The sequence below is a fragment of the Thermobia domestica genome, chromosome 2 (assembly GCF_964235325.1).
Source record: "Thermobia domestica chromosome 2, izTheDome1.hap1.1, whole genome shotgun sequence".
Classification (NCBI taxonomy): Eukaryota; Metazoa; Arthropoda; class Insecta; order Zygentoma; family Lepismatidae; genus Thermobia; species Thermobia domestica.
Genome location: NC_137455.1, coordinates 45,148,872 through 45,220,960, shown reverse-complemented (window position 1 = coordinate 45,220,960; position 72,089 = coordinate 45,148,872). Strand labels below are relative to the sequence as shown.

Sequence of the window (72,089 nt, the reverse complement as noted above, 5' to 3'; positions counted from 1 at the left end):
GAAAAAGAATATTAAGCTCCAAACAAACAAACACAAAACATTCTAAATTTCACGATAGCTTCGTAAATTGACATAATTACATTTCCTCTTTTAACGCAGTCCTTAATATTACCTCATTTTATATAGGTACTATTTTTCCGTTATGTTACGCCATTAAAGAATGGCTTTTAATATACATAAGGAAATGTAAAGATGAACTGAAAACTAGAACCACAATAGACTTACCATTTTCGAAATTATTATACATAACTTCTCGACTCAAACTGATGTTATGACGTAAATTTCATTCATAAACATCTTTATTGAGCTTTCATTAATTTCTAATTTTCTTTGGTGTGTTTTAACAAAATACAGGCTATAATCAACGCATATTTTCAAATTTTCAGACTCTTAAACTTAGCCTAAATTAAGAAATATTCATATTTAATGTATTTTAGCAGGACAATATGCTTTCAAACACATAATTAAAAGTAGAGGTTGCTCCTGAGGGAAGTCACAAAGTTAAAAAATTAAGGTTTTCTTGCTTCAAAGTAAGGGCAAAAAGTAATCTAATGGACTTAGAAGATGCAGACCCGAATGGGAACACTATTGTGGGGCTCCAGGTTTCAGAAAAACATGTAAAGACATCGCATTAAGACTATATCATCCCGGTATTCATGGAGGTGTCATATCATTTAATAGGCCTATTTTTTCATCAGAAGTTGAAAACGTAAAGAAATAAAGAAACTACTGCAGAATTAACTTTAGAAAATATTGCTTGTTTGTTAATACAAACTATTCACTCCCTCAAATTCTAGATAGAGGCCAACAGGCTATACGTTCCCTTGTTTGTCCATTTGTATATGAGATCTTGACCGCCCATATTCTTTTATACGGAAAGTACGTACACATTGAATACTTACAGAAAGTATTATAAAACATGCGTTTTCAGCTATATGTTTGCAGTCCAAAAACTACAGGATTTACAAATGTAACATACGATTTTACATACGCCACATACACTTTTTTTCTCAGTGTATGGTATTGAAGCATGGTCTCAGATACATAGCTATTATCTACAGAGCACGACAATGAATGAGCCTCGAGGCTTGGCAATACAATAAAACTTGAAGGTGAACGTCTGCTTTTAACATATCTGGGATTTACTAATTTTGTTGTACTTACTAATTCATGCAGTTCCTGAGCACAAAATTATCATCGGCCAAGATCGATTTCCGCTTCACTGACTCAGGGTTGGATAGTTGGTTTCTTAACAATGGGGATGGGACGGGGGGAGGGTTAACATTCTTCAGAGCACTAACACTTTCACTTTGAATGCCTTGGTGACAGGGGTTCAGAAGGTGTATACTGGATTGTGAACTACACAATGGTTCAATACTTGCATTATCACATTCACAATCAGTTTGGACATCTTCGTTACGCTGACTAAACGATAAAAAAAATCACCTATAATTTATTCCTAATAAAAATCATTGGACAACAGTATTACAAGCCCTTCCGCTGGTCTAGTGGCTAGCACGCGCGACTTTCGTGATAGATTCCCTGTGGGAAAGTATTAAACGACAGTGGTTCAGATTCCACGTTAAAACTATAAGTCCATGTCTCATTTAGCCTCGCTGATGAAAGGGGACGATGAAAGATAATCAATTAATCAATCAACAGTATTTCAAATTTCAGCTGCATAAACAACCTAAGACTTTTAGGACTAGTTCATTTTGTTAAAGCACCTGTTTTAACGAAATTTAGTATTAACGTGTCAGATATTTCTATGATATAAGAAAAAACATTATTTTGTAACTAAATGATAGCCCTATCCACATAGATTCTGCAAACAGAAACAATGAAAATCGATATAAAAATGACTCGCATTATTTTAACAAAAATCGATTTAGATAATAGTTTGGGCTGCCGCAAAAATAGGAAAAGTTAGAAAACACCGATTAATTGTAACAACTCCATCAGGGGTTGAAATTGGAGGGGGCATACGCCATTAATCAGCCTATTAAGGTGTACAAGCTCGTGAGCATGGCTCTTGCGCTCAACTGGGCTCGGGCTCAATTATTGAGCCCGAGCCTCAATGAAACAAGTCAGTACGAGCCCAACTCAGAGAAGTGTGCCCGAGTGCAATTGAGCTCGAGTCCCAATGAAATACGTGAACGCGAGCCCAATTAAGGGAACTGAGCCCGAGCACGAGCGCAATCGAGAGAAGGGAGCGTGAGCCCAAGTGAGCGCGAGCCCAGTTGAGACAAGTGAGCGCGAGACCGGGTGAGTGCAAGCCCAGTGGACAGAAGTGAGCGCGAGCCCAGATAAGATCAGTAAGTGCGAGCGCAAGTGAGCGCGAGCCCAGATGGGAGAAGTGATCGCGAGCGCTGGTGATCGCGAGTCCAGTTGAAACAAGTGAGCGCGAGCCCGAGTGAGTGCAAGCCAAGTGGATAGAAGTGAGCGCGAGCCCAGATAAGATTAGTGAGTGCGAGCGCGAGTGAGCGCGAGCCCAGTTGGGAGAAGCAATCGCGAGCGCTAGTGATCGCGAGTCCAGTTGAGATAGGTGAGCGCGAGCCCGAGTGAGTGCGAGCCCAGTCGAGAGAGATGAGCGCGAGCCCGAGTGAGTGCGAGCCCACATAAGATCACTGAGTGCGAGCGCGAGTGTGCGCGAGCCCAGTTGGGAGAAGTGATCGCGAGCCCGAGTGAGTGCGAGCCCGAGCGAGTCCAGTGGAAAATGGCCATCTATGGCAGATACTGCATGATAAGGCTCCAATTCACACGACTGCTGTTGCCAAGCAGAATAACATCTGGGCTGTAGGGTAGGTGCTGAATCACTTTGAAGTCACAGTCTTCCATTGCAACCTTAGAAACTACAGCCGGGTGGACTGAAGCATTGCGCTACAGTAAGCAAGCGACTGGTTCAAATGACTTCGTCCAACAAACTGATGCAGCTGGATCTTTGACAAGTCTTTGATCGGACATCTGTCGACGGACGGACATAGTCGTTTCATAAGATTTGCAACTGTATTCATAGCATAGTTTGGAATACTAAAAGTTCCCCGATATTTGGGAGTTAACGTTCTTGTTTCGCAATATAGAGGACTCAGTTTTGAGTACGACTGACTTAATGAGAAAGTTCCCCCCTCCCCCCCAATGTTCGAGCTTTCCATCACTTTTATCAGACGAACGTTGGAATAGAACTTTTAAAATGTAGGACTGACGACTCGCTCAGTGTAAATTGCAATCCGAGGCATTACCTGGAAATTCATCATAGCTAATAATAATAATAATCATAAACAAAAAGTGGTTGGTGTATTTTGTTTGAACTTTTGCTTTGAGACCATTCATGTATTACACCGTAAATGAAGTTCCATTATACATTTGCGCAATTAACTTCTGTTATTGTTAACTGACTTTGATTGCCTTCGTAAAATGATTTTTGCCAATGTCACTTCCCTCAAGAGTCGCCTCTCTTACTGACGTTGCTTGTCATTCCGTACCAGTCTTCGCAAAAATTCTGAGTACAGAAACCTACGCAAATATGCAAACAGTCATTATAATAGGTATGTCTAATATCACTACAAAATCACAAATTTTGTCATGTGTTAACGCAAACGGTTACGAAATGTGACCGGTTATCCCATACATTATTTTTCGTTCATCAATTTGCATCACGAAATATGTATAGTGATTTTGCTATTTGGTCTTAAATCTATTAGTGTATTGATTTTAGCCTTACAAGAAAACGTTCTATAATTAATTTACTTTGTAACAAAAATAAAAATTGATAATTTTCTTCGTAGCATATCATTTCCGTGCTAGATATTATTCAATGCTCACCAGAGTAATAGAGGTTAACACATTCTCCAATCTACAATACTGTTTACGGGCCTCATTTCGTAACGGTTGGCTCAAAATCAGCGGATTCAGCTCAATGCAAATAATGCAATAAGTAATTATAACTACAATAACAAGAATTGCAAAATAAAACACAAATTTTGCATTGCGTTGACGCATACGCTATGGAATGATGTCCCGAAATTCTCAGCTAGCCCCAAAATGGCTGCTATGTCATTGCTCTTAACTTTGATCTACTCGCTCCGCCTACAGAAACCGATACACAGAGAGGAAACCTGCTTGGTTGCCAGCCCGTGGCTATCTAGCACACTTTTACGGAGGAACCTACGTGGGCGCGCAAACAGTTACACGTTTCTCTCTGTTGGCAGTAGTAGATAGCGGCATCCTAAGTGTTTCCAAATTATCAATGTCTACGAAAGCGAGAAGGATTGTGTTCCAAGCGTTAACGGCTGTCTTTGTATCTATTCATGTTTGCGAAAAATATAGCGAAACTAGTACCATGAAAAGAAGATAATAAACTGTAAACGTATAATTTTAAATTAATGCATACGTGTTATATTAACTTTCTTTATTAATGTTGCAGGGCTACCTCCAGAAGCCTCGGTTGTCCATAAAATACGCCAAAGTCCAACTTTCTGGAGGATTTTGGTTGTGATCTAACTTCATAGTGTGTTAAAAAATTAAAAGTTTATGTTTTTTTGCAACACTGTTAAGCTTGTGCTATCACAGAAAAAATGAAATGAAATCTTTAAGTTTTATCTCCCATGCATGGGCGGCAAGTAGGGGGGGGGAGCAAACGGGGGAGTTGCCCCTCCCAGTTTTTTGAAGTAACCCATTAATGTATATAGTTCCATTTGGAAATGTAAAGTTTGACGATGATGCTCATAAAGACGGTGATGATGAGAAATGAATGAAATGGTGGAATGAAGAAAGTAGGAGGAAACGGAAGAACCCCGAGAAAGCCCATGAGCACGGTGTTTGTTCGCCACAAAGTCTACGCAGCGCGAGCTGGGATCAACCAGGGACGCTCTACCACATAGCCACCACGCCCCCCACAAGAAAGAGTCTGTCACAAGTTATTCTTTAGTTGCGCAAAAATCAACAGTTCCTAAAATGTCTTTTCTTCTTTCTAATACTAAAGAATATTGATTAAAAAGAGAGTAAGAAACAACTTCTTTTCCATTGTTTTGCAGTGTAATATACGAGTGAAGTGGTGTGTTTAGGGGTGTACGAGTGTATATACAATTAAATTTAGTGAATTCGATATAATTCTGGGTTTCAGGATTATTTTGTATGACTGAAGTTGTGAGTGATTCTAAGTATTCAGTTTTTATGTGTTCCAAGAAAGTGTAAACTGCACCTAATAGCAACGAGCATGTTTCGGAAAGCTTAAATAATCTGATCACATAATTTTCCAGACAAAATTTTAAAATGTTCAGGAGCAAGGAATCAAATCTCTTCTTACATTTTCGTTGTTTAAGAGGACAAACCTACTTCTGTTGCTCTTGTCAACTTACTTAATCAAATATGATATACGATATACGGTATTTTAACCGAAAAAGATATTCGGTTATACAAACTTCCTCTAACAAAGTGTTAGAAGCAATAAGGGAAACTAAATTTTAATACAAATATTCAGATCATGTCTTGCCCCCTATTTTAACGTCCAATTACCGCCAGTACCCCATGCTTATGTCGGCTAGGCTAAAGGAGACATTGATGATAAATTAATGAAGTGATGGAATGAAGAAAGTGGGAAGAAGCCAGAGAACTCCGAGAAAACCCACGCAGACGGTGTTTGCACATCACCAAAGCTCATTTGGCGCGAACTGAGATCGAACTAAGGACTCCATGCACCAGAGGTGGACGCTCTACCAGTGAACCATCGCGGCCCGCTGCGCTATCACAGACTATATGTCCTCCTGCCTGTATTTGCATAGAGGCTTCCTATTTCAAGTGTGCTCTCGGAAAATATGATAAACATACGTCGACTCCACTCCCGCGCGGTCCTCTTAAGAAGGAAACCCTTCCTTTGATTAGGGAAAAGAAGTGAATGACCTCGGCTGTGTTGCCAATTTGTCATTTTGTCATTTTGTCTTGACAAATGAAGATCGTAGGCTACTTAGAATGGCTAACAAGACAGTGCACAGCGAAGTCCTTGAAATAGTTCATTGTGGCTACGATTCCTTATCCAACAATTAAAAGATTTCGGCCGAAGCAATTTGTCCATCCTCTTTCCTCGAACGTATGGTCAAACACACATCGACAGCAGCACCAGCTCGGGCACACTTGAAATCAGTGCCGGACTGGCCACGTTGGCTACTTGTCAATCGTAAAGGGCCCGAGGACCGAGAGGAGCCACAGGGATCATGAGTCCCAGGACCTGTAGAGCTTCGTCGAATTTTCGCGAACACAAATGTTTTTTTTTTAACCTTCCTACCAAAAAAGTTGCGGAAGCCTAAGTTCGTCTTTCCGCAAGAAGTCTTCTCGGGCTTCCCCTTGCTAATATCAGTACGCGCCCCGTGAGCCTAAAACTTCGTACTAAGCATAGGGCCCGCCGACGACAAAGTATTGATTTGATTGCCTCATCAAGTGAAGAACTGCGTAAAAAACTGTCAAAGTAACTGAAGTAACTTTGACGATTGGTTACGCGATTACGTTTGGTTGTCTCAGTATTATTGTAACTTTTTTTTGCAATCTGTTTTGTACTACATATTTATTAAATACAGAAAATATGATTTTGTCACTTATCGTGTTTTGCAGCTGACAATGACACTTCCGATGTCGTTTAAAACCAAATTTAGCCCCACAACTTGGGGATGGGGAGGATATATACAAACATATATATATATATATATATATATATATATATATATATATATATATATATATATATATATATATATATATATATATATATATATATATATATATATATATATATATATATATATATTATATGAGGGGACCTGTAAAGACTCGAACCAAAGGCCCCCAACTTGGCCATCCCGACACTGCTTGAAATAGAAAGGCAAAATACATTGAAAAGCAAAAGGCATTGAAACACAAAATTTCAATGTTTTTGTCCATTAGTTTAAAAAATTGCAAGAACTTATCAAGATAAATGGTCCACAGATAATACAAGTAAAAATCAATCTAAAAATAATAACACACAGGAAGAGAAAGAGAGAAATTTGTATTTATCGTAATTTATTTGCGTAATATTTTATGTTATATCTACAAATAAAGAGGTGTGTTTCCATTTAGATGAAGATGTTAAGCCAAGTATTGTACGGCAATTTCCATTTTACTGTTCTCAGTAATACAGTCACATATTTCTTCGTAGAGAGGCTTAGTACTTTCGTGCACGTGATTAAATTCTTGTCTTTGACATGCTCCAATAAACTTCATCCCTTCTTTTGTTAACTTGAAATAAGCCACTTTGTTGTAAATTGGAGCACATACAATGGAGAAGGCCAGGGGGTTTCTCTTTTGTAACGCATATTGTACATGAAGGTTTGTGGATGTAAGTCTAGGAAACTCCAAAGGTTTTGTATGAATCCATCCCAGGAATGTACAACCTGTTTTAGATTGAATCATATTCTTTACATTCTCTTCTTTAGTAAGCATCACGACCTTTCCTTTCTTATACTGTTCAACTGTGACAAGTTCCTTTACAACAACAGATTGATCGTCGTTATTAATCTCACCAAATAAATATCCAACAAGTTTTGCCGAGCCAGGAGCTTGGTTTATGATTGACTCTCTTCTAATGAATGTTGATATTAGCATGGGGTTTATTGTAATGCGCCTGGCACTTTTGAAATCAAGATGCGACGAAGGCATTTGCTCGTCGAAAAGTAAAAGAGGAAATCCGTTATTCGTACGGGTACACCAAAAAATATCACCTGCTCCTTTTTTCAAAGAATAAGTACCTGTTTTAAGTCCCATAATTGAAGCTGTTGCTGAAGCGAACAAATCAGGTGCTACACAACTTACTCTTTGAGGAAATGTATTTAATTGTTCGAGTCTTTTTCTTCTGTAGAATTCATATTTGAGATAGACACTGTGTTGAATAGAGTAAACTTGCAGTAGTTTCTCTTGTATTGTGTTCAGTAATCCATCGGCACGTTGTGCACTAGATTGGGCCTCTTCAAATTCCTCTGTACTTTTATCAGCACCTCCAAAACTTGGGTGGTTTATAAGGTCTTCAGAATATAATTTTTGTAATCTTTTGACACAAACATAAGCGCCCTCGTAATTCCCGCTAGAGATCTTCTTATCAGCTAGTTTTTGCAACTGAATCACTTTAGTTATATATTTATTCAAATCTACATTGGAATTTACTTCAATTGTATGAGTTGCTGCTTCGTCAAGTTTTTCAAATCTTTCTTGGGGCTTCATTCGCCATAAGTCATATGATTCAAGAGATATAATGTCTTCTTTAAAAGCTCTCTCCGGATTCAGTTCCACATCTTCTATCAACTCCTTTTTATCAAAAGATTCAAAGGGTTCGAGAACTACTTTTTCACGTTCGTCCTCCTCTTCAAAAACATCATCTGCATCTTTTACTCTTGCTAGTGGAGTTTTATCAAGAACATCCCATCCAGTGCTATGAGTGTATCTTTTATAAAATTTATGTTTTTTCTTTGGCTTTTTTGGCTTCGAGGGTTTTGATGGTTTTGGCGTCACACCAAAGACTCCAGACTCTCCTCCTTCACTTTCGGCAGTCTCCTCTGCTTCACCTTCAGCAGATTCTTCAGCTTCACCTTCAGCAGACTCTTCTGCTGTTTCTTCACCTTCAGCTTTAGCTTCTTCCTCACCTTCTTCTCCTTTCTCTTCCTCTTCCCCTTCTGCTTCCCCTTCTACTTCTTCTGCTTCACCTTCCTCTTCTCCTTCCCCAGCTTCCCCTTCATCTTCTCCTTCCCCTTCATCTTCCCCTTCCCCTTCATCTTCTCCTTCTCCTCCTTCTTCCCCTTCATCTCCTTCATCTTCTCCACCTGCTTCGTCGTCAGGACCTTCTCCTTCTATTTCTCCGCCAGATTCACCCTCTTCATTTTCTCCTATTTCTTCACCTGCTTCGTCGTCAGGACCTTCTTCTTCTATTTCTCCGCCATATTCGCCTTCTTCATTTTCTCCTATTTCTTCACCTGCTTCGTCATCAGGACTTTCTTCTTCTATTTCCCCGCCATATTCACCTTCTTCAAATTGTCTTATTTCTTCACCTGCTTCTTCGTCACTTTCTTCTTCTATTTCCCCTCCATATTCACCCTCTTTAACTTGCCTTGTTTCTTCACTTGCTTCTTCGTCACTTTCTTCTTCTATTTCCCCGCCATATTCACCCTCTTCAACTTGTCTTATTTCTTCACTTGCTTCTTCGTCACTTCCTTCTATTTCTCCGCCATATTCACCCTCTTCAACTTGTTCTATTTCTTCACCTGCTTCGTCGTCAGGGCTTTCTTCTTCTATTTCTCCGCCATATTCACCCTCTTTAACTTGTCCTATTTCTTCACCTGCTTCGTCGTCAGCACTTTCTTCTTCTATTTCTCCACCATATTCACCCTCTTCAACTTGTCCTATTTCTTCACCTGCTTCATCGTCAGAACTTTCTTCTTTTACTTCCCCACCATATTCACCCTCTTCATCTTCTTCCAATATGACATCTTCGTCATCGTCAGCCATTCTTATCCTTTTTAATAATTTTTCAATCGACTAAAGAAAAGGAGAAATACTCTTCAAGACATTGAATGAATCATGTTAACAAATTACGTAATATTTACGGGGACACGAAAGAGAATGGTCTAACTTAGTAACATACAGAAAATTTTTCATTTTAACCACATCAAGTAGTCTTTACTGTGCTACAGAAAATTTGGAATTAAGCCAGAATAAAGTCTCGTATCTATGATTTTATCTATGGTTTTCAATTATTTTGAAAATTAATAATTGTTAAAAATTCTGTTCTTTTGTTGGTCTGGTGTATGTCGTATTGTAACTTGTCTGTCTCTTTCGTTTATAAGTTTTCGTGAGGATACTACAGTCAAACATTACTGGGGTCTTGTCATTGCTTGGAATGATCCATCGTAAGGACTTCTCAGATGCTAATTACAACGTTAACGCCCACAACTTTAGTCACAAGATCATCAACGGCGAATGGGAACTAATATGCTGACCACAAATAACCTCAAATGCTCAAGTGTCAAATCCGGCTGATAACTTTATTCCTTCGAGTTGTAGTGCCATGGAGGATTCTTTCATTTAAAGGTGTTAAAAACTGGCACCATATTCTTTTCTTAGTCCACTTATTTATATCGAGACTTAAGGGCCTTATGCAGAATCATTTTGACGTCTGACTAAAGCCTTACTACAGGGTTGACTAACGGATGGTTATCAAAATTGTATTCAGAGTCTCTGATTAGGACCTAGTATTGGACGAAGTTAATCATATGTGACTAATTAATCTAGAGCAGAGCCTAATCTTTTACCCACGATTTAGCATGCGACACAACATTTCGTATTTCATAATTCATGTATTTTCATTTTTACAGACTACGCATGTGCTTATCTACTTTTCCGTAGTTGCCACATATATTTTACTCACCGATGCATTGGGGTTCTATAAGTTAATCATACCTAAATCATCATTTTAGTTGTACTAAAAGTACTCTGAATACCAAAAAGTGCACCTTCCTTAGTAAAGAGTTAATATGCTAACTAACTAGTCTGTGACTAACCTTCGATTAACGAATTCTCTCTGAATACCGCCCATTATTTCTTTTCTTTGATATTAGGTGGAATTTGTTTTGGTTTATCGTCCTACAATTATTAACCGAGTCCAAGGGAGACGATGATGGTAAGATGATTGATATTGGGGATATGATGAAAGTGGGAGGAAACGGGAGAACCCTCAGAACACCTACGCACACTATGTTTGTCCACTACAAAAACCACTTGGCAGGAGATGGAATCGAAGGGATCCAAGCCCCAGATGTGAGCACTCTTTCACTGAGCTATGGCAAACCAAATGGAATTTTAAAGTTGTACTATACTTTTCGATCAAATCTATTTAAATGCCTTTTACTTTGAAACTAAATTTTCTTTTATAGAATATTAATAATGTATCAATTTTCCGTCACATTAAATTACATTAAATTTTTATATACAATAGCTACAAAATGGGCCAGAAGCAGTGGCGTATTTAGAGGGCTTCAGGGCTTAAGCCCCCCGAAATCTTACTTACTATAGTAAAGTATATGAAATATCTTGCAGAATTTTCATATTTTCAGGCAAAACCCCCCGAAACAAAATCGTAAATACGCCACTGGCCAGAAGTGAGCTTACACTAGAAGGTACGCTCTGTATAGTACATTTATATGTATTTGTTACAATCATGTTTGTTTAATACATTCATTTAACACTTTACTTACCTTTTCAAAACAATTTAATCTCGTAAGTGTTCAAATGGACCTCCTTTAACATTGCAACATGCTTCAAATCTCTCCAAAACACAATTACTAACATTGAGACACAAAACCTTAACTGCATTAATTTCAATAAATGCTTTTGAGATATATTCTTTTAATTTATTCACTGTAGGAGGAGTTCTCTCGTAAACATTGTTTTTTTTTTTTTTTTTTTTTTTTTACTATACTCTGGAAAATAAATCCATCGGTGTTAGGTCAGATGAACGTAGTAGCCCTTCTTCCGAACCATCGCTGTGGAAAGGCTTGGTTAAGGTAGTTCCTTACTTCCAGAGCATAATGGGCGGTAAGTTGTGGCACTACCACTTTTTTTTAAAAAAAATCTAGATTGACCACCCCCATCCACACTTCTAACAAAGAAAACCTTCGTTTCACAATACATCCATATTGTATTATCAGGTAGCTCAGTTGAGAAACAATGGTTACATGAGAATTGTCATCAGCCCAGTGTACATAGGTATGACTGTTCACGTGACCTGACAAATTGAAGTAGGCAGCATCTGACCAGATGATCTTATCCAGAAGAGTAATTCAAAGATCCCAACTTTGAGGTCATTTTTCTCATAACACTATGAACGGATATGTTTAAAAATAGTTTAATTGGATTCAGCTGTTCAAATTAGTCGGCACTTGTTGCTAATGACATGATCGTTAGTTCTTTTAAACGACAATTTTGTTCCATGTTCTTTTAAACGACAATTTTGTTCCATTATATCATGTACACTTTGAAAAGAGTTATTGCTAATGCTGTTAAGCTTTTCACTAATGCATTTTTAGCTTAATAAGCAATTCCTCTAAAATTAGAAAGCCTACTGTACCCATTGATTGACACTTTTCTGTTTTATCGAATGACCGATTTTTTATGATTCATTATCTTGTTCAGGATTTTTTTCTTCAGAATGTCAGATTACATGTTTTTCTTTGTGTGTGTGTGTGTTCTAAGGGGAAAACGAAGGTACTGTTATCTCTTCACTATAAAAGAAATATATTTTAAAAAGTCAAAAATTTCCCAGGCAAAAAGCTTCTTTTTTTAAAAAGCCTGTTTTCTCGAGCCCTTGCATCTCTACGCGTGGTAGTTGATATTCAAGAACTAATCTTATTTATTATTATTATTATTATTATTATTATTATTATTTGATTCGTGAAGTTCGATAATTTTAAGAGAATTTACGATATAAAATTTACGTATATTTCAAACTTAAACTAAACATCTACGTAAAAGTGAAATGTCTATTTGTCCTGTATACTTTATACATAGTGTAAACTTCTATATACCAGTAATAATCGTGGTATTTATAATGTAAAATATATTTCTTATGAAATCGGAGTACTCTATATGGCTTAATTGTGGCAGTGAGAAGTTAATTTGCTTCCAAAAAATTCGTAAGAAATTTGATTCGGCATTTTTACACTTTGTATCTGAAATAATTAAATATTGCATGCAATGGGGAGGTTGGATAACTAGTAAAGTAACAAAATTTCAATCTATCTCAAGTAATTATAAAATTAGAGCACAGTATACATACTATCAAACTCACCCACTTCAGTCATGAGTGCTGTAATTAAAATATTTACGGCAAGAGTAACATGCCTTAACATAGATGGTAGAAGAAAATAGGCCGTGTCCAAAAGTGCATAGTGCACACTTCGAGGATGCACACTCGAAGTCTACAAATGGAGTGCACACTAAATAGTGTACACTTCGTAAAATTAGCTTTTGATCAGCACTTGCTTACAGCGCCTCGTTGTGGTGGAATATGGAACATTGATGACAAAAGAAGGGAGAATTTCGCGTACTAGAAAAAATTAGCATGCTTTTTTTTCTTTAGATGAATGACTTTCCAGTTATATTAAAGATAAATAAACCGTACAGATTGACTATATGGGGTAACCATAAAATGATTTAAGAGTTTTTTTTCATGTATGCCAACAGCTTCAGCTTTGCCGTGCCTGCAAATATTTGTCATTTTGGGTATTTCACGCGCAGATTAACAAGAGCGGAGCATAAATGCTATACATATATAATATATGTGTGCGTTGTCTTATGTGCACAATAAACTCGTAACAGCATAAAAAACACTAAACTATTGGCGATATTCTACTTTATTAGGCATGCTTGCGGAGGGAATATTTAATAATCTCCCGAAAGAAGAGTAGCTCTGGTGATTAGGGCGCTGAAGACACTTTTGCGAATTAGTTTAGGAATTTTATTGCAACTGAAAGTAGGCAACGTGCAAGAGCGTTAGGACACCGAGGGGAGCGGTATTTACAATAATGTGGCACAAAACTACTTTGGGAGAGGGTTGATACTGAGTATAATTGCTTCCTGTACGGTAGATTTCACAACAATGACAGTATAATTGTTGTAGTTCTACTGTATTCTTTCAGTTCAGGCATACTGATTGAACTCTTTCTACCATATTGCGCTAATATTGAAGTTCCTTAGATGTTATTCTTTCACTGTGAATTTATTGATTTTACCTGGAAATCATCGAAATAGTGTCTCCGTATTCTTAATCTACAGCAAAAGTTAACACATAGAAGGATGACAAGGAAAGAAACGGTAAAGTTGAACAACATGAGGACCAAAATTACAGAAAAAAGCTATTATGTCGCTATGAAATACCAATTTATAAGGATAATGCATACTCAAGGCGAATAACCCTAATGAAAGTAGTATGGTAAAAATAACAAAAAAAAAAAAAGTGAGATTACTATCTTATAAGCCTGCTTGAATGGAGTTCTGTATATTTTATACACTTCAACATTTACGTGCATTTTACTACGCTTTCGGCGCCCTACATCTCTCTTGAAATATACTCTCCTACATGCTTCCCACTGCGAAAATGGTTATTCAGTAACGAAACAAATCCCCTCGTCCAAATATAAACGTAAAATAAACTACTAAAAATATAATAAGAATTTTATGAAAATTAAGAGACGGTTTTATGAAAAAATACAGTATGTAATGTAATGGCTCTCATTGTTCAACTATACGGAAGAAATTATTGTTCATAATCTTTTAATACTGGGTACAGTAATGGGATTATATGAATTAAGAGGAAGGCAAGTCTTTACTTTGGACATTTCTTTCAATGAATCGTTCAATGAACCGATTCGTAACGAAGACGGAAAAGAAAGTGCTCTGCGGGGTTCCAACCAGCCTTCACTCGCTAACACTCGCTCGTCAATATTATGTGAATTAAATATTATACTTTGGTACAAAAAGGAACCAACCTACCTACTACCTTATATACAGTATATGGGTGAAGAGGCAAGTTGTTAAAACCGGAACCAAGAGATCAAATCGCTAAATCGAAGAATAAAAAAAAATGAAATGGCCATAGTAAAGACTTACCAGGAGTAATTTGTGAAATCTTTGATAAATGTGGAGAAAGGAATTTTTGATCTGTATTTCACTTTTCGGTACCTGTCAAAAATACACAATGTATGGTAATTGGTATATTACAGTCTCTCTCAAGTGCAAGGAAATATGGTATCGTTGAAAGGTATTCGTTTAGAATCAAAACTATAAAATTAGGCTTATGTGTCTATGAATTAACATTTGCGGCTGCGGCTGTAGCTGTAGCTATAGAGAAATGAATAATCTATGTATACTATGCTAGAACTTAATATATTCATACACCATTAAAATTTGTCATTTACGTGCAAATAGCCGCATTACCGATAGTGCAACTATTTCAATTAAGCTACATAAACCATGTAATATTTAAGCACAAATGTCTTTATAGCATTATTAAAGAAACTATTTGTTTGTTTTCCCTATACTATTTTAAATTCTATTGCATACTCAAAGAACATAACGTAAATACATTTGTTATTTGCGTAATATTTTTATATTCGACTTGTAAAATCACTAACTTGTATGTTTATCAAGTAAATTATTATAAAATCAGTCCACAAATATATTTACTTAAACAAAAATATTAAGAATATGCCTATTAAAATTTTATTAGGTCATTCTACGAGAAATCGCCATATTAAGCACACAAGTATACTAACGTAGTGTACATCCTCGCACACTACGCACTATGCACTCGCACACTTGTGAACTTGGACCTTTTGACGCACATTAGGTGACGTCACTTCCGGAAATAAGCGTACTTCAAATGTGCACTTGTATCTTTTGGACACGGCATATACGTGCAGGTTTACAATATGTCCTCAAATTAAAAAGAATCAAATTCCTCTACTTGCTCTATATCCAAATTACTCCTTAGACTTCTGATAAAACCCTTCGGCACCACTTAGGTCATTTAAGCAGAAACTTGAGGCGGAGTCGTTTTCAGTGGGCGCAGCTTAAAAGACTTTTGAAAGTCCATTTACTTCGCTAATATTGCATAAAGGAATATATATATATATATATATATATATATATATATATATATATATATATATATATATATATATATATATATATTCAGCACATTGTTCCTTTAAATTAAGATTGTTCCTTTCTCATTTTCGGTTGAACTACTTTCGAATCATTAAAAATCAAGAAATACAATGCTATAAAAGTAAATCAATGAAATAATAGTATTAAAATCCAACTATGTACTTACTGACCACAATGCCGACTGTTCCAAATGAACATTTTCTCCGGCAGGACTCTAGAACATTTGTCCAAATACCAATTAAGTCGTAATAAATAAAGTGATCAACCTGGCTAATAACCCGCCTTTTCTAGCTATTGCTCGATTGGCATTACTATATGAATGGAACAGTGGCGGCTTATGTTAGCCTTGCAATGTTGCGTAACGACCAAAGTATTTTAAGAAAAAGATTGGTCTATTATTAGCAGTAGCAGTAAAGAGTAGGAAAACATTCTTTCTAATACTCCCATATACTTTAAATAACATTTTTTTTTACTTCTATAACTGAAAAATCCATTAATCCGTGTAAAAAAGTGGAAAACAATCCTTCACAAAGTCTCTAATTTATATTGCGTTGCAGCGAGCATACAACGACCAGATTTCTCTAGCGCGGCAATTGGAGCAAATGTTAAGTCTTGTTTCTTCTATCTCAGAAGTTAAAGGCTCTGGTCGTTCCAGTGCTCCTGCAACAACGCGGCACGGTTTCTAGTAAACGAGAAGGTTTTGCACGTTAAATAAGATTTCTGAATTTTATTTCACTACCATTTAACAAATAGAATTTATTTTTATGCATATTTTTAAATTATGGAACTATACTGAAACAAACCAATATAATGACATTTTTTTTAAAAAAAATGTGATTGCAGAATTAAAAAGTGAGAATGAAAATATGGAATAGAGTAGAAAACAAATGAATGTAAATGCGAATTTACAAGTTAATTCTTGGCTTATATTGATACTGAAGGGTTCCTGTATATATTTGTATTATGAAATAAATGTATTTTGTACTCTTGATAACTTTCCACATAAAACTGTATGATGGAAAACGCCACATTGAATTTGGGACTAGTTAGTAATGCTCATGGGCGCAGCCACTAGGGGGTCCACCGGATCCGGGCCTCCCAAAAATTTCGAAACACGACTAACATTTGTAGACTTTCTTAACGAACTATACTTGTTTAAAAGAGAAATGATTGTTCTTGGCTAAATATTTTATCTTACGCTCCATCAAGTACTCTTTCATTTCTTATAAAAATAATCGGTCTATCATTTATCCCAAAAAATATAGGTGACAATAATTAATTACTTATCGTCTTTTCGGGTGAAGAATAAGACAATTTTGATATTACATAGACGTATTGGACTTCCCTCAAATACTTTGAATCCCTCGCAGCAAACATTTCTGGGTATAGGACTGGAATTGCTGTTTATTTTGACGTTCTTTGACTTTTGACTTCTGTTACATGCTGATCCTACATCTGGCGGGTTTTAAAGTTTTCTTTCCAGAACGTGTCACATTGATAAGCATTGTTTCGCCTCATGTGGAAGTATATTCTGTTCGTTGTGCATTGCTTTCAACCAAGACGGATGATTTGGAATGTATTTTTTTCTTTTACGAACGTGTGTGGGTTGGTGTATATGTGACATTCGCGATTCGTATACCTCTTTTGCATCAGCTGTTTTTTTTTTTTTTGAATCAGCTGTTTTGGTTTTCAGTTATTGAATTTACTTGTATTATGTATACTCTAATTATGTAAAAAAGATACAAATTTTGAATGAATTCTATACCGCAACTTCTGTAAATAATATATATATATAAGCAATTTGCTCAGCCTTCCACTGAGGAAAAACTTGCAATTAAGGCTTAGACAAAACAAGCAAAGGGCAATTCAGAAGAGAGTTCGAAAAAATCCGTTTTAAATTCATAGGACATCTTATGGTAGCAATGTTGTTTTCACTAGATATATTTCCACAATTTGTTTTAAATTTTCCTAGATAAACTGTGAATAAAGTGTGTTCAATTTACAATTTTACATTAGCACAAACTGCTTTCAATCTACACTGCAAAGGAATTTGGATCACTGTTAGGAATTGGGTTTGCTAGAATGAATTGTTTGCAATAATCTAGAAAAAAATATTTAGTGAATCTACTAAGCTTCCGAAATTAATATTAACTATACCTAGGAGGTCAACAAAAGGAGAAACGGCGTTTTTCCACATCGAAAAGAATTGACACTTCCAAGAAATTGAATGTCCCAAGAAAGGTTATCATCATTGGTTATACTTTTCATCGAAAAAGACCTGATAATGGAAATATTAGAGTTCAACCAGTATGTATTAGAAAAATTTACTCTAATCAAAGAGAGGAGAATGGACTTTCCAATTAAATAAGATGACTAAGCGGATAAATTGTACTGCATTAATTTTTATTTTTTTTTTAATTAGAATTTTATTTAATTTAACATGTCACATAGCATTTGCATCTAAAATAATGCTGATTAGTCAATGAGTCCACTTTATATCTTCTGCTTCCGATCATTCGTACTACAACACCCGAAACCACAATCCACCGCTCATGTGGTTCGGATTCCACGTTAATCAGTAGGTCCACGTCTCATATAGCCTCGCTGCTGAAAGGGACGCTAAACTAAAATCAACTCAACTCACAATCCACCGGCCGCTGGAATGGAGTATTGAGCTTTGATAAAGTAACCTTTTTGGCTACTAATCCACCTTTATTTATATGTACAGAACAGCATTCTAGAAAGTTTTCATTTTCTCTGTTTCAGTTTTACAAATTTAATTATTTATTTAATTTCTAAAGTGATATGATATATTCAAAACACAATTTAATTCGGTACATAATTCGGAGTAAGAAACAAATAGGGTGGAAATATAGTCGGAGAGTATTTATTTTTCAACGTTTTGTTCTGAATGTGGTCATAGTTTTCAAAATAAGTAATTCATTTCTTAAAATAAAGGAAGAAGAAGATTGTTGAGCAGAAGTAGTGGAAGTGGTAAGATGGCGAGTGGTACAGCGAATACACTTCAGTCATTACTAGAAAATTTGCAGCTTGTTCGCGAGCAACTGCAAGGTAAATATTTCATTTCAACTTGTACTTTGTTTCAGTGCTTCTATTTGTATGTTGTCAATTGAAATTTTGTACTTTGTTTGCACTAAAATGCACTGTGGGAAAGTGTCACGAGGCCGGAGGAAATGAGCTGATGACAGATTGGTGATGTAACGTGGGAAATTAGATCATTGCTAAGCGTTTGAGTAACAAAAGTGACAAGGGAGATATGATAATTAGTTTTAATTAGCAATAATATTGCAAGAAGCAACTTCTACAAGCTTTATTAATACATTTCTAGATAATGTCTGGGCGAAATACAAACTTCATAAGAAGTGCGCATTTAGGGAATTATGTATTGAGGAAATTTTTGATATGGCGTTCTTATTTTCGTTATGATTTCATGGTTTTAATATTATTTACATGTATGCAGAATGTAAGTATTGGAACAGAAGGAATTCCTAAAAATAATTAATATGAATATGCAATTCTGAAGGGAAGTAGTAGTGTCATGGTATTCCTTACCAGTGAGTGGGAAGATATGAACTTTGTAGAACTTCCGTAATGAAATAAAAATAATTACCATAATTTGAATATTACATGGGATAAGAATGTGTAAGTATGGTATGTGTCACTGATGTATGCACAAGTAACGTGTTAGCGAATTCAGTTTCAAGTCCTGGGTGGGCGGGAAGTTTAGTTCTTCATTTTATAATTTTTGGGGCAAGTGTTTACTTTGGCCATTTCATTCATTTTTTTTTTTTTTTGATTCAATGATTTGATCTTTCGGTTTTGAGTAGCTAAAGCGTTTTTCACAGTCCTTTGCACCCTTCAAAAACAAACCGCGTAACTCGATGTTGTATCACTGCGCGCACGACTATTTACTGATTGGTGAAGAGGAAATTGTTTCGTCTGTTCCCGCAATATTTCTGCTGCAGCACGTGCATGTATTTCTGCCACTGCTATATGCATTACTCGTCTCACTCTCACATCATTGCCGCGATATGGGGCAAAATACCCAATCCTATATGGTCCCCCCTCCTGTAAGAGCAACTGAACATTATTATTTTTCTCCAAATTGTAATTACAGATAAAACTACAATGAATTATGTCAAATTATCAGCTGAACGATAAAGAGATGGCTCTGGTATATAAGAACAAACATACTTATCATTACAGGAGATTATTTGTTTTTCATCCATTACCTAAATCATTACCCACATCCATGAAAACAGATATTACTTTTCCGCCTTAAGTACAATTTCTTGATGTGCTTTCTTACATTGTATAGCATGAGAACATACAAATAGTACTTGTGTACTACAAAGTAAGTAAATAAATAATGTGTATATATACTATGAGAACATGAAAATTAGCTACTTAAAGTCATTTTCTTCAAATAAATTGAACAACGTTTATATCGTTTGATAAACTATTTGCTTTTCTTCTGCACTTACGGGTTTGCCTTGTTTATGTTTAACAGAATAACTCGGAGCAGCAAGTAACCTGCTGGCTTTCTTGGGCGACATCTTTAAATTCTAGCGTGCACTTCGCGTGTTTTGTCATTTGTTATAACAGTTTTCTCTTACAAATTCGATTTGGGTTCAAGATTTCGATCCCATATAGATACACACTTTGAGTCGGATCCTAAATATTCTTACTATGCCTTAACAATACATCAATTACCATAATATATTGCATTTGTTGTGTACTATTTGCTTATGGAAGAACCAACTGTTAATAGTCTCATTTTCAGTGTTGGTAACTTATAAATATTTTTCAGTTTTTCACAAGAATCTTTATCAAACAGTTGTGTCACTTCATGAAAATGGGCTAAGAAAAAGAAAAAAAGAAACCAAGTGTACTCGCTGTTCTTATTGAAGATATTGAAGGCATTTCAGGTCATAGTTTGACCTTTCATAAATAGATGAGAAAATAGTCAATTAAAACAAGAAAAAAGAGAGTGAGGGAGGATAGAAAGAAGTTAAAGAGGATAAAAAGTGTTTTACTGATACTTTACGAAGTAATATAGGGATAGTTTTTCAGTTATAATTCATATATCGCCTTTCTAAAATGCGATCAGATTAAATAACCATTTAAGGGATGCAATAACTGAATATTTGGTGCCAAAATTGACAAAATGTACAAAGAAACTGAAGAACCCGGAGGAAACCCACGCACACGGTGTTTGTCCACCACAAGATTCACTTGGCGCGAGCTGGGATCGAACCAGGGACCCCATGCACCAGAGGTGAACGCTCGACCGCTCGACCCCAGTCCCCCGAGTTTGCTCGACCTACGGCCTCGCATTTCTCATCAAACGCCCTTTGCATCAACAGTGAATTTTGTGAACTTGCTCTTCATATTTCCTGAATCTGCCCACTCGGGGGCATCGCCCCCCACACACTGTCTTTGCTCGGCCTACGGCCTCGCATCTCGTGAACTCACAATTCTATCAGTTCTTTTCCTATTTCAACTATTTAAAGATAAAATTTTGTATCCCAAGAAAACGCCCATTTAAATAACAAGGAAATTTCTTCATTACCCTTTAGACCCCTAAAAATATTAAAAATATTCACTTTTGGCTATTTTCCTGTCGGTTAGTCCTGGAATGCTATAATCATGCGAAATTTCATCATTCTAATTATGCCGGAAGGGCCTAAACATTTTGGGGTGTAGAAGACGTTCCATATAAATAACATGGGAAAGATTTTTCAGTTCCCCATAAAACCACTTTACGGTTGGAAATTTTTATTTCTGATGTTTCACTTAGGTAACGCCTACGAAAACGTACAAGCGTACCGAATTTGAAGATTTTATTCCAATTCTAAGTACCTAAAACATGAGATTATAAGTCCAAAAAAGGCCCATTTAAATAACATGGGGAATTTTTTCATCTCCTTTTTAGACGACCTAAAAATTAAAAATATTCACTTTTGGTAATTTTTCTGTCGGTTAGTCCCGGAAAGCTACCATCATGACAAATTTAATCATTGTAGCCCTACAAGAAGTGCTCAATAATTTATGTCAGCTCATGTAGTTTTATATATAGTTAGGATACTTCAGAATGTCTTAAATGAAATTAAATATCTTCCAGCATAAAATAAATAGTATTATTGTTGATGTATTCAGTTCCGATGCTTTGTGCGTTCAATTGGGGGAATTTCCCGAAACTTCTTTCGGGACGTTTTTTTTCTCCTCCCTCGAAAATGCAGCTCCCTTTACTGTACATCGAAACTTCCACTAGTAAGAAAGTTCGAATTCAGCACTTGAAATAGTAAGCGGTACGTAGTTCGGAACTCTAAGCATCGAGTTTCTTAAATTTAACGAATTTTTACGCTTTTGTTGGTGTTGATTCTACAGAATGCTTATTTGAAGAGTACCTACAAATAACTGCACTAAACTGTAGTTGTTCGAAAAGTAAATTTTACTGAAGAATACTTGTGTTACAATCAAAGGTAAAAAATAATACTAATAGTTTTACTGATGCACTACATGTTTACTGGTAGTACCGGCAACTATGGTTTTAAACGCGTCAAACGTATGAGGGACAAAGTCCCTCGGCGTCGCCGAGTTGGCGAGCACACTATTCACGGGAAGTATTTTCTAAAATATAAAACTGCATTTTTTTCCCTTCAAATTGGCTATAAGCATAATCCATACATTAATTTGTTACTTAATTATCTCAAGCTAAGGTAAGGTTTTTTTTATTCATTCAGTGCGTTCAGAACTTTATAAAGGTCTTATGCTGAATGTTGTATACCTTAACGGGAAAGCATTCAATTCGCCCAAGGAAAGTCCAAAATCTGATAAAAATCACTTTCAATGTGATCACCTTGGTTGTATCAATAATATATTAACAAAAAGCTCAAAAACTCATGTTTGTTTTGAGGTGTTTATTTTTTTTCAGGTGGGTCCAACCCGAAAAAGCCCGCGGGCTGGGCCCACTTGGGCAAACCCTGGTCATATTTAATCTTTGTTTTATTTTCAATAGTCTCTTTTCACTTTGCTATAAACACAACCAATTTTTCGGAGCTACCCTCTGGAAATCTGGAATGGTCCATTTGCATTCAGTTTGATGGGTTCATAAAACACAAATTCGGATGTCACTGTTTGCATGTCATCATAGACAGGCCAATTGAAAACATGTAGTCCTTTTTCAAAAAATTAATCTTGGACGGTCCTTCATCTGGGAAAGCAGTAGTCCACCCAATATACCAGTCAAAATCGTAGTACACAGCGTAATACATTTCTAAGCAAGATTGTGCTCTCGTTGGATCAATTTCTCCTGGCAGAAATTAGTTGATCCAAAGCATATTCTCCACTGTCACTATCTGTGCACAGACTGACTCGATTGCCAGAGTAGGATTTTTCGTATTTACTTTCTCTCTCTCTAGATATATATACTAGCAAGTTATACTCGTCACGCGCCAAATAAAGTTGAACTGGGGTAATGAGACAGCTGCCTCTTATTACCCCTTCAAAATTTCTAAAAGGGGTAATAAGAGACAAGCCTTCAATTGACCTGAAATGCAATGTTTCAGCATTTTTCAAAACTTCACATCGATCTTCCTAATCTTAGTCACAAAGTTACATAGCAGTCATTTCCACATTTGTAACTCACTTTTCACAATAAAATTTGATTTTAAAACAGTTACGAGCTTTCGTGGTAAGCTCAAAGTGAAGTTATTTTTGCATCGCGTGACAACAATATAAAAGCTCATTTTAGTTGATAAGTACAGATGGGGTAGGAAAGAAAATGTATTGACGGCTTCATTACTTATTAGTATTTATAATTTTCCTCATAGCAGAACATGCCGCGATCTGCGATGTGATCGCAGAAAATTTGCAGCGCCTGTGCAGAAAAATTGTCAGAGGAAAAAAATATAGCCAACAGAAAAATATAAAAACATGCCTGCTATGTGTAGATGTCTTGAATGCACGGACGAGTCGCATAAATATAGTTTGAACTGTTTTTACGTCGCGTAAAGCGTATTTTTTAACAGTCACAAGTATTTCTTCTGCAGATTTTTTTTTTCAGAATTCCTGTAGAAAAATTTTGCAAAATTCCTGCAGAAAATTTTTGACTTACAAAAGTTCATCGCAGAAAGGCAAAGAAAGTTCTGCCATCGGGATAATTTTGATTTGATATTTAGGGTATTTTTTGGCCGTGTCTCTTATTACCCCGGTTTCCCATACTTGATTACTTTTTGTTACTTATTGCCTTGTATATGTCTTCTGCATAAATTAATCACTTACAGTTTACTTAAGTTTGTATGTAACACATTTGAAGTATTTTCGAAAACACAAAGTTTTCTGATATCCCCAACATTCACATAAAAATAGCTCCAAGAAGAAAGACGTAAAATACCCCACAGTGGTTTTCTTATGCTTCGTAGATGGTGGTTGATTTCTGCACTGTTTTCAGCAGGCTAGAAAAAAAAAATTAGTCTCTTCGTAATATAAACCATAAACAGGTTAAGAAAAAAAAAAGTAGATTTCAATGAATTTGATCCTCTTTTAATGGGCCAACTTCCAACCTGCGGCTAAATTTACCTCTGTGTCCTTGTCAGATTTAATTTTTATTTATTTATCAATATCCATCCAGCCCAGGAGGATCCCATTCAGAAAAGGAGGATCCAGGAATCCATAAAAGTCTTTCCAGAGACTTATTTGAATGCGTTATCCTATTCCTGGTACCTGGTTTAACTAAGGAAACTTTTCTTCGAATGATCAGCTGTGGAATTCGAATCCATGGTCATTCAAATTTGAAATCAGTGATCTATTGACTGAGTCACTAGAGTGGAGGTTTACTTTTGGCACACTACTTGAAATTATTGTAGTAGGAACTGGATCCAATTGGTTAAGGATAGAAGTCAGTGGGGAGCTTTTGTGAACGCGGCATTGAACCTTCGGGTTCCATAGGCCATAGAGTTAATTACTTGAAGTAATTTTGAAAAATTGTAATTCTTTCATTGTAATTGTAATTGTAATTCTTGTTATTGTCTCCTAAATGATTTGCGCTGGGCGACAAAATATCACGCTTGGCATAGATAAAATAGAAGGGGGCCATCAGAAATAATTGTTTAAAAATTACAATTCTTTTACTATTTCCGTATAAATACGGCATCCTGATGTATGACATAATTACAATGAAAAAGAAATGCTAGGTTGCCCTAAAAAAGCACGAATGCTATCTAACCGGGTCAAGGTAGGGCAACGCTGGTGTGCCTGTGCGAGGGTGCGTCCGAAGGGAACAGCCGCATCAGTGACGTTGGTTATACGCGTAAGCTAGGGTAGTGAAAACAACTGGAGTTTGGCAATGATGGGGAGTTTCAATAACACTGGTCATGGTTTCATGCTAGTAGCGCTCCACTCGTAAACATAACATACAGCTTGTATACACTGCGCAGAAATACACCACCGGTAAAAGTCATCTTTCATTTGCACTCACTCATTTTATCCGTCGTAAAGCACTTCTAATGATTTTACACTCTTAACCCTACGCTTGTAAACCTAAAATACGGCTGTATTACTTATATTTAATTCTATCGCCTGCAGAAATTTCTTCTTTATAATATGTCTTTTCATGCAAAGCATTGAATTTTACCTGTAAATCTTCCAAAATGTGGTGTACCAAAAGTAAACCAGCACCGTCACTAGTGCTTAGCAGGGAGATAGTGGAAAAAGTTAGAGACGCCAGAAAATACCTCTATATCGTGGTCAAACAACCTGGAGAAAAATTCGACTGCCAATGGCTAGATTATAAGCGTAATAAAAGTAATAATAATAACAAGCGTAATAATAGCTCCCTTGTAGTTAATTGGTTTTGAGGGTGCGTGAGACCTACCGTTAAATCCTCTAGAATTCACATTTTCAATGTTGACTCAGAGTTGTGAGGCACTTGGGCGGTGAATTTATAAGCAGATACAATCTGCTTGGCTTACATGCTAGATTCATTCTTCATGACTGCAGAAGAATATTCTATTGCTGAACAGTTGTGCATTGTTGTTTTCTTCTTACCAGGATTAGTGAAGTTTGAAGCTAAAACAAGATTATTTTCAAGTGTTACGTTTTCCAATAATGTATTGGAAAGTGTGTCTGCAGCAGAATAGTAGAAGTTGTAGGAAACACTTTCGCGAAAGTGTGCTGCAAATAGTTCTTAAGCTTTTAACCTCCTCTGCTTAATCAGCAGGAATAGAAAGATTTTTTTTTTTTTTTTTTTCAATTTTCCGTGTAGTTCATTCCAAAGTAATGAAAAGTTGTTTAAGTTAATTGGTTATTGAGCATATGTAACACATGAAAATAATAATTACAATTAAAACTGAATAAAGCACCTTGCATTTGTAGCCAAATACCAGCTTGTTCAAACACATGTTGGTATTTGTCCACATACTTTGTGTAATGATACATGCAAATAGTATTTATTTCTTGTAGTCTTAACTCTTTTCTCAAAAGAAAAAGAAATTTTTCGTTTATTTCTGCTGCTGTTCTGACAACGACTGTCCGTAAGAATTATTTTCACAGGTCCTACTGACATAGTAACCTATAGAAGACTACATGATACCCTGCACAGTTCCTAGTAGTAACACAAAGATCCCTAACAAACTCCATGTACAAAGTAATACACGTGGGATGTAACTCCAAGTACAAAGTAATACACGTGGGATGTATATATTGTGCAGCAGTTCACAACGGCTGATTAGCTAGCTGCACTTTATCTTATTTTGGTTTGTTACAACTTGCACGAAGCTGTATGTGTATGCCTGTCAAAGCATGAACATCTTAATAGTATTGACGTGCAAATAAGCATTTATAATAATTTTTCACATCCATTACAATCTAAAACAAGTGCCCAACGATTACATTTACCCATACAAACTTATTCGTGGTATAAAATACAAATATATTGTCACGTTGTGCTTTTCGTTTAAGGATTTTGAGAGTTTGTAAGTAGTTTATCAGTGAAAACCTCAAAACGAAATTCACAGTTTCTATTCAGAACTAGTAAGAGTATCTAGGGCAAAAAATTCTTCCTGCTACTCATTTTAAAATGAGAATTTGACCTTGATTTTTTTTTAATTGGCCCAACGGATTTTTTCTGATTGGGCCCACTTGGGCAAACCCCGATAAAAGCGCTGTGATGTATAAGTAGTAACTTTTATAACTAATGAAATATTTCTCCAAGATAATAGATGTTTTTTATACTGTAAATCCGTATTTTTCCACTTCCTTTCGCATCCGATATAAAAGTTTTGACCAGATTGGTATAGCTATCCACTTGTTTATTTTTGGTTCCTTGGCCGCCACCTTTTCTTCTTCCTTATCACTCTTATAAATGTTTACGGCTGTGCTGACCATTTATTAAATTTACAAATCTTGTTTGCTTGTTCCTGAATGCCATTTTTCTGAGACACATTAATACTAGCATACTCAAAGAAATATATATATAAACCTTGATCTTAATTTTAAATGAATGTGCTGGTTTTTCATTTCGTAAAAAAACGAGTCACTTTCTTTCCTGAAAATATTTGTGTGGAATTTATTATCTGATCTGTAAATAGTAATGTCTAAGAAATTGATTGTAGTTTGATTTTTTATGTTTTTGTGAATTTTGTTTGACTCTTCTAACAGTGTTTCCAAGTCCTTATCATTCCTATAGAGAAACAATGTATCATCTGCGAACCTAATCCTGATTGCCTTTCCTCAGGATGCTTTTAAGCTTAAATTGTGTTAGCTATTAGACTAATACCATACTATGTTATTGTACTTCAGTAGTAATTAATTATATAAGACTAGTGTGTTTCAGTAAGTAAGTATAGTTCCATAACCAAGCATGTGATTACCCAAATGTTTAACATAATTTAAGCTGAAGAGTCATCTCGAAGAAAGGCAATCGAGAATATGAAATATCGGGGAGAATTTAAATAAATAAGTAAATAAATATAGGTATATATTTGGTAAATAAAAAATAAATTATAGGAACACATCCAGTTATGTTAACTTTGACTAATTTTAAATATATGGTACATTTACTATGGCTTCCATGTATCAACAATGTCATGATTCACCGTACGGCAAGAGACCACTGTTACCGTACCAACATGCTGATTCATACCGACATCCGGATCCATATTCGGATCCGGCCATCCGTATTCTGTAATCTTCCCCATAAGACCAGGTCTCTGAATCAAACTGGAAGAACCCACTATGTTAAACGGCAGTATACCTTCCAGATATACTTCAATATTTGTGACGATTTCAATGTCATCGCTTAAAAATGTTCGTGTCAATTACTGATGTATATCCATTACAAATGAAGGATGTTTACTTGCTACAAAATATCCCATAAGTATTGATTGTGTATTTTCCTTTTCAGGTGGTGAAGCAAGAAAGGCGTTACCAGACTTCACACTGCCAGATTTCTGGCTGAAGTTGAGTGAGTATATCATTATTATTATTGTCTCTTACATATCTGTATTTTAATCACTTCTTTCCATTCAGTATATCCCCACTGAATCCTTTTCCTTATCTGTGCATTGACAGTGAAGTAAGTAGAAGTTCGACTACTGATGATAGTTCAATAAATCTGTAACCGTGTAAAGAGGAAGGGGAATACTTCGTAAAGTAGTTGTTTGAGCGACTTGCAATTAACAACGTGGCAGGGATCTTATTTTACGATATGAAACAACGGTGTCTGTCAATTAATCTTTATTATATTTGTTTGGTAATTTGAATTGGAAAGTTAAAAGTTCAGTTAGGCAGGTTTCGTTGTACCGTAAACAAAATTTTAAGCTAAGTTGGAGTATGTAGTTAACGACGACACTTGGTTTTTCTCTATATGGTGTAACATGATTGTAATGTCTTAATTGAAAATGCACCGAATGCAATATTTAATCTTCGAGTTTATTTAATAAATTTTCCGCAAGGTTTCCATTACTAAACTTATCAACAGTTCATTATTAGGTTTGACTAATACTTTCTAATAGTGATGGTCCCTTTTGTAGCCAAGATATTTGTATCTGCTTTACCGTAAATTCTGTACTTTCTTAAACTTATCCGTAACAGTGTGAAGAGTTCTATTGTCCTGTTTCTGAGGTTCATAATTATGAATACAACGCTTCAATCATTTTTCAGATTGCTCATTATTGGCCTTTATATATACCTCTCGATTGCTAACGAGATAATCCTACCCTTGTCTGTGGCAAGGAATGCTTAGGGCTGATGACACTGCTGAGTTATTTTTTTCTTCCTTGCAAATAGTGTTTTAAGTATGGACCGCTACTTACTACATCGAAGTCAGTGAAGCTACATACATGTTTTCCTGAAGATACGGTCAAGAACCCCAATCTTTCCTTGTGTAATGACTTGATGTAGAATCATCTTGGATGGTTTATGTGTACTTTATAGTAAAGATGTAAGAGCTCCTTGACCACAGGTTCCAAAACGTTTTCTATATAATCATAATAAGAAAACGGACAGAAGTTCATCTCCAGTCGCCTGAAGGAAGTAGATTATGGTTCCGTTAGTTTCTGTGGATATTTATTCTTGGGAGTTTGTATCATGTTATTTTGTCGGTTAAAGGACTCTTCAATTGTATTTTTTAAAAATATATACGTATGTACACCTTGTCTCAAAAAGGTTGAGCGCATTCTTTATTGGTGTTTTGAGGCAAAAATTTTCAAAGTCCAACTTCGGGTATCTTCGGGAAATAGTAAACCAGGTTCGAACCTCCAAGCCAGCCTTTGTAATCGGGAAAATGTTTACAGATGTGTTTTTTCTTCTTTTAAATATAATAAGACTTGTTACCAAGTGTAGAAAAAAAGCAACATTGATTGAAATATTTAATGATACAATATTTCGAAACTTTGTATTAATGTCAGCAAATGTTTGTTTGTCATTTAGCTCTCCATACGTGATGGAACATTTAGATACGTAAACGAATCTTTCCATATGTAAAAGAATGCTCAAAGTTAATACATAGAATATAATTATCACCTGAGTACTAAAATAAAAGTCAAAGTAGAACAGAAACAGCGTTTGTAGTGGATATGAATGTCATAATTGTCTTGAGAATATTTATACATCGCTAAAAGTACCTTAGCAGAAGTCCTTGTGTTAGCTCACTGGTAAGTTGTCGGACCTTAAATCATAAGGTTATGAGTTCGAATCTTCTCTGGGTCAATGCCTTTTTTTTAAATTATATTTTCCGCAATGCATGAAAAATTATATAAAATAATTACATTAAAATATATCAGTTGTATATATATAACATAATCATTGCAGAATGTAGTAATTATTATGTTTAAAATATAAAATCTGAGATAATTTTCACAGTAGGTGGGTATTATATATGAGAATGTTAAATGCAAGTTAGGAAAATCGTTTAATAGCAATAAATAAATTATGTAGTGTATTTATTTGCAGCTATTTGTCATACAGATGTAACTTCTCAATATTCTCAATACAGCATGCCATTTACATTCGTGAAATACAGTATATTCCTACGAATATAGAAAGTGTGTAAACAGAGTATCCAAAGTCGGATCCTGCTTCAAGACACATAACTTTTCCCGATCCCCTTAACGTCACGGGAAGAAACACAAATTCTCTTTAGAACGGAATATCGTTACTTAGAGTCTCATTCGAATACGTTGAATATGCTTTTGTATATTCATTTCTCTCTCTCTCTCTCTTTTTTTCGCTTTGTTTATGTGTTGCGGAATATCCCAAGTTGAATACAACATTTGCAAAGTATATGACCATCAGTGTAAGGGAATACCGGAAATTGAAAGTCGTGTTTCTTCAGGTTGGATTTGCGTGTTCATGTTAGCTCACTGGTAGAGTACGGGCTTGTTAATGAGGTCGTCTTGACTTCAAAGCCTGCAGAGAATTATCTTTTTTTTTTTTTTGTTAGTAGAATTGCACAGAAATCGGATTCAAGGAGTGGTTTACTTCTAGAAATATTTTCAGAACCGTTTAGGTAGCCCTGAAAAGGACTGTTTTCGGGAGTTAAGGCAGGGACATTGTGTCCAATACTTATTTTATTTATTTAAATCCGCTGACTCCAACAAGAGAATCCCAATTACAGGAGTCTTACATAAAATATTACATCTATGTTATCAATTTAAAACAAACACTAGAATAAAAAAAATTCACCCTTCTGAATTTATTACACGCCCTATTCTTCTGGGCATGGAATCTATTAAATGGGTGACAAATTTATCTCCTTCCCCTACCTCCAGCTATGCTTCGGAAACAAGATGCCACAGGTCATCTTGGGTTCTGGTGGATCTGCCTCAGGCCAACTATCCCTTAGAGTACTCTTCACTTCTGCCCACATATTTTCCATGAGATTGAGGTCTACTCCACGAGGCGGCCAGTCAATTAAATCAATCTCAGGCTGCCCTGCGAACCATTCCTAAACCACACGGGAAGTATGTATTGGCGACTGGTCTTGCTGGAACTGAATTACACCATCAGGCTGAAATACTCGTACAGATGGCACCATGATATTACTCATAATATCTAAGTACAGAGCACTGACCAGGTGTCCTTCAATTCTGTGAAGCTGTTCTGCTCCGCGCCTGAAAATCCAACCCCAACATGAAATAGATACATGGCCACTGCGATTTCAAGCAGCAACACATCCAGGGTCATATCGGGTGCCTCTCGGGCGATACACAAAACGGCGTCCCTCATTTAATGTTGTGAATATGGATTCATCTGAGAAAACCACGTTTTCCCAATTGCGACCCACATTCGCCTGTGCAAACGCGAGACGGTAAATTTTGTGGTCGTCTGAGAGTTTTTCCTTCACGGCAGCAACACAGCCATGCCTAGAGCAGGGTTTCTCAACCTGGGAGTCGTGGCCCTTAGGAGGTCGCGAAGATAAGCGGAAGAGATAAATATAGTTAGAATCTAATACCGGAAATTATTTTGAATTTTGTTCTGATAGGCATACTTTTATTTTTTATACATACTGTACAGAACAATAAAAAATAAGTCTACTGAACATTGTCAAAGGGTGCAGAGTTGTTTAAAAATGAATTTAAATGAAAGACGTATGATATGATACTAATGAGAATTGTATATAGAAATACTAGAAAAATACACATGGAACAAAACCTGCAATTGAAATACAATTAAAATTGAAACCTAATGAGATACCTAAGCATGGTGTAATTTCACTAGTGCAGCAATGCCCGGTTCAATCTTCGTGACGAACATTATGAAGCCATTTTCAACTGATAAGCGATTTCTTGTCTTTGTTTTAATGTTTACCATGAAAAAAAAAACTTTCGCACAAGTACGATGTAGCAAATGGAATTTTTACTTTAAAGCAGCAGATACCAGACCAGGATATTCTTCTCTCCTCATCAGGCAGAACTTGTCCAAGCCTTTGTTACAGAAAACCAGTTGCAAAGACTTGTAGCATGATCATTCTATTATTTGGTTAAGAAGTTGTGGGCTTAGATCAGATACGTTAATGGCCTCTTCAAAGAAGGAGTTTAACATCCATCTTGAACCAGCACCTTCGTCGTTGGGAATATAGATAGTACAGTTACTGTATCCACTGTCAATGCCGGGCGCCGAAAAAAGGGGGCACAAATTTCGTAGGAAGTGTGTTACTCATGTTAGGAAAGTAGGGATGCACGCGAGACAAGACGAGACGAGACATGGAAAAGTCTCGTCTCGTCTCGCAACCTCAAGCGTTGGTCTCGTCTCGCGTAAGGTCTCGTCTCGCAAATGTGAAGTCTCGTCTTGCGTCTCGCATAAAATTTTGAGTCTCATCTCGCGTGTCGCGCCAGACTTTCTTGCATGGTCTCGCATATATTCTAGGTCAAAATTTTGCAATGTGTTATTCTATGGCTGTTAATGAATGATGATGTGATATTCTGTCCGAAGGCAGGTATTTGACCTAAAAGTCCCTTGGCAAGGTGAATGGTGGTTTGCCATTGCTTTCCATGGGATGAATGTTCATAACATCCTAAGGAGACGGAACCTAGAGTTCAATATGGTATCCGAACTTGTGTCCCCTCCGCTCCAAATTAAAAGAAAAGTTGTGCTGGAATTTGATCGCTGGACCATTAATTTTCGTCAAATTAATAGCATAATTTACAGCAAAACCAGCATAAATTGTTGCTGGATCTAACATTGTTTTCCAGCTTAGAGGTGTCCAGCAATATTTGGCTCTTCTAAAATATCGTCGCCACTATCAACATTTATACGTTTTGGTCGTTTCCTTGAAGGGTGATTTTCCAGTATAAAGATGTTTTTATATCACCAAAAGCGCTTGTACACAACAGAAGAACTCCTCACAACACAATACGACCCAATTCTTTTGGTTCGTTCGGGCTTGTAGCAATGTTGGATTATCGCATTTTATCAACTTTCGCTTTCAACTTATACTGCCAGATCTAGAAAATAAAATTACTGACAGATATAGGGCCATTCCTACCATCTCCCACGAAACCTATAGGGACATCCTGCCAAACCAGTATTTGAATTAAACTTCCGAACTAGAGGGGGATGTTTTTGATAAATATATAGAAAGAAAATACTTATTCCATGTAAAAAATATCATGTTATTTCTGCGAGCCGGGCCAGGGATAAACTTTGACGAGAGGGGATTTCCCCGCCATTCCCCAACATTAATCACTAGTGAATGTAAAAAAAAAAAAAGTTAAAGTAATGTGAAAAAGACAGAAACAACAGAAATATCATATTTCGCAGCAATAGGGAGTCTTATTCGCTTTTCAGACCAAAAATAGAAGTTCATGTATTCGTGCGCGCCCGCGTGTATATGTTTGTGTCGCAAAATAAAGTCCTAAATCGATGCTGTAATAAATTTCCAATTTACAAAGCTTTTCTTTTTTAGAAACTAAAGAAGGCTTTAATCCTGAAAATTAACCTTGATTAATAATAAATCTCATAAAATGTCTATTGCCCCAATCACTTTTTTGTTCCTGGAGGCATTAACGCTCAACTTAGAAAACTCAATAAATGTAAAATTACTAAATATACAATTAAATGTAATTCATAAATGTTGCGAGACTGCGAGAAGTCTCGCGAGACTTCTCGTGCGAGACTTAACCGAGTCTCGTCTAGCGTCTCGTCTCGCATGGTTTAGTCTCGTCTCGCGTCTCGCATAAAATTTTCACTCTCGTCTCGTGTCTCGTATCGCAAATGCGAGACGAGACGAGACTTCTCGCGTCTCGCGTGCATCCCTATAGGAAAGTGCATGTGCACATGTATAAAATAGAAGGAAAAACGTAATAAAATGTGCTCAAAATCAAGAAAAGGCAGAGTTTACTTTTGAAAATTTTATTGAGCTTCGTGCCAACCATGGTGGTGCTTCGCAGCTAGTCTGTCGACCTCACTCATATATACGGAGACATCGTCGTATACTCTCGCCCCGAGCGCTGATTTTCCATGCCACGGCACTGTTCACTATAAACAAGAAATGGATTCTACTATTATAGAAATAGGTATTTTAAAAATCTCACACAAGCTTATTATAAAACACAAATTATAAAAGGGTCGCTGGCAAGAGGATGTGATAAAAGGAGATCGTGATAGGAATTAGATTGAGAACCACTGGCCTAGAGTAATTTTAACCAAATTTCTTATAGTCTGAAAAAGAGTGCTGTCGGGTTACCTATGGTGAATGGGAGGGGGATACATATAAAAGATTGCTAGAAAATGATCGGTATTAGTGTCGACTTCATAGTTTTCGGGGTCGCTTAGATAAATAGTGTGACTTTCGATTTCGCTTAACTCCGATTAAGCTCTCATTAGTAGGGATGGGCACGAGCGACTTTTCTTTGAAACTCGACTCGACTCGAAACAGACATCTTTGAGGTCTACTCTAGGACTCGGCGCGAAAAATATCCTCCAACTCGACTCGGATTAGAGTCGAGTCAAACTAAAACGAGCCAAACCTAGACAATACATAGACAATATAATTATTCTATCATCAATTATACTACTATTACTACAAATAATAATAATAATAATAATAATAATAATAATAATAATAATAATAATAATAATTATTATTATTATTATTATTATTATTATTATTATTATTATTATTATTATTATTATTACAACACCGTGTATAAACATGGTTAGTAAAGGAATACTAAAAGCTAGTTGACTGCCGACGTCGGTAGTCATGACGTCTACAAGGCAAAGACATCGTTCATTACCCTAAGCTGTAAGCGTCGGTGGACTACAGATGGTCAACTATTGACCTCTCGCCAAAAATTGGTGGCCCCGCAGCGACAATCCGCTGTGGCCCCAGTTCCATTTTGAAAACTTTACTACCAGCGGCAGAGACGCGATGAAACGACAACGAACCACAAAATTACTCTCCCAAAATATGTTAAAATGCCTATATGTGTGATTTGTTTATATTTAGGTGAGTCAAAAAAACACAAAACAAATACCCCGGGGAGGACGCGAACTATCAATATTACGATTACTAAGCACGTGTTCTTCTGATTTCCCTACGGAAACGATCATAAAAAGCTTGCTTGTTGATGGATAAATCATTGACGTCTTAATTTAGCCAATCAGACAAACCCCTACATCTCGAGTTCTAGGAGGTGATACCGTGAACCGTTTCAGATTTATTGCTTTCTGGTGGGGTACTATCTATGTGCAAAATTTGAGCATAATAGCCGACATGCATCTTCGGTGCCTCTTATCTTTAGTACAATTTTAACCAGAGATGGTGTGGGTCAATGAAAATTTGATCCACGACCCACCATGATCCAGTATCACCCACCACCCAAATGACCCATTGGCCCACTCTGACCCATCATCCATCGTGATCTACTCTGACCCACCACCAACTGTGAACCACTCTGAACCATTGCGACCAACTCCGACCCATCGACATCAACTCTGACCCATGATCCACGTCCTCATCTCCGTTGACTAAAGAGGCTACACTTGTAATAAAACAAGACTGTGAAATTATCACTTACCGGAGTTTGAATTTCTACCGTCAATTTCTCAAGCACCTCTCTGTTACTATGCTGGTGGATCTGACCTTTACGATATATAATGGCAAAGTGTTTCTCAACTTCCGAATTAAAATGAATTTAAATTTATCATATATAATTATTTCTTTGTTGCCTTACAGACACATTTCAGTAGAAAATAGGATGAAATTTGAAAGTCTCAAATCAAGGAAAAGTAGACCAACGTAAAAAAGAAAGAAAAACTAATTTTCTATATCATTAAGCACCTGGAGTGCCACTCTTTATCTAATCCACCTCGAAAATTATGGATTCGACACTAATGTCGGTCTTTTATATATATATATATATATATATATATATATATATATATATATATATATATATATATATATATATATATATATATATATATATATATATATAATTTTGATGTCAGCCCCTGTCATTTCTCCTAGGAGAACAAACGGATACTGCCACCGTTAGGACTAAATTTGGTCTTAAATGACATTAAAATTTCTACCAATTAATTTAGCGACCAGTGTTGCATTTAAAAGCTCGGCGCCTCTACGCTCGAATATGCTTAATTAGTGAATCTATTACATTTAAATACCACTCACTACATGCTACAGCTAGAACTACGTAACAAAAAATAACAAATGTGAAACGTGTTCTGAATTATTTTTAGATTTCTTACGCTATTATTATACATATTAGAACAGTAAAAGAGGATTGTTCATGAAATAGTATATTTGCTCTTGATTTTTAACTTTTTCATACGGAAAAAATTAAAATATTATTCAAGTTTTAAACTTTGCACTCTGCAAATATATTGCCCTCTAGGCAATGGGACTAATGTGAAATGCGGACTAATGTGGACTAATGGGAAATGCGGCAGTTAGCGGCGCTGAAAATTTACGATTCGATTCTAATATCGGTTGATTTCGATATTTTTATGTCGCTACGTAACCACCCTGGGCGCTAATGGGAACTTAATTGGACTTGAATTGAAAGTAGAACTATTCACCTAAGCGACCACGAAGCTATGGATTCGATACTAATATCGACCAGTTTCTAGCATTTTTGATATGTATCCCAACAGTACTCTTTTCCAGACTGTAAGAAATATAGTTATAATTGCGCTAGATATATCAGAATTATGTTGAAACACACACATCCATCCACTTTTATATTCTGTATAAATAGAGAGTGAGCGAGCGAGCGAGAGAGAGCGACTAAAGGCATCACCACTTCCACATTGCAAAAACATATATCAGGAATAGAATTGAAAATCTATGTAAAGACTTTCTGCTGTGGCGTGCTTCATAAGGACAATTCCAGTCTGCTCACGTGACCTTTGGGGTTCATGAATTTCTTGCGAGCGTTGCGACTTTGGATTCTCTGTTTAAACCTTCGGTTTATGCATCGAATAAGTTTTCAAGAACATAAATGACATGCTGTATTATGAATGTTGAGAATTACCCTCTATATGACAAATAGCTGCAAATAAATACACTACATGATTTATTTATTGCTAGTGAACGAGTTTCTTAACTTGTATTTAACATTCTCATATATATAATACAGACCTACTGTGGACACCTACCTATTTCAGATGTTATATTTTAAACATAATAATTACTACATTCTGCAATGATTATGTTATATATATATACAACTGATGTATTTAATGTCATTATTTTATATAATTTTTCATGCATTGCGGAAAATATAATTTTTTAAAAAGGCATTGCCCCAGAAGAGATTCGAACTCACAATCTTATCATTTGAAATCCAACAGCTTACCAGTGAGCTAACACAAGGACTTCTGCCAAGGTACTTTTAGCGATGTATAACGGTTCTCAAGAAAACTATGACATTCATACCCACTAGAAACGCTGTTTTTGTTCTACTTTGACTATTATTTTAGTACTTAGGCGATAATTATGTTCTATGTCTTAACTTTGAGCATTCTTTTACATATGGAAAGATTCGTTTACATATCTAAATGTTTCATTACGTATGGAGAGCTAAATGACAAACAAGCATGTGGTGACATTAATACAAAGTTTCGAAATATTGTATCGTTAAGTATTTCAATCAATGTTGCTTTTTTTCAACACTTGATAACAAGTCTTATTATATTTAAAAGAAGAAAAACACATCTGCAAACTTTTTCCCGATTACAAAGGCTGGCTTGGAGGTTCGAACCTGGTTTACTATTTCCCGAAGATACCCGAAGTTGGACTTTGAAAATTTTTGCCTCAAAACACCAATAAAGAATGCGCTCAACCTTTTTGAGACAAGGTGTACATAACGCTTGAAGCATTGTTTTATTTGCTCCTACTGGTTAAGCCATGAGTTACGAAATTATCCATACATTATCGCTAAGTTTTCTTTTATAGTGTATTAGTGATCTCACGGCTCTGCTGATAGTTTCTCAACAGAAATAATTTACGGTATAAAGAAAGTAATGATAGTTTTTTTAAATATGAAGTTTTAGAATGAAAATGAAATAAGTTATTATTTGCATTTATATTTAATTCTTAAGAAAAAAAAACTGCAATTGGGTGTAAGGTTTAACAGTATAATAACTGCTCACTATACGATGAAAAATATTTCGAACTAAATTAAAAACACACGGTGTTTCAGAGTGTTGTTCGAAACTTTGAATTGTAGCTGGTGATTTACACATGTAGTTCACAATAGTGAATAGATACTGCTTAACCATAGGACGAGGTCATGCATGTGTCAAGTAAAATCATCTTTAAGAGAATAAATATTTAATTAACTATAACACTGAGCGTGCATATATTTTTTTCTCTATATTCCTTGAGGAAGTTATTGAAGCTTGTAATAGTAAACTTACTCTGCTTTTCTCCATAGTTGACATCCTGTAATTTGAAGTATAGAGGAAAGCAGATATTTACTTAACGCTGTAATTGTTTTTTTTGTTTTGTTTCAGGTGAAGTGACAAAGCTTGTCTCCCATGAAACAACCAAATTGTGCCTAGCTTTCTCGCAGGATCCGATGCCTGGGGCATCAGAGACACAGGCACTCGTTAACGCTTTAGAATCAGCATGTCTTTCTCTTGTATCAGCATTTTGTGGTTTGCCAAAAGAAAGAGGAGTGATTTTGCGAAAGGAGGTGCACAAGAAAGTGATACTGATAGTAGATGCACTGATCAACTTAGTGAAATCAATGAAGGAGAAAGGAAAAGATGGGTATGTAATGTAATTTTATCTATAAGTATACTGAACTACAAATGTATATGACTAAATGCCAAAAGCGTTACACTTTAAAGAGAATACTCTTATGGTTAATTAATTATCTTTTATACACATGTATGTATACAGTATATGTCATATAGAAATACGCAATTATTTACCTCCACAGGGGAAGCCCTACAATTCTCAAATATCTTAAATAAGAACACACTACAATGCTTCTGAAACCACAATCTTTTATTAATATGCACAAACCTAGACAACTAACATTTAGATAGATTAATTTAACTACCAATGTTCAGTTTCAGAAAACTAAACACTTTCAGCCTGGCTTATTATAACAATTAATTTCCAACAGAACGAGCATGCCTTTCTTTTGTGTCAGCATTTTGTGGTTTGCCAGAAGAAGAGTGATTTTGCGAAAGGAGGTGTACGAGAAAGTGATACTGATAATGGATGCATTGATCAACTTAGCGAAATCAGTGAAAGAGAAATGAAAAGATGGGTATTCAAAGTTACCATATAGATTTCACTTCATCCATTCGTTGTTAAACTGCTAGTCAATGTAATCTCTCTTGTAATCCGCTAAGCACTTGAATGTTACCGTCGACTCCGGTGGAAGCAAATGCTTTAGAGCTTCATCGTATGGTGCCGCTACTGTCGGCAATCAACTAAATTGTGAAGTTCCAGTTCCTGTTTTTGTTCCATGGATGGATAGAATGATGGATTAGAATTTAATGCGCCTTAAAGCAGCGAGGCTATATGAGACGCTACAGCTAAATGTGGGTTCTGAATTATATGAGCTCCTGTCGGAAATCGAGTCCGGGTTTCCCGCACCAAACACGCGCACGCTAACTATATCGCTACGAGAGAACTCCCGTTTTATTTTGTCCCAGTAGAGGACTATTGGAATCCTAAGAACACTGGATAATTACATACGTTGTGCAATATTCAGAAGTTTCGTATTTTCTGTAGAACCCGAGACAGTCTTGCGAGATCCCTATTCATCTTATACAGGAGGGTGACAGAAAATGGAAATTAGTTAATATGGCAAATATTTGAACTGTGGTATTTTCTATCTTCGCATTCTCAAGGACTGAATTCTTCAGAGAAGCGAGGACTGTGACGTCATACTTTTGCGTCATCTGCGTAAGGTAGATATTTCTGTCCTTCGCTTATGCTTAGTGATAGTCCAGAGGTCGCCGTAGAGTTCAAGGAATAAAACAACCATTAACAGAGAACTCTTAAGCAATATTAAGTCAAATAAAGAGAAATGTAGGTGGTGGTATGGAATACTTAGTGATCTTTCAGTCAACAGGTATATCTATATTTACATCACGTAAATTACTACATCTAGGAATTAGGTAATTGCTACATAGGAATAGGTCTTCAATGAGTTATCGAGTAAGGACAATCATATGACAGAAAACGAGGTAAAGAACAGACTATTTAAAATTCTGAATAACATGGACAAGCCTCGAAATAATTCTTTTGGAATGAGAAGGAATTACAGCAACAAAATCACCATAACTTGCCATATATATTAAAATATTAATCTTATTTCATTTATTACCGTATTATTATTTTTTTCATTGTCACTTATTATTATTTTCTTTTATAGACTTTCTTGTTAAAACCTGTTTTATTTTATTGAATTGGCATAAATAAATACATTCCTGAATACATTTTTAACTACCTGATTGGAGATGTGAAATAACAGGCGTCCTATATATAGGAACGCTAGGTTCATATACAGCCACGCTACATATCTACTAACACTTATACTAGATTTATTTCATATACAGGATTACCTTGTCGCTAGGCTTTCTAGGGCTGAATAATTTTATTTTCTACACCAATAACATATTTTAAATATATGTTTAATTAAAGTATTCATAGGAAGAGAATTGAATCCAATGAAAAATTTGTATATAACATTTTATTTGAATTTCACGTATCATACATTATTGTGCGGCCTTTGCAATTGGCCTGTTGTGTGGTTAACTACAATTTTTTGCTAAATCACAGAAATCTTACTAAAAACATTAAATATTTTCTACTTAATAATATTTCAATGGAATAACTACAGTTTCTGGGTATATATATATTTCATACAAGAAATCTTCTATTATTCTTAACTATTTTACGTTCCTTTTGCTGATAGTGTTCTGCTTATGGTTTTGTATGATTCTTAAGGTTACGTTTGGTGTGGAGTCCTACATCCCACTTCATGCAGCGAGTTTTTGCCTTCTTGTGACAAAGGCCACACCTTGTCTGCTTTTTCCTTCGTTATCTATTACCCAGTGATCTATACGATCATAACGAATTTCTTCTTTAAGATGTTTTGAAGGTCTGCCTTTGGACTTCTGTACACGGATATTTCTTTGTAATAGTCCACAAGCAATCTTTTGGCCAAAAGTGAGTTAATCAAGCTTTCTGTGATCAAGTTTGTGTAATTGTCACGAATTCTGAACACATGCGTGAATCAAATAGCACAATAAGCTGAAATACCACTTTTTACCTCTAATTGATATATTTTGATTAGAACGGTCTACAGCTTGCATATTTTTGCTATATACGTAAACTAGATGTGGTTGCTCGACACGAATCCGTTTCTTCTTGTTCTGTGAAAATCTCAGTACGACATGTAGAGGATAGACTTGACAGGGAGTTCTTCGACATTGTAACCACGTTATTATCGTTCCACGTTGCCACTAAAATATGTTTCGATTTTTCTTGACGGAAATCTATAGATTCCATTTCTGTCTTCGATGGAAAAGGGCATTCGCGCGTACGATGTTCCCTTATAGTCCGTGTACCTCTTATATCCTTTTCTTTAAGTTCTGATATCAACTCAGGAGATGTGAAGTAATTGTCGAAAAACAGGTGGGAATTAAAATTACCAGTAGTTTGCAATATTTCTGCGTATTTTAAAGCCACTTCAGTTCCAAGAGGACGTTTGTCGGTTTCAGCATGTAAAGACTTTTTTTTGCACCCTGATAAGGATCTGTCCATACAATATATCCTCTTGAAGTTGTCCTAGTCCAAGTGTTATAACTGTTTAGCTAATACCCTCTTATGCGTTATTTGCAGCCATGTTTACCAAAATAGGGCACCATTGCTTCATCGACACTAGTTTTCTGTATGGGGTGTGTGGTCCAAAAATCGTTTATTCAGCTCAATAAGAAGAGGGCGAACTTTCGAAAATTTGTCTTTGTCACATACGTGAAGGTTGGATATAATAAATTTGAATCTATCACGAGAGATAACGTTAGCAACTAGTTTATTGTGGGTATCAGGGTATCAGTACTTTGTTCCCGATACATACTTTTTCTGGGAGGATCAACATATCCACTGAGTATCAAAACGCCAATAAAACTCTCAATTTCTTCGTTTGATACATCACCGAGTAGGCTCTTTTTTGCTGCGTACTGATGGGTATATTTTACTTAAAATTCAATTACATCTTCGTCAAAAAAGAAAACGAAATGAAATCTTTAAGTTTAACGTCCCACGGTTATGCCGGTTAGGCTAAAGGAGACGGTGATAATGAGAAATGAGTGAAATGGTGGAATGAAGAAAGTGGGAGGAAACGGGAGAACCCCGAGAAAACCCACGAGCACAGTGTTTGTCCACCACAAAGTCCACACGGCGCAAGCTGGGATCGAACCAGTTCGTCAAAAAAGAGTTCGAAATATTCACTGGGGGAAAGTTGATTTGCAACACTGCACTTCATAGGTCATTGAAACGGAACTTTTTCGAAATCTGATTTTATCCACAAATATTCGTCCCTGTCTTTCTTCATCCTCTTCCACGGCTTCTTGGTTGCAACATCAGTATAGTTTCCATCATTAGAAGGTTGCAAAATATCCACCTCTGCGTCTGCTAATAGTTGACTTCCCTGCAAATTGTCAATACATGGCGCTTCTTCATTTCCGGAATCTTCGACTGTGACGTCATCACATGCATTGATAGGAGGCAGCAGTGTTATGTCGACGGCATCAGCATTAGATATCAAACCATCCTCTTCATTTAGAATATCGAAGACCTCGTTGAGCGTCAGGCCTCTGCATAAATATTACGGTTCTATAGCGAATGAAATACTTCATGTTCCCCCATTGGCCTCGTGTCCTACGTATAGGACCTGCTATGTGCGACGTAGTTATTCAATAGCGATTGCCCATAATACATTCGAAACAACTTTCCGCGTTCTTTTTTAACATTTTAGCTAACTTCAATAGATTAGATTACAAATAAGTCTCAGACTGCAGGAATTCATAACAGTTGTTTGATAAGTACAAAAAAGCCGCGTTCTGTAACTCCACCTGAAGCACGAAAGGGCCGCGCAATGTTTCTGCACAAAGGCTGAAGCCTATTGGAAAACTGAACATACTTGCCATCTACTATCAATTAATGACAACAGCTGTGCAGACTATTTTGTGTTATCCTACGTAGTGTCCTACATACAGGACGCCAGCCCTATGTGGGTTAATCTTCTCACCCTCATTTTTACCGAATCAGATCAAGTTATATTTGCATACGTTATTTCTTATAGTCTACCCATATCAATTAGGCTGCTCAACCAATGGATTGTAGCATATGTAATAGTTGGTGTAGACGATATTACGTAGTTAAGTTATTACTTAAATTATGCGTAACTACAATGGATTTCAACCACATGATTAGACATATTTGAGCAATTCAAACATTTCATTGCAATTTTATATTTGTTTTAATTACAGTAAGATTTATGTAAAATTAACATTGGGTTGCATTAGAAAGGAATGATTCGTTGGAACGGCACGCTTTTACTACGACATGCAATAACACAAATCATCATATTAAATAAGCTAAATTTGAAGCACTGTTAAAGAAATATTAATGATTGATAAACCATAAGGAAAATCAATTAGTTTTGCAGTTTCGAGTTTACACAATGATTTGAACAATCTATGAGGTTTGTATATGAGCAAACTTATTAGTTTGTGATAATCCGGACATTCATTATTAAGATGATTCGAAGTATCCACCACGAATCATTCCTAATCCATGACATCCCTTTTTGTTGAACTTATGATTCACAGAAACAATATACATTTACATAATACAACATGGCATCATCATCATAGGTATTCCATCATTATTGACAGGTCACTTGCTTCAACTGAGAAGCTTCCGGGCTTCACGGTCTTCCGGTAACCTCTTCGTCTTCACGTACGATTTCTCTGTTTTGATATCGTCCATTAATTTCAGTTCCTTCGCCCCCTCTCTTTCTTGACATCCTCCAAAACGTCCGTCATGATATAGTTCCTTCTTAGCCAATGTTCCAACCAGTTTCTCTTCCTCTTCTTAATAATATCTGAAATTGTTCTTTTCTCCCCCATCATTTCTAACACCCTCTCATTCGTTTTCCGCTCGTCAGCTAATTCTCGCCATTCTCCACACCCATATTTCGAAAGCTCCCAGTCGTTTTTCATCATTTTTGTTCCCATCCATGTTTCTGACCCATACAGCACAATACTCCACACGAAGCACTTTGAGTCTTTTTTTTTTTTTTCAACTCTTTCTTCAAGATCTCACAAAATAGTATTTTCTTCCTCCTGAAGGCTTCTTTCGCTATTCCTATCCTTGCTTTTATTTCATGTTCGCACTTTATATCATCACTAATAATACTACCCGAGTATCTAAAACTAGTCTCCTGTTCTATTTTCCCTCCTCCTACTTCTATATTTGATACCAATCCCTTCATTCCAATCACCATGGCTTTTGTCTTTCTAACATTTATTTTCATCCCATATTCTTCACAGCCCTTCCTCAACTTTCCTAACGTCTTTTTGATTTTCTCTTTAGATTCTGTAACAAGTGCCTTACCATCTACAAACCGTATACACCTAATCATTCTATCTCCTAGTTAAGTGCCGCCTTCATTTTTTTTTTTTTTTTTTTTACTACCTTTTCTAGATAGATATTAAATATTATTGACGAGAGACATGCCGTCCCTTTAATGCGCAAACCTTATTTTGATAGAAGACGTTCAAATATCGCGAAAAAAGTATGAAGTTGTTCCCCATTTAACAACATGTATGAAATGGAAAGTTAACAAAAAACTTGAACTACCTCTCTCGAATGCTTACGTAATATTTAAACGACTCCATACATGACACAGTATTCGGTATGCTCGATTTTGTGTATATCTGATGTACAGCAGCGCATACAAAAAATAGAATTAAAAAAATGCTTCAGTGACGACTTAGAATTTTAATTTTTAAGCTTATTTTATATCAGAAGGTGTTTCCAGTAGGTTTAGGTATTTAGATTTCTGGGTTTTCAGTATCTACGGCCATTTAGCTCGTCAAATTTGAGGGATGACGTCCCTCGTCGAGAACACTATCCGGGGAACGGGAAGGAAGGAAGCGGCCTGGGACCTATAAGTTAGGTTCCACCCCGGCATTTGCCTGGTGTGAATGAGGAAAATCCAGGAAAATTCATTCAGGGTGACTGTCCTGAAAAAGCATTTTACACTTTTTTTCGATCAAGTGCTCCCACCGGGAATTGTTTGAGTATGGAGCATGAAGATAATATAGTGAATCAGATATTACGGCAAAACTGAGTGATTAGCCTAAGCGTAGGCCTTAAAACACAATAGAGATACATAAAAAACACAATAGAGATACATAAATTTAAGATAATTTAATGAAAGAAACTTTTCTTGCTTTGATATGAGCAAATTCTTTTATCTTATTCGCGTACTCCAATGTTTCAGCCAATTCCTGTTCTATTGATATCATCGCTAGATCACTCAATCCGGTTTCAGACATGGAAGAACGTAGATAGTTTTTAATAAGCTTAGGTTTCGAAAAACTTCTTTCTCCACTTGTCACTCGTACAGTCACTGGTAAGGTTAACAAAATCCTAAGTGCAACATTGACATTGGGAGTAAAGTCGTGTTCCTTAATTAATTTTAAAGTCTCTTTTGGTGAACTTTTAGGCTTAATCATAGCGGATAATACTTTCAGTTCGTCTTTCAAATCACTGGGGTTAATATCTTTCGATTCTTCACGTATTAAGATGCAGGCACTTTTCAGACAAAAGTTCAGGTGGCATATCTTTCAGATTACTTATATCGTAAATCGAAATACTCGCTGTGATGTTTAAGTTGCTCAAACCTTTCTCTTAAAGCTAACACAATGACGTCTAGAAGTTCGTAATAAAAATCGATCTTGTATCTCGTTTGTGGATCTTCAATATCTTCATCCTGTGCCTCGTACTGAAACTGTCTCTTCTTCTTTCGACTTCGAGCTTGCATTGTATTACCCATCCGTGGATCATCCATATCTAATGGTGATGCCAACTCCATCGCATCAACTAAGTAACTTTGAATCTTTACTAATTTCTGCTCCTCTCAAAGTATTTAGATATATTTTGAAGAAACCCGACTGCATCCAACACATGAGAATCAATGCTTTGGAGACTTTTGCTTACTATGTTAATGTGGAGTGAAAAGTCATACCAAATAATGAGTGAGCAAAGCAAAGTTAAGTTACGCAGCTGGTTTGCTATATACAGAGCTTCGTCGGAGACCATTGTGTCTGTTCTATTGTCGTTATTTATTTGAAGTAAGGCATCATAAACCTCTTCTATTTGATATCTAAGTGGAGTCAGAGCATCAATTCGACTCTCCCACCTTGTAGTGCTTAATGGTTTTAAAGTAAGACTGCTAATATGTATGTTCCCTTAGTATGGCCCAAGTTGAACTGACGAAGAGAACATCATAAACTTTTCTAACTAATTTAAAAAAAAAAAAAATGTGATTGCATCGTTAACGACAAGGTTTAGTGACTAGCTACTGCAAGGAACATAGAAGGCTCGGGAATTTATTTCTAAAATTCTTTTCTGAATAGCTGAATGTTTGTCTTCCATACTGGAACCATTGTTATATCCTTGGCCCCTCATGTCTTCGATAGCAATGTTCATTTCCTTTAGCTGTTTAATTATTATTTCTCTCAATCCTAGACCAGTGGTGTCTGTTACCGGTACATAAGCAAATATTAACCTACTAACCTTTTGCTCTTCAGTTCTGATGATGGAGATCCAAAACGAAGTGATTAACACACAGTATCGTGGAGCAGTACAAACACTTAATAAATGTATTTGCGTTAAAAAAAAAAAAAAAAATATATATATATATATATATATATATATATATATATATATATATATTCAGGTACTTCTAATTGGAATAAAAACTTGAAATTAACCAAGAAGATATTCACAAATTTTTACAATGCATTCTCCATTACTGTATGTAATTTGTACAAATCGAACGATTATTTCATTTGCTCTCTACCAGAAATATCTGGCGCGTGCAGTCTAGTATTATACTGTAATATTTTGCAGCTCTCAACAAAGACAGTATTTTACTTTTAAATTGTTCACTAAGAATTGGAATAATTTCATTTTGGATATCTTTTCCTAAATAACGATGGTATTTATTTTGTCCTCCCATGGTTCTTTTAATGTGTGTATGTGGGGAAGGGGGGGGGGGGGTACGTATCTTTTGCACACTTGGAGTGGAGCGTTAGAACATTGCTGAAAAAAAAATATATATAAAAGACACCTTGATAACTTTATCCACAATCCATCTTAGCTTAAAAACTTATCTACGCCGCTGCAAGGGAAATATTGAACGAGATACCTGTGGCTAGTAGTCTGACAATTGAAAATGAGGCCAAGGTGTCTATCGGTCACGAAAAAGTCACGAAATCAGAAAACGGTCATGGAAGTCACGAAATTTAACTTTTGGGTCACGATTTTTTTAACTGTCCAAATGTAAGTACAGATTGGAAAATTTTGTTCTATAAAATGTCAAAATTCACCATCAAAAATGTCTATGGCCGGCTTTAGACGCTACCAAATCGCAAGAAAAATATTTTTCTATAGCATGGATAAAAATTCGGCCTAATTCGCACCCAAATTCGCTCTTGAAAATATTAGGAAATCTTATGATATGGTAAAGAAAAAGTCACGAAATTTCATTTTGGAATTTTAGTAGACACCCTGGAGGAGGAATACTCGGAATTCCTGAATGTGAGTGAAGTAAGTTCAATTACATTCTCAGGTGAACAGAATTTTATTTTTCTATGTGGGCCTATTACGAAGCATTATATTTTGATAATATTATTTTCTTTTTCAAATTTTGGCGCCCATTAGACTTGCCGCCCTGGGCATTGGCACGGCTTGACCCCCCTCGCGCCGGCCCTGCTCTCCTCTTGTCATTTCCTCTTCTGTTCTAACTCTTGTTGGTTCATATATAAGTGTCCTATAGTAGCAAGAACCGTAAAATAGTAAATAATTTAACAGTTAATATGTAAAAGGATAAATATTTCGAATAAAAAGAAATTAAGAAATATATATATAAGACGAAATGTAACGATCATTTTGGGATCGTTACAGGGCATTGCTGGTAGAAACTAATACCTTTCCTTACCTAAGTATTGACAATGTTGACAGCGAAAGTTCCGACGTTTAATATGATTCTTTAAACGTGTGTAATAATTTAAAGATGCAAAGTGTGAGTATCTTTTGAATTTATTGACAGTAGAGGAAGATTTTAATATTTTAAATGGCTTGTTTGCTATTCATATTCTTAAAATTTTGTAAGAAAAATGTAGATAGAAGTGTGAAAAGGAGCAGCAGTATTTATCAATGGACGCAATAGTGTAGATATTTCGTAAATAAATAGGTAATCACCTTGTATTCAGAAGCTAAAGGTAAATGCCGATTTATTCTTGAAGAAGACAAGATACATTCACTGTTGAAAATAGAGGGGTGGGAAATGCAATCGAAATAGAAAGATGGGAGTAGTTTTCTGGAAATCGTGCACCCCTTTCCCATTTCACACACATATTTTGGAGTATATGTATGATTTTATTTGAAACACTTACTTACGTATGTGATTTAGAAATATGTATGTAGCCATATTGTCTTCTTTTCAATTTAATCTTTAAATTTCTAGTTAACTAGCACTGATATTCAGTAGCTTCTGCCATAAGAACAATATTGCAGCTACAGATTGAGCGATTTAACAGTTGGTTGTGTTACCTAAATTCATAAATTGATAGTGACCGACTACAATCCTACAGATCCTTACCAATTGAATGGAAACACTTGAAGTTGGAAACAAGTCAGATGTCTGGGTTGGCAATGGTCAGGTGGCAATTGGAACGTCACGTTGTTGCTGCTGGTGTATTAGGGTAAACTCCATACTGCGTGAAGATCAGTAGAACAACAGTATACCATGAACTAAGCAGACGGTGACAGGGTAAAATGAGTGACTTCTGATTTTCAGAGAGTCCAAGTCCTACAAAAGTATGTCGGCAAAGAGGAGTAGTGTTGGGAAGAAAACCCTCAGTGACAAGTCCCGCCGAGCATTATAGCGGGTTGTTACTCAGGTGCGATTGCGGTGCAAGTGACAGAGGAACTCAGGCAGCACTTTCCATAACCGTGTAGACAGTAACAATCCACCGCGGCTTAACATGATTCGGACACATGGGGTCAGGTCGCATGGGCGTTAAGAGACCATATAACTTAGCATGTCGCAAATGGTGCCGCGAACATACAGCGTAGACCGCTGATGAATGTAAAAGCGTGATATGGTCTTTCACCTGATTTCAAACCACGATTTGTGTTGTGTAGTAGATATCCAATGAAGCATATGATCGACAGTGTTTCTGCCCAACTGTGAAACATGACAACGGCTGTGTGGTACTGCGGCCCTCAATATCCTGGTTTCATTGGATCTTCTGCTGATGCTTACCGGTCGTGTCGCTGCCTATGATTATGGTGCCATTTTAGAGGACCATGTGCATCCTATGTTTCACATGTTGTTTCCAGGCAATTATACAGTTGAAGCTGTTTCGGCATGATTTTAGAACGTTGGGATGAAGTTTAATTCCTCCCCTGAGCCGCCCAATCTCCAAACCTGAACATAATTAAAGATCTGTGGTCAGCTTTGCTATGAATCCAGCCCATATTTCCGCCTCTACCCTCTGTCATGGAACTGAGTGATGTACTGAATGCGTAATGGTGTAATATTTTACTTGTAGCATTTACATCACATCAGAACTGTTCTGAAGCGAAAACACACTGATTAATAGTAGTAGTTCCCAGTTGAAAAAAAAAAAAAAAGTAATAAAATGATCTAGATACTGAGAAATAGTGAAATACAATGTATTAAAAAATATATAAATAAACTTTACATAAAGAAAATTCAAATGCTCAACTACTTGTTGAGCATATGGAACACATTTGCAATAATAATAATATACTGACTCATCTGTAATATTCCTTCAATATGTATTTTGTAGTTTATATTTCAATTGAACTAGCAATCAATCTTCTTCAGGCTGTCCTACACAGATCTTTATATACTTGATGCAGCTAACAGTAGTATGTTAAAATTAGCTTCTTTATATGAGGTATCCACAACCAGTTAAGATATGAATGCGCTATTTTTTTTTCCGTAGGAGTCAGTTGATGTTATCTTCTTGTACTAATCTTCATGATGCTTATTCAGCTGATGTGTGCTTCAAATTTGTAGATATACGATGTTGCTAGAACGAACAATGATATTAGTCCAAGTTTGTGAATTTCATGAATTTTAGAAAGTGGAAAATTGAAGTAAATAAAGAACATAGAAATAAGCTTTCTTCTTTGGGTCACTCGCGCTGTTTCGAGAAATCTCTTACAAATTAAGAAAAAACAGTAAAAAGGCATAACCTCGGAGTTAGTTTTAAGCCTTCTTTTAATATGGAAAGATCATTAAGTCATTACAAAAACTGTTTCGTGGACATACGTACTTTAAGTGATATTTAGCAGGCCTGTTATTTGTGTCATGCTACCTACATAGGGATTGAGAATATAAAAGCTGTATTAGGGCTGTCAGAACATTTCCAAATCACTAAACATTGAATACGAAATGTGGAAGTTTTACTTCGGATCACTTATAACATTGGAAGGAAAATATATTACATTATGACAAAGAACCCATTATTAAACACGGATAAGGGAAACATTCAAAAAAATTGGGATGCTATTATTACTAGTTACATTAACAAAAAGATATTTTTGGACGTCAGAAATACTTTATTACAATATGTGTGGTTGCACAAAAATAAATAAAATAAAATAAAAGATTCACAAATTTGGTTTCTAATAGTTACTTTATTGGCAATAGTATTCGATCTAACAAAAGTGTACATCCAGAAATTTGAAGCATTCATCTGTTGATAAACATAATGAAGTACAAGACAGCATCAATTGACTCAAAATCATATCCTAACTAGTAAGATACATAATTGTTTGTGGATACCTCATTTGAGGTGCTATTATTATGAAGTATTCTATCTGTTGGCAGGTCCTGAGACTAATAAATGTTTTGTTTTTCTTTCTTTGACTCGGGCCTGGAAATGTTTCTTCCGCGTTTCTCGATCATCAGCTTCCTCTTTTAACTCTTAATATTCTATTTTTCAAATAATTGATCATTTGTGTTCCTCTTCCTACTCCTCGCTTTCCTTCCATCTTTTTCTTTATGGCAATATGAACAAGACGCAACTTCTTCGCAAGTTATGTCCAGTCCAATTGGTCTTCCTACGAAGGCTGTTGGGTAAAGCGTCCTCTTCTATTCATTTTAAAACATCTTCGTTTGTTAATCTCTCCCTCCATTTTATCTTCTCCATCTTCATCCAACAACTTCCGTAGTGCCCAAGTCTGTGAACCATACAGTCCAATACTTCATATATAAAACATGACCACCACCTTCCTTAGTCTGATATTAAGCCTGATAGTTAAGAGTGATCTTTTCTTGTTGAATGCTCTTTGGCTGCGGCAATTTTTAACCGGATCTCTTTGTTTCAGTAAGCGTCTCTTGTCAAAATACTTCCCAGTTATTTGAAATGATCGACCTCTTCAAGTTCTTTGTTCTACTCTGACTCTATAAGTTCACGTTTAAACGGGATAATCTCATGGCTTTCGACTTTTTGAATTTGATTTTCATTCCATGTTGAATAATTCGGGCGATATACTACATCCTTGTCTGACTTGTTATCCTATGTAAGATTGCGAATGAGTTGTCGATCTCTCCAGTTGACCCCGATTTCTTTAAGTATTTGCAGAAGTTTCGTCCAATTGACCCTGTCGGAAAGCTTTTTGCCAGTTTATGAAGCACCAACACATCTCTTCCTTTACGTCAGGAACTCGTTATGAGATAATTCTCATCAACCAAATGACATCTTTGGTGCCTTTTCCTTTCCAGAATCCAAATTGATCTTCCTCCAACATCTTAGGCCTTTCCAGCCGCCTGTTCACTATACGTGCAATTTCCAGTATGGGAAATGTCTAATGGTTCTGTGATTGCTGCACTTCTTTGCTTCCTTTTTCTTGGGTAATGTAATCTTGTAACATCGAGAAAATCCTTTGGTCATTCTCCACTCAGGTAGATCTTGTTAATAAGTGAAATCAGTACTTTCATTGCATTGTCTCCTAATCCGTTGAGCAAATCTACTGGTATGTCGTCATCTCCAATGGTCTTTCTCTTTCGTATGATTTTGATGCCTTGTACTACTTTATTTTTCAATGTCTTCCTTTTTCTTCATCAACACCTCTTCCTCTGCTTCAATCGCAATATCTTTGAGGCGGGTCTTCTGAACATACAGCTCCTATATGTATTCCTCCCAGATTCTAAGAATTCTTTGACGGTCAGTGACTACATGACGTTGTTGATCTTCGATTCCAAACGTGTGTATACTTTTGTTAGCTTTTCTTCCTGATTGTGTTCTCTGATACATGAGATCATACCTACCCCGCCATGGAAATTTTATTTCTTCACGTATCTGTTCCATGTACTTGTTTTCGTCTTTGTCTACCTCTCTTCTAAATTTATTATTCATCTTTCTGCATATATTGATATCCGTTGTTTCTCCCTTCTGAATTCCTCCATCTTAAGTATTGGTTCAGTTACACATGGTTTTCTCGATGTTCTTTCCATTCTGCTATTGTTGTTGTTGGAGTATGTCTAGTAGAATGTTTTTTTCTTTTTTTCAGCTATTTTCTACACTTCCTATCATATCGCCCATTGTACAGAATTTTTCCTTAATCTTTTCTTTCACTGTCCATGCTTAGCCGCTCTAAGTTCCATTTTCGAATTCTCTTTCCATTTTTCGTTATTGACTTGAACCAGACTTGCACTACCATTACCAGGAGATTATGATCTGAATTAATGCATTGTGGTGGACAGCATCGTGTTCTTGGATTTTCTCGGGGTACTCCCGTTTCCTCCCACTTTCTCATTCTACCAATTCTTCCATCATTTACTTGTTTTAATCATCGTCTCCCTTAGCCTAAACGGCATAATCGTAGGACGTTAAACTGAAATACAGGCCTCCCAGTTGTCCCATTTTCCTATTTTTCCTATATTGTGGAAATTTGTGTATATTTGTCGTATATTTTAATCTTGTTCTTTATTTCCTGTATTTTTCAGTCATTGAATTATTAAAAATACAAGCCAAGGGCAGTTCAAGTGATGATTTATATTGCTAATTGCTACATATTAGCAATATGCTAAATGTGTCTTAGCATTTTTTTTTCTGAGGACTAGTCACTAATTCTCACTATTACTTTTTTTAAATTTGCTTTTTCCTATCCTCCCATGTCCACTTTTTTTTTCTCCTTGTTTCCTATGTGCTTGTTCTTCCCCAGCGAAGCTTAACTGAGTAACCTTGCCATGCTCCAGTTTCTTATAACGCAACCTATATCAGCGTTTTCTTTCAGCAGTATTGACTGGCCATTGAGGTGTGTTGGTATTCATCAACTTTTCCAGCGCCTTCCAATATTGTTGTACATCGCGTCCTGGAAATAAAAGTGTGTTGTGAAAACGCCCGGGAAAAGTCATGGAAAGCAGAAAAATGGTGAAAATCCTGGAGATTATTTATGAACTGGAAAAGGCCTGAAATTTAAGTCATTTATTTAAATCAGTTTCTTTTTTCCAAAACAATACAGCAGGTCTATTAAGTTTAAAAATCAAAAGATTATATACTCTTATTCTGTATTAATCTAAATCTTGTTTCCAGTTACGTATTGGGGTGAAGGGTGGCCTTTTCTTACAATACGTTTATTTTATTTTTATTTGTGCTTCAGAGCATAATATTCTATTGTATAAACCAAACTGTTCTATATTTTTTCAATGTCCTGCTGGGAGGCCTGGAAATATTATTCATTTCAATTTCAAATTTTTGGCTATAGAAAGGACATCAAAGGTGGTAGGAAGCAAGCATGAGTGACAGTATCTTAGTGTCAGCGATATGTTTCTGTTCTCTGTAATAGGTACTAAAATTAGCTTGGCTTGTCGGGTTTCATGTGGTGGCATCGAACTTTCAATGTTAGAGGGAAGGTAACGCGAAAAATCTCCCAATAGATTACTCCATCTGCTATACTTACATTATTCTCACATTTTTAACTGGGTACATATTGTTGTATCTAGGAGTATAAGTGTTGACAGTTTTACTCGATATTGTGAAAAACTTATTTCAATGAAGAATGAAGTTAAATCCCAATAAATGTATTTATCGTACAATTTCCCTAAATAATATAGTAATAATAATGTATTAAACAAATGTATAGCATTGGCAGCATATTGTTCAGAATGTAGAAGCGTATAATGTTGTTGATGTTATTCTTGATGACAAGCTTACGTATCCTGAGTATATTACTGCTCTTTAAGTAAATAAATAAATAAATAAATAATAAACTGCTTGTAATTGTAAAGATTTGATATTTTACATATGAACTATTGTTCACCTATTGGTCCTGGCCTAGTCTACACTTCTCACCAAATTCTCAACTACTCTTATTATTCTCATCATCTTCTAACCGTTCGTTACAAAGTTTCAGAGCTATGTAGATCAAGTAATGATATCACGGAATTATGCAATATTTTATCGCGCAGTACTAGTCGAAAAAAAAAGTTAATATTGTATTTGATCATAAAATAGTAAATAGCAAAGTAACCTATCACTCTTTACTCCTCACACTTAAATTTTGAGTAGTCAATTGTACTACAGTTATTTTCTGCTGTGAAACGTAATAAAGCAAAGGTTTCTTAATACTTCAGTGTGCTTCTATCTGTACCACATGAAATATATTTTCTTGTTTTCATTGTGTATGATTTTAAGTAACCGTTGAGTGTGATGTCTATTTCATGTGTACTGTATATTAGTTACATGTTTCAGTATAAAACGCCAACGTGCTGTATCTGGATAAATAAGTAAATGAATTTCCGTGAAGCATAACGTACATGAGATATTAAACCGTATGTTGCTTATTGTTATTACGTTGTATTCGTTGTTGGCTGCTAGTTAATCTAAGGAAACTAAATTTTACAGACGGAAGGAGTGGCTGAAGCTGACTGGATGGGTCTGGGAAGCTTGTGAAGCTGTGGAAATGTTACCAAGAGACAACCTTCAAGCCACTTGTGAAATTCTACAGAAGGAAGAAATGGTTATAATAGATGCATTACAAGAAATGGAAGAGGTAAGTGTGTTGTCTTCCTTTGCGTGTCTAAGGTACACTCATGTCCAAAATTATTGTCGCATGTCTATAAATATGTTGTTGTAAGAATATAATTTGATAACGAATTCGACCGGTAGTTTTTATGATGTTAGTATGTGTATAATCGACAAAGACATGTATGTGGCAAATTTCATGTCAAAAGAGCAGTAAATAAGAAAAATAAAACGGAAATAAAACTTTCTTGTCTATTTAGCAACATTTTGTTTTACTCATTCTAATTTTCGTACTTATAATTCTTTTCCTATGAAATTTACCACAAATATACATTTCCTGATTATACACATAGTATCAGTATTAGCAGTACCCTGCAAAATCATTATCAAATTATATTCTTACAAGAAGACAATTATAGATATGCGACAATCATTTTGGACATGAGTATACATCTCCTTTAATTATGTACCTTAAAATGTTACACCATAAGTTGTGAGAAAATACTGAAACTGAAGCATATTCTAGTAGTGGCGGTTATCCAATAGTTTTCAGTGTTTTCTCACAATTTATGGTATAACATTTTAGATGCATAATTAAAGAAAATTAAAAAAATGTAAAAAAAGACAGGAAAACTAACTTTAAAAAAAACTGAGACCCTGACGATGTCTTTGGATAATAGATAAACGAAATATATTGAACTAATCAATAAATATACGCAATACGGTTACAAGCGTTTATTCTACCACATATTTATACAAGTTCCGTAAAACGCAGTCTTTTAATATTTAAATGAAGGACTTCTTTTACAAGGAAATCATGCAGTTAGTTTTAATACTTCGTTTAACGTTTAGATTTCCGTGAATGAATAAGCGACCTAATCATTGATAAGAAAGTGAGTGAGGGAGAGAGAGAGAAAAGTAGCTAATCAACTGGTGGGACACAAATTACCAGATAAAATCAGCATCACATCCGCTTTTCGGTGTTTGGCGCTTTCTCAAGCTCTATGTTTTAACAGTTGCACTTCTAACTATACTCCTTTCATGAAATATTGTATTAATTGCTACCTTCCTGCAACCGAGCAGCCATTCGTCTGCAGTTTGAAGAATTTAATTACTATATTTATCAGTTGAGGATTCTTTGGCGTTCCACACATACCAATGTTGAAATGAATATTAGTGGACACAGAACAAAAGAAAACTGGGAACTGTAGCACGGACACGAACTGCTACTTTGTTCCTAGTCCAACGGTCAGTTTTCTCTGTTATTGTGTTAATATTGATACTCACTGTATTTAGAATAATTTAAATATCCGGCAGTTTGGGTGCAATTTCTCTTAGTTTTAGATAAAGAAGCATATTTTTTCTTTCTTTTGCTGCAGCTAATTTTTACACACATCAAATACGAAGTTCGTCGCTCGTAATGGTGTACTACCACTAGATTTAACACAAAAGTTGAAAAGTTTCACACTTGTGAAGTAGTGTATATGCAAGTGCAGAATGATATATGATGAGTGAAAACCATATTGGAGATTGATTGTGAATACGTTGTTCCGAATTTTGTGACAGTAAATATCTTCATTAATTGGAGAATTTCGTGGCCAAGTGGTTGGCGTTCTTACTTTTGGTGCAAAAGCCTGTGGTTTCATTTCATATAGGAATACGTATTAGTAACCTTCTTACTGGTACGGCCGTCACTTGGCGACTGCGGAGTTCAGTACCATCATTGCGGTCTCTTTCGTATTGACGAGAAGCGATTATACGCTAGAAAACTGGCTGTAGAATGTAAGCCGTACATCAGGATTAGAAAGAAGGATAATGTACTAAATTTTTCAGTTTTGTGGTGGTATGTCAGCGGTGGAAAGGTTAAATATCACTTATTTTGCGATACGTCGTAATCATCACCGGAACGCAGCGAACAGGATTTTCTCATTCTCGGCGATATTCTCAACATCAAGTGCTAATTGTAACTCGCATCTTTTGGTGTCGACAAAAACTTCAAAAAAAACTTTATCTGTACTTTCCAAATGTATTACAGCGGTTACTTCCTTGATCAATTCATTTCATAAAATTTTGTGATTCTTGTAGATTTTAAAATAATAATCCAGAGATGTGATTTCAATTTTGCAGCGAAGTTTCTAGTTTTTTTTAAAGGTTGCCTCCATACTTGCTTTTGGAAGTGAGTTCACGTATTATTAAAACTATCGTCGTAACTTACTGTGTAAACGTTGTAATATTTGCTTAGCAGAACATTTTCGATTGATAGTCTCATCTGTCATCATCAGTGGTATTATTGGAAACATCCACAACTTATTTTAATTCATGTTTCCTGACAATAGTTTCAGAAAACTTTACTGGTAGGGTTAAATGTTTTGACGCATTAATTATGTCTCATTTCATTTTTATAAACAAATAATATGTTCTTCGAATGAACCGATATTTAAGGAAGGAGACGTAACTGATTGCAGTGATAACCGGCGAATTTCATTACTCAGTCTGCTACAGTCTCAGCAAATAAGCAATTGGAGATCATTAATTAGGCGTCATACGCAATAGACCACCATTGGACTAGATAGTGTATGTATATGAGACAAAAATTTAAAAAAGTGGAATTTGATGAAAGTTCAGGAGACATGAGTGAAGGGTACGACTTGGTTACATACTGTATCGTAAGAACTTCCAAGAAGATTGTAAGATCATTGAAGGTCTGTTTTCGTAGCAAGCAAGATACGAATAGGAAGAACTTCATCAAACTCTCTCGGGATTCATAAAAGAAGGAAAACGTCTTATAATTACTCTTTAACTTAGCTTTAGAATACGCAACCTGGGAAATCCAAGGTAACAGAGGACTAGTGTTGAATGGTATTAACCAGTTGCTTCTTACTTGTGTACGTAGATAACGTAGACTTTAAAGAAAAGTAATTTGAGTCAGTTAAAGAAAATATAAACGTTCTGTTAACAGCATTAAAGAAATTTGTGTTGAAGTAAACACAAATTATGTGGTGGCAAATAGGAATTATTTTACAGTGTTGGTGACGGAAGCATTGGAATTAATGGTTGGGGCTATGGTGGCTCAGCCGTAGAACACTTCTCTCTTGTGCATGGGACCCCGAGTTTGATCCCAGCTCACGCTAAGTAGGCTTTATGGAGAACGAACACCGTATGCGTTTTTTTTTCTGGTTCCCCCACTCTGGTCATTCCACCTTTTCGTTCATTATCACTATAATCACCGTCCTCCTTAGCCCCGGAACATTGATTTATTTATTTTTAAAAAAAAGGAAAGAAAAGAAAAAAATCTTAATGAAATTAAAAATAGATCAATGGTGACAAATTAATTTTTTTATTCGATGTTAAAACTTACGGTTGTGATTGATAATCGAGGAACTTAAAATTGAGAATCCATAAGACCATAGTATTTCTATAGTGCTTTATAGGTGTGAAATTTAGTTATGAACGGTACACGAAGTGAACGCAAACTAAGAATGTCCCGAAACAATGTGGAGGTTTTTATTATTATTTAGGGAAAAGAAACGATCTGGCAGAGGAATGGATTGATTGATTAAGAGTTCTTCTCTCTTGAGCACCAAAGCTGTATGAGACCGAACCTACGATTTGAAGTGGGATCCAAACTAACAAAACTACATTAAAGGGAACTCCACAGTATATATGAACCGCAGGACATGATAAGATTTATTAAAGCAAGGTGCCTAAGATAGAAAGTGTTCCGTAGTGTTCTAGATAGCGAAAAAGACGGACAAAAAAAAAAAAAAAAGTTTTTAACATCGTAAAATAAAGGAACTATAGAATGTAATGTAAAATAATACAGTTTACTGAAATAGTAAAGAAAGTATTCACAATAAGTTAGAAGTTCATAGGCCTCACTCCTTCAGAAGCTGATATTACCGATCTGTCATAATCTACTTTTTCCTTCTCTTTCTATATACACAGAAGACTAGTCAACTAAGAGGCAGCTTTATGTTTGTTTCTTTTGAAGTTTACTTGAACTTAATGTGTCAGAACTTAACCTGTGAGAATGGTCCAGAACTAATTCTATAAAAGAGGTACAGAGCCCACGTTATTAGTTGGTCCTGCCCTTCATGACCTTGGTGTGATACGGACTTAAAACACTCAAAACTGAACTCAGCTACATTGCTATACAGTCCAGATATTGTATTTTGTTTCTTCATTATTTTGAGAATAATAATATAAAAAATCAATTCACGTTGTGCTTATTCTGGTTAGACGTTAATTTTGTTTTTAAATTTCAGGAGGTGAAAAGTGATAGGTTAACCCAGCAAAACCAATTGGAAGTGGACAATACTGAAACGTGGAGCAATATAGATAGGGAATTACTTCCTCCATGTTTGGGCTTGGTCAAGACAACGCGAGCGTGTGTGAAGAAGATACGAGGTGCAGTGCATAAGAACGGAAAGTGTGAGACTGAAGAGCAGATATCACAGTTGGATGATTTGGTTGGTGCAGTGATCGAGTTAAGTCCAGCAGTCGATGATTTCGTCACATCTATTTACCCACCAATGAGGAGAGAGTTAGTGAGGAAAGAGGTGAGTTTTACGACGAGACGAGAACTGTCTATCAGTATTTATATCATTGTAGTTTATTTGAAATATTGTGTATTCCATAATGTGTGAACTATTTATTTGTCGAGTCTGGGTAGGTATGCCATATTCACTTTAGATAGACAGCGACGTAAGTAAAATCATACGTATTGGAAAAAAAAAAGTACTTTTTGCCTATTGAGCCTTATATTTACGGTTCCTTTGAAGAAGAGGAAAATGTGGTAGTTCATAATTTAATTATGGAGAGTACATTATATTGTCATATATATACATATAACACTTGTATACACTGAAAGTTTCAGGAAACTGACAGAAAGACGAGAGCCAGATTTTTTTTTTTTTTTTTTTTTTGCTTGCTTTTCAAAATACGTGGGCCAGCCAGGTAGTTAGTTGCACTTCTTCGTAAATATTTTCGGTCAAATGTTATTTTGATGAAACTGTGTGGTAACACTGCAGCCATGCAGCTGTATCATGTGACGTAGCGGCCTTCACCAGGCAAGTGGAGGTATTCTTATAATCAGTCCTAAACATGTCTCGACAGCTGTAAGTGACGTCCAAATTGGAAATGCGTGCAGTGATTGTTTTTTTTTTTTTTTTTTTTTTTTTTTTTTTTTTTTTATGGGTGGCTCAGTGGTAGAGCGTTCACCTCTGGTGCTCGGGGTCCCGGGTTCGATCCCAGCCCCGCCAAGTGAACTTTGTGGTGGACAAACACCGTGTGCGTGGGTTTTCTCGGGGTTCTCCCGTTTCCTCCCACTTTCTTCATTCCACCATTTCATTCATTCCTCATTATCACCGTCTCATTTAGCCTAACCGGCATAACCGTGGGACGTAAAACTCAAAGATTTCGTTTTTTATGGGCGAAGAAGTGTAACTGCACTGAAATTTATCGGCAGTTGCATGAAGTGTATGGTGAAAATGCATTGTCACGTCAAGCTACCATGAAGTGGTGCCACATGTTTGAGAACAGACGTACAGATATTGACGATGCTGAGCACGAGGGAAGAACATCAACTGTGGGAAATGTGGGATCACTCTCCTTTATAGCCCAGACCTTTGACCGCGTGACTTCCTTGTATTTGGTCCCATAAAAGACAAACTTTCAAAGCGACGATACCACTTGGATGACGATGTGAAAGCTGCAGCCCAAGAATGGTTATCGGGCATTGGATGGGATTTCTTTGCAGAAGGCATAGAAACACTTGTACCACGCCTGAAAAGTAAATTGTGAATGGAACTTTATGATACAAATAGTTATTGTAGAATTTCTATCATGTTTTATTTTCATAAGCAGTGCAACTAACTTTTTGACTCATCCTCGTATTCGCCCTTAACGGCAGTATATTTGTCCATTCCTATGAACTAATTGTTAAAGCAGTTATGCTACTCAGTAGTATGTATCTCAGAAACATGCATTTCATATGTTTGCACTGGCTCTTCTGGGTTTAGAAATCAGTACCCACGAATTTTATTTTTGATCATTGGAAGAAAAAAAAAACTTTGGAGCGAGGTCAGGTGAATAAGCAGGGTGAGACGAGTTCAACATATTAATTGTTCAAAAACTCCAGTGTTTGAGCTGCCATGTGAGAATTTGCATGCGAAATGACATGACGTTTGAGATTGTAGGATGTAGATGTATTAACTACTACTGGCAAACAAATCGTAGTATACCACTTAGTAACTGTTCTATGAATCATCAGGGCAATAGTAGAGATGTGCCTAGATTTTCCGAAAAATGAAGGAGCCATTTACTCAACACTGAGTGAACGAACAGCTTTTGTTCGTTTTTATTCATCTTGAAACACTTATACAGCAGATTGACGTTTAATTTCGGGTTCATATCATAGATCCACAGATCCACATCATATGAATAGATCATGCATACAAGATTTGACGCTCCTGCTTCGAACCGTTTAAGCATAATCTTGCAAACGTCACATGGATGTTCTTTTACTCTTGAATTAAATTGTGAGGTTTCCAACGAGAACAACTTTTTCACACGTAAACAGTCATAAAAAATGGTTTGTATTTGACTCATGCCAGTAATTAAATGTGTCTGAATTTCACTGTATGTCTCTTGTTGATCACACTTCATTAGCTCACGCACAATGTCGATGTTCTTTTCCATTATGGCCGTCTATGAAGCTGTTGCCGCCAAACTTAAATCTCTAAAACGAACGATAAATAATAGTTTTAGATGGAGTTTCACCACCAAACATATCACTCATTCAGCTGATTGTTGTTACGTTAAACTCTTTCGAAAATCAGCGGGGCCGCGGTGGCTCAGTGGTAGAGCGTTCACCTCTGGTGCTTGGGGTCCCGGGTTCAATCCCAGCCCCGCCAATTGGACTTTGTGGTGGACACACCGTGTGCATGGGTTTCCTCGGGGTTCTCCCGTTTCCTTCCACTTTCTTCATTCCACCATTTCATTCATTATTTCATCATCACCGTCTCCTTTAGTCTAGCCGGCATAATCGTGGGACGTAAAGCTCAAAGATTTCATTTCATTTCATTTCATTTCGAAAATCATAATAAATCATGGCGTGAAAATGGTCTGAGGTCAAATCAATTATTTTTCCACCGACCTCTCCTCACTCAAACTGCTCCTGTAAAACAGAAAGCTATCATTGCTTTCGTTTGGAAGCTACTTGTGTATTAATCTCTCAAATCCCAGTCCTGTAGATAGAGTACAGAACCTCACGACCATGCTAAGCGAAGAGCATTAGGCAACAAATATTGCAAACAAATCATAACCACATCGGTTGCTAATGACAATTGTTTTAAAATTATTGCCATTAACATTTGAGACTCTTGTAGCCTAGTGGATAGAGCATTGGACTCATTGGAACATAATCCGATGAACTATAACCCTTCTCTTCTGCCATATTCTTTGCTCATTGCTTGCAGAGATGATGTGCTTTAATGATGTCACAGCAACACATAGACTTCGGTCCTACCCAACCGGAATCATTCGTACGTTTTCGTGGCCATTACCACGCAAGAATAGTTCCTCTTCAGCCGTTGGAACCAGTTACGTATGGGCCGTACGTAATAGTATTCAAGCGGTTAAACACATTATACTTCACAAATATAACAATTTTCAACATATTGCAAGTTCCCCAATACTAAATTCTCTTTTCGTATATATATCATTGTATTTTATTTGAATACCTGTACGTGTCTCGCCAGTAGAGTGAGATATATGATGACGGTGTCATGGATATGTGTTTAATGTGCGTTCGTGGGTGTGATAGTTCAAAGGAGAAAAAACGTGGTTTGACAACTAAAGGCGGTCTGATGACATGATGTTCTTAAAGCGGGGTTTGTGCACAGATCCCATGGAAATGTCAACTTTGGGGGCGATGTAGTTCTACACCACATCCATAACACCATCATCACGTGTCTCTCTCAATGGGCGATGAATTTCAAGCAGTGTCAGAGCACGCAAATAAAGAAAACGAATGGTTACACGTTATTCTTATAAGTATCAAAAAACAGTCAAACTCTCACCGGTGCCGCTAGAATTGTGTGTGCCGTACGATGTTTTTTTGTCACGCATTGACAACGAGTGCTTGCGTATTTTAAAACAAACAGTACATTTCTATCTGTTATCAGCCTGCGGGGATGGAGGTGTTACAGCTTGAGTGCATCTTGTGCTGTTCGATGATGGAATTTCTTTAGCAAATTGGAGCCTACCAGCATTAAGCAATTTTGGCACCTGAGCATTATAAGGCAATCTCACCCCGTTCCCGTTTGAAGTTTCTGTGGAGTGAGGAGCTGCACAGGATGGAAGGAACCTTAAGAGGCCTTATCACTGCGAAATTAAAATACCGTTAATTTTACAGTAATTATGTGATATCATCAAATAGATAAAAGGTAATCAAAATGTGGAACAAGATCGCTTTAGAGAATATTATTTTATATGAGGTACCGTTATCACGAGTCACCTAGTAGCTTTCCGTTGGCAACCATTTAGAAACGCGAAAATAAATACCGATTTTCTAAACGGCTGGAAATCGAAAGAAGATAAGTAAGTCGTGATAACGGTATCTCATATAAAATAATATTGTTTAGGGAGCTGTTCCACTTTTTGATTATCTCTTATCTAGTTGAAGTTACTGCATAATTACTGTAAAATTAGCGGTATTTTAATTTCGCAGTGATAAGACCTCTTAACTGCTTTCTGTTTAAAACTCTAAAACCGTCTAAGTAAATCACAAAAATTCAAGGTACAAGGTACGAGACTGGTCTTACTTGAATTGGGTAACCCTATCATTTATCAGTAAAGAATAAACTGTAGGCTTCCATGTATCAGTATATTTTACGAATTTCAGAGCAACCTACTTTTAGTATTTGTCAGTAGATTTGCTTTCGAGTAAAGGAGTAAAATAAAAACAAGAAGAATTATTTTTTTAAAAAGTCGTCATAAAATCTGTTACTGACAACGGAGAAGTTAGTTAGTTTACTTCTTATTTCTGTGTCACATTATCTGAGAAATATCTATCGATTTTCTTGTTACTTCATAGCTAAGTTTCCTTATAGGAAAAATTTCAGTTGAAAATTAAATGGCTAGAATGTGCGGGACTTAAGCCGAAAGAATGAATCCTAACATGAACAGTGGATGACTCTTAAGGGAGCAGATTGGGTAGGGTAATGGTCAGCTTAACTGCATGATAAGTCTGATACCTGGTTTGGATTCCTAGCTTTTTCACTGTTTGGATTTTCAGTAGGTATCCCATATTTTTAATTTTTATGTACTCACATTCGTATTTATTTATTCTGATTGCGATAGTATTAAGTCATAAGCAAAATTAGAATAGCAAATTTTATTATTGTAAAAAAATATATGTACTTTACAGGCAAAAGTAGTGGTTGAGAGAATGCAGTCAATCCTGAAGCTTCTTGAGAACGGCCATTATGTCACCGAGGAAGATCACAATTGGATTCATTTCCTGATGAATGCCGTCGATCATAATAACAACAAGTTGCAACCGTTGCTCAGTCCTGAAACAGATTCAGGTAGCGAATGATCTTGTGCTACAAAGTGAGACCTTAATGAGACTGAAGTACTTTACTTGTTTTTGTTTAAAATATTAACTCTTTACATGTTGTTGTGTTCTTAAAACAGTTTGTTCTGTAAATGAAGAGTATTCTATGTATCGAAGAAGAAAACAAAAGGCCATTATTTTTGTCAAAGACAAAGCAAACAAACGTTGTACATTTTGTATTCTATTGTATAAACAGAGATTTCTGTAAGTTGCCTATGTAGCAGTTTTTTACATTCCTTAATAAAACTACGTCAAGGAATAGCTTAAAATGTTTCTGTATTAGCCCTAGAATAATTTTTGTATTTATTTAATAAATTTCTAGTGTTGCGTACATTTGAGATTTATCTTTTAGTAGGATCGATTTAAAAAAAAAAAAAAATGGAAATAAATTTTTAGTTTCCCATCACACGTTTATACCCTTTAGGCTAAAAGAAATGGATGGTTAATGAAAGTAAATTGTTGACAGAACTTGTAAAATGATAATGTGGAAGGAAACGCGAGAATACCAGGAAAAACCACAGATAAGGTTAACTTGAGTAAGTTGAATACGTTCTCGGTTATCCAGTATGTAGATGAGGATGGAAAATACGAATGTAGTGGGCATAATTGTATCATGTATTCAGAAAATAAGGGTAGTATGGCTTCATTGTTGTATCAAAATGGATAAGTATCTGAAGGCTCGATTCGCGCTAATCTTTTGTTTCCAGTCACAAATTATGTAAGACCACGCATTTTGTCTTTTTATGATTGCTTCTTGGATGCATATACAGTAAGTGCAAATAAAATATGCATTCCTTCAATGTGCGATTGTAGCTATTATTAATTATATGCAGTCAAACACCTGTGGTTCAGTGAGAGATGAGAGATTTCTGTTATGAACAGTAATAATTGTGATGTACGCTCTTTAAAGGCATCTGACATTTTCAGGGTGCGAGGTATGGGCACATTTGTAGACCAGTTCCTGTAACCGGATTTTTTATCAATCCAGTGGTTTGCAACAATATACTTTATTGAACCCCCACGACATAGCGATATACTATACCCTGTTCAGCGTAAGCTCTAAACTCCGATAAACAAAATATTTGTATCCTTCCGCTTGTCATAAATACGATTGGCTAGTGATGTATCACTCCCACTTCCCACGGGGAGAAGCAAATTATACACGTGCGTTTTGATAATAGTCTCGTGTTGTCCAGATACTTACAGCAGCAACAGAAAAAAAAAAAAACTCGAAAGATTAAAAAAGAAAAAGTATTTGAATTTCGCTCGTAAACAATTGTTGCTTAGTGAGTAAAGGTTTACCTTGTTGGTGTTTCACCACAACACTCGCGGAATAGAGCCATAACACTACGGGATTCATGTCAGCCATCTTTCAGACTTTAAAAGCAGAACACCCGTCCACAGTTGAGTTGGCACCATAATTACTGCGCATTCTTAGTATTTATTTCTATTGTTTCATTAGCCACGCTCGATTGCAGTATTATTAGATAATCCGTATTATATTTTTGTCATTTATAATAATATAGCAGTTTTATGTGAAGCTTCATAGTAAAAGTAATAATCCAATCACATGAACTATTTTGCGGAGGAGTACAAGTGTCGGTAGGACAACAGCAAACCAGCGAGATTTAGTTTCACGTGGCAGTTTAGAGCTTACGCCGAACAATGTTTAGTTTGATTGTTTAAATGTAAGTCTATATGTTTCTATAAAAATAATAACTATGTAGTGATAAGCATTGCTACTGGTGAAGGCGCTGACTAATACAAGTCTGACTCAAAATTGCTGATAACTAATTATTAAGTGTTTCGCGACTCTTAAATTCGAAAATTTCACGACACACCGATTTGGAATCACTTTTATAATCTAATATCTATCAATAGTGTTGTGAAGTTGTCTTCGCACTGGAAGGTCATAATGCGTGGGATGTGGTCACGTTGAAATTATCCGTTTAGTGTCATAAAATTCTCGTGGCTAATTGCATAGCATTTTTGCCCTTGGTATCTGAGATCCTGTTTTGATCTCCGTTCGTAATAAATATTCGGATCCCATGTGAAGCGTACGATTATTTCATATAAATAACATTGATATTAGAAGGGACGTTAACGTCCAATCAAAACAAATCAAAATCTAGTAATGGTATACGTTTATCTGAGGAGAATACTGCATATGGATGGTTTATGGTACGGCTTTATGGCTTAAATGAAGAATTCTAAGTAAGTAGAGGGCACGGTGGCTCAGTGGTAGAGCGCTTACTTTTTCATTTCACATTCACATAACCACTTATGCTGTTCGTACAAGTTGAGATTAAACTTCCTTGTAAATGTTCGTTTCTGACTTCTAATTACTTGCATTATATTGAGAGTCAGAATCGGTCTTCCGATGTCTTTCACAAGTAGATTTGCTTCTGAAGTTCTTTTCGAAAACGGCTAATTCAACAGAGACGTTACAGAATTCATTGCTACTGCATTGCTAGTTCACGTATATCAGGGACAGACACGTAATTATGCAATTACAGCAACAATATTGCAATGAACAACGAAGACCGGCACACACACACACACACAAACAAACAAACATACAACACTACAAAGTCCGTTACCCGCTTTAAAATCTCTCTCCTTCCCCAACTAACACCCTTTTTCTAAAAACTGCCCTCCAATTTTCTCATTCACCCATGCACACATGAAAAGGAAAAACATTGTGTCTATGCTGCCAAATTTCTACTTATTCAGATACGAGTCTATTAAATATCGATACCCTCAATTTGTGTTCACTCTTCATGGGGTGGCCTTTACTGTCTTCATAGCTGCCTTGACGTTACTTGGTTGACAGAACCAATAGTTATGACCACTTGGCAATCTCGCTTTTAGGCAAGGCGCAAGTTTTCTCTCTTTCTCTGTAGCGACTTGGTTACGGTACGCAACATTGTCACGAAGGAACCGACTATTCCCCTTCAGGCGAGAACCGTGTCAACCAATACTGCAGAGGGAGGGACGGTGGTGAAATTCCAGTTCCAAAGCGTTATGTTTTGGAAAGGCTGTTTTTGTTTGGTAGATTTGTTTGCAAAAGATGTGCAAGCATATGGATCCTTATGAGGCAGTGCATGGCGTGATAACCCCCCTCTTACTGCGCAACACCCGCAATGGCCCAGAAGCTGTTAAAGCTGGGGAGTTTGGCAAACTATCAAGCAGAAAGCAACTAGCCAGCCCCGTTTCAAACGCACTTGTTTAAGAAATGATGATGATAAAATGAAAAGTGATTTAGCACAAATAAAAAATGAAAATATAGGAAGGAGGTTTGTACAAACATGCAAACATTAAGAGAAACCGCCACTGATATATATATATATATATATATATATATAAAAGTTGAAAGTTAGTTTGAAAAAAAAAATCACTTTTGAAGTTAAAGGCTTTAAAGAAAAAATAAGACATTTTTTTCTAGATTGGTTTTCTTGGTATCCTACTTCCTAAAGAAGTTTGATGCTTGAGTGTGTCATTCTTTCCTTATGGGTCTTCAAACATTGTACTCGAAAATGAGCTTTATTCAACCTAAGGGCCCCCATCAAGGGGGGTAAGGTGGGGCGCTTGCCCCCCAACAAGAAATTGTACTTCAGAATATCGAAAACCCAATAGAATTTTTACATTAGTTCTAGCAAAATTTGAAACTATATTTGAAACGTCGCTTATACTTGCCCCCCTTGGAAACTACAACATGGGCGCCCTTGAATACATTTCACATATGTTGAACGTGTTTTCCGTGGCGGGAGAAAGGATTCAAAGATAATTGTTTTTTATTATTATTATTATTTGTTGTGCCACTTGTAACCCCCCTCCTATGTTGTTGCAGCGTAGTATATTCGATTTCACAAACACTGTCGAAATGAATGATTTGACAAGAACTGTACATAGCGAAACAATAACATCTTCAAACAGCAGACACTACTTTCAGTAAAGGCCGACAGCTTGGCGCAGCGGTGTCGATTCTAAGAAATCCAAAGTAAGTGCTGCATATACTGTTACCCTTTCATTACCGCTTTAAAAGAGTAACATATATGCGTAAAATCCAATAACACTCATTGTCTGGGAAAAGTTCGCAAATAACATGGCCCGCTGAAAAACAATACTATCTTCCCCTCTACTCTTTCTTCTACATACCAGGTTTCCATTTGTCGATTCAGCTTCCCTAGTAGGCCTACTATGAAACTATCTTCTTCTATGAAAGAATGGAAAAAGATTACGCAATTGACGCTAGTTTACAAGAATATAAACAAAAAATGTCAGTAGAAAACACGTTATAAAATTTACTTTCTGAAGCTCGTTTTACGCTCCTTTGACTGTGGCGCCCCGGGCAGTTGCCCGACCCTTGATCTGCCCCTGTATAGAATGAAAAAATCTCATATGTTGGGAAGAACAGAAAGGAGTAAAATACCCGACATACAATCCTGAACTTACAGTATGTTTTCTTTGCACTGTTTACTCAACATTGAAGATATAGACTATTCAGTGAAATCGACATGCACCAAATGGTGTTATGACTCCATCTTCAAAAACAAATATAATGTAAATGGCATAGCAAATTATGAGTTATGCAAGATGGGTTCTTTTAAGTGATTGAACAGTAGTGTCTTGCGGTATGTTGAAAACGTAAAAACAGATTGCAAAAGCAACGCTTATCTGCTAAACAAATGTTTAGAATGTGTTTGGAAATGGTTACTGCTAATTAAGTGATTATCAAAAGATGGTAACAGGTAGTGTGCTGCCATCTACTGTGCACATAAACATAACAAGCCAAACTTGGTGGTACAATTACAAAATCACTGCCTTATATTGCTAATTTAACATAATTTCGGGAAGTAGGCAAAATATTATCAACTAAGGGTGCCTCCACCGCAACAAAAGGAAAAAAATAACATTTGATCGTCCTATCGACATTCATATCTACGAAGTGTATTTCAATCTCGGACCGAGCGGGAGCTCATGTGGTTCGGATTCCACGTTAATCACTAGGTCCACGCAGCGGCGGATCCAGGATATGATCAAGGGAGGGGCTGAACCATATTTTGCCGTTTTATCCAGTGTAAAGCAGGATTGAAGTCCATTTTATCCAGTGTATATCTGAGCGGCAAGAGGGGGCTATAGCCTCCCCTTGGACCCGCCACTGGGTACACGTCTCATATAGCCTCGCTGCTGAAAGGGATGCTAAACTAAAATCAACTCAACTCAATCTCGGACCGAGCACGTATAGGGGTCGGGTATGGACTTTGGGTTTGAGAATGTAGCAATTAAACTTAATTCACTCACATTCAGGAAAATACTCACTCAGGAAATTCAGAGCATTCCCCCTCATTTTCAATGATCAAACTACTAGCCACAGGTATCTCGTATAAGATTTCCCTTGCAGCGGCGTAGATAAGATTTTCAACTAGGGTGGATAAGATTATTAAGTGTCTTTTACATTTTTTTTTCTATTCAGCAATATTCTAACGCTCCACTCCAAGTATGCAAAAGGTACAATCCCACTTGAGACAGGCGATACATTTAGGTTCTAGCAGCGAGTTTTTAACCAATTTACAAATTGTTCATATCTTATCAACAATAAATATTTTAGAGAACACGTTATATATAATTGTTTTTATATTTAAGCAATATGAGTTTGACAGCGTCATGGCCGAACACATGAAAAGAACCATGGAAAGACAAAATAAATACCACCATTACTAAGGAAAAGATGTCCAAAATGAAATTATTCCAATTCTTAGTGAGTAAATTGAAAGCAAAATACTGTTTGTTGAGAGCTGCAACATATTATACTATAATACTAAATTGTACACCAGAGTTGTATTTCTGGTACAGAGCAACTGACAACCATCGTTTTGTACACATTATATACAGTAATGAAAAATGCCTTGTAAAAATTTGCGAACACTTTTTTGGTTTCGTACCAGTAACAGACACCACTCATCTAGGACTGACAGAAGTAATAATTAAACAGCTAAAGGAAATGAACTTCATATCGAAGACAAGAAGGGCCAAAGATATGACAATGGTTCCAATATGAAAAGCAAACATTCAGATATTCAGAAGAGAATATCAGAAGTAAATTCCCAAGCCTTGTATGTTCCTTTACTAAACTTTGTCGTTAACGATGCAACCAGAACACCTCAGTCCACCGTTTCATTTTTTTTTTGTATAGTTAAAAAGAAGTTTATGATTTCTTTTCTGCGTCCACACGGTGGGAGAGCCGAATTATGCTCTAACTCCACTTAGATATCAAATAGGAGAGGTTTATGATACCATACTTCAAATAAGTAATGACAATAGTACAGACAGAATGGTCACCTGCGATTCTCTATGTATAGCAAACCAGCTACGTGGCTTTACTTTCTTTGCTCACTCATTATCTGGTATGACTTTTCACTCCACATAAACATACTAAGCAAAAGTCTCCAAAGCATTGATTCTCATGTTTCGGATGCAGTCGGATTTCTTCAAAATATATCTAAATACTTTGAGAGGAGCAGAAATTATGTAAAGTTTCAACCTTACTTAGTTGATGCGATGGAGTTGGCATCACCATTAGATATGGTGGATGATCCACGGATGGGTAATACAATGCAAACTCGAAGTTGAAAGAAGAAGAGACAGTTTCAGTACGAGGCACAGGATGAAACTATTTAAGATCCACGAACAAGATACAAGATCGATTTTTATTACAAAGTTTTAAGACGTGATTGTGTTAACTTTAAGAGAAAGGTTTGGGCAACTTAAACATCACAGCGAGTATTTCGATTTCATTTACGATATAAGTAATCTGAAAGATATGTCACCTGAACTTTTGTCTGAAAAGTGCCTGCATTTTAATACACGAAGAATCGAAAGATACCAACCCCAGTGATTTGAAAGACGA

At 36.1% G+C, this 72,089-nt stretch overlaps 2 protein-coding genes across 2 annotated transcripts; one reads left to right on the top strand and one right to left on the bottom strand.

Annotated features, from left to right (window-relative positions):
- Positions 1-7,041: 7,041 nt before the first annotated feature.
- Positions 7,042-9,749, bottom strand: LOC145671557 (uncharacterized). The gene is made up of 2 exons (XM_081740748.1): positions 9,429-9,749; positions 7,042-9,278 (listed from the first exon to the last, which is right to left on the bottom strand). Exons 1-2 carry the CDS (start codon positions 9,520-9,522, stop codon positions 7,117-7,119), a joined length of 2,256 nt encoding a protein of 751 aa, XP_081596874.1. The 5' UTR covers positions 9,523-9,749; the 3' UTR covers positions 7,042-7,116.
- An 8,919-nt stretch (positions 9,750-18,668) lies between these two features.
- LOC145671553 (cyclin-D1-binding protein 1 homolog) lies at positions 18,669-65,830 on the top strand. The gene is made up of 6 exons (XM_081740742.1): positions 18,669-18,810; positions 28,166-28,225; positions 38,743-39,001; positions 55,441-55,588; positions 59,826-60,119; positions 64,991-65,830. The coding sequence occupies exons 1-6, from the start codon at positions 18,738-18,740 to the stop codon at positions 65,159-65,161; spliced, it is 1,005 nt and encodes a 334-aa protein (XP_081596868.1). The 5' UTR covers positions 18,669-18,737; the 3' UTR covers positions 65,162-65,830.
- Positions 65,831-72,089: the final 6,259 nt, after the last annotated feature.

What these genes read in the sequence shown, in the direction of transcription:
- LOC145671557 (XM_081740748.1), bottom strand. Translation starts at nt 9,522, where the DNA reads ATGGCTGACGATGACGAAGATGTCATATTGGAAGAAGATGAAGAGGGT. An exon ending in AAGTTCTGACGATGAAGCAG is followed by an intron (nt 9,279 to 9,428) that starts GTGAAGAAATAG and finishes ACGACGAAGCAG; the next exon opens with GTGAAGAAATAGAACAAGTT.
- LOC145671553 (XM_081740742.1), top strand. Translation starts at nt 18,738, where the DNA reads ATGGCGAGTGGTACAGCGAATACACTTCAGTCATTACTAGAAAATTTG. An exon ending in TGTTCGCGAGCAACTGCAAG is followed by an intron (nt 18,811 to 28,165) that starts GTAAATATTTCA and finishes TTTCCTTTTCAG; the next exon opens with GTGGTGAAGCAAGAAAGGCG. An exon ending in GAGAGTTAGTGAGGAAAGAG is followed by an intron (nt 60,120 to 64,990) that starts GTGAGTTTTACG and finishes TGTACTTTACAG; the next exon opens with GCAAAAGTAGTGGTTGAGAG.